This window comes from Miscanthus floridulus, chromosome 3, assembly GCF_019320115.1.
Source record: "Miscanthus floridulus cultivar M001 chromosome 3, ASM1932011v1, whole genome shotgun sequence".
NCBI classification, from domain to species: Eukaryota; Viridiplantae; Streptophyta; class Magnoliopsida; order Poales; family Poaceae; genus Miscanthus; species Miscanthus floridulus.
In genome coordinates this window covers 56,272,810-56,344,898 of record NC_089582.1, presented here as the reverse complement: position 1 = coordinate 56,344,898, position 72,089 = coordinate 56,272,810, and the positions used below count along the sequence as shown (strand labels likewise).

Genomic DNA, 72,089 nt, shown 5'->3' with positions numbered 1-72,089 from the left:
AACATGGTTAGTAGCATCATGTGGCTCATTTGGTAAAAATTCTTGAGCAATAACAAGAGTATCATGACTAATCTTAAGAGTAGTGTATTCATCTTTTAGCTTATTGTGGCTAGTGAATTTTTCATTGTGCACCCACTCAAGTTTATCATGTTTATCTTTAAGCTCTTTCTTGGAAGATTTGAGCTCCTTGAGTTTGGATGATATAGCATCATTAGTTTCTCTAAGTTCATCATTAGTCTTTTCTAATGTATCACACTTAGCTAAGAGTGAATCATTTTTAGCATCAAGCTTTTCATTTGTAGCTCTACTCTTTCTAATGATCTTAGTGTATTTTCTTAGTATTTTGACAAGATCATCATATGTAGGTGAATCATCATCATCGCTATCGCTATCATCATCACTAGCATGCTCATCATCACTACTATCATCACTCTTAGTTACCTTGCGTTCACCCTTGGCCATAAGGCATAGGTGTGTAGAGGATGATGGTGATGGTGGCGGTGAAGATGCAAGATCAATAGCAATGGCGGCCACCTTCTCATTGTCACTATCATCATCGGATGATCCACTTGATGAATCAATGTCCGTGAGCCAATCACCGACGATGTAGGCCTTTCCACTCTTCTTTTTCTTGTGGAAGTCTCTCTTTTTGCCATCTCTCTTCTTGTATGGCTTGTTCTTTTTCTTCTCATCTTCATCTTCATTGCTTGAGTCATCTTTCTTGCCCTTGTTCTTGTTCTTGAACTTGTCTTTCTTAGACTTTGTGCATTGATGAGCAAGATGGCCAAGTTCGCCATAATTGTAGCAATCTATCTCGGAGATTGGCTTTCTTCTTGAGCTAGTGAAGAACTTATTCTTGCCATCAAACTTGATGCCACTCTTGTTTAGCTTCTTTAGCATCTTGGTGGTCTTCTTCACCATGAGAGCAAGACTTTCTTCATCATCTTCTTCATCACTTGAGCTCTCATACTCAAGTTTTGCTTTGACCTTATCTTGACTCGCTTTGAATGCTAAGTCCTTCTCTTTCTTCTTTGTAGAGGATGAGCCATCTTGTGGGGTGATGTGCATGTACATCTCATGAGCATTGATCTTTCCCAAGATTTGTGTCGGTGTAGCGGTGGAAAGATCACCTTGGTGTAGCACGGTCACAATATGGCCATATTTGTCAATGGGGAGGACACTCAAGATCTTTCTCACAACGTCGGATGGCGACATTTGAGTAAGTCCAAGCCCATTGACTTCCTCTACAAGAACATTCAAACGTGAATACATCTCATTAGCACATTCTTTGGGAAGCATCTCAAATGAATTTAGCTTTTTAATCATAAGATGATAGCGTTCCTCATGCTCACTCTTAGTTCCCTCATGGAGCGCACAAACGTCCGACCATAGTGCATGGGCGTCTTTGTGGTTCCTTACGTGGTTGAACACATCTTTGCAAAGACCTCTAAAGATGGTGTTGTGAGCCTTTGCATTCCATTTTTCATAGTTCACTTCATCGCCTTGAAGTTGTGCGGGATTCTTAGGTGTTGGGAACCCTTGAGAGGCGGCTCTAAGTATTCCAACGTCTAGAGCTTCTAGGTATGCCTCCATGCGAATTTTCCAATATGGAAAATCATCCCCCTCGAAGATAGGAGGAGGTCCATCCCCATGAGACATCTTACTCTAAGCGGTTAAGCTTAAAAACGTGAGCACGAGGCTCCGATACCAATTGAAAGGATCAAGATGCCCAAGAGGGGGGTGAATTGGGCTAATTCTAAATTTTCTTGCAATAATCAAATCCTACGGATAGCCCAATTAACCCCATGTGCCTAGAAAAGTGATTCTATCAAATTAACGCACAAAAGACTTGCAACCTATGTTCCAAACTTACTCTAGCATGGCAATTCTATGAATGTAAAGACAAGTATTGAATTGCTCAAAGTAAATACTTAAAGTAAAAGCTCAAAGTAAATGGAGAGAGGAACGCAGCGATGTTTTGCCAAGGTATCGGAGAGTCGCCACTCCTCACTAGTCCTCGTTGGAGCACCCGCGCATGGGTGTAGCTCTCCCTTGATCCACGCAAGGAGCAATTGCTCTCTACGGGTTGATTCTTCGACACTCCATCGCGGTGAATCACCCAAAGCCGCTCACAACTTGAGTTGGGTCACCCACAAGCTCTGCCGGGTGAACACCAAGCTCCCAATCACCACCAAGCCATCTAGGTGATGGCGATCACCAAGAGTAACAAGCACGAACTCTCACTTCACCACGCGAAGCCTAATGAGAAGATGGATGCACACTTGTCTACTCTTGATTCACTAATGAGGTTTCACTCTTGGATTCTCAAATCACAAACACCTCACTAGGACCTTGCTCTTCTTGGCACTCACAAACATGTTTCTCAGCTATTGGAATGAGCAAAAGTAACTCCACACACGAGTGGAGCTTCTATTTATACGGCAGCCTGAAAAACGAACCGTTATGAGCTTCTGCGGGGTGACCGGACGCTCCGGTCGTGTTGACCGGACGCTCCGATCAGTTCAACCCACGAACCAGTAAAAATGTATTGACCGGACGCTGGCAGGGTCCGGTCAGCACTGACCAGACGCGTCCGGTCGCATAAAACCCTTACTGGAACCTTACTGGACTCGACCGGACGCTGAACCCTCAGGGTCCGGTCAGCACTGACCGGACACGTCCGGTCGCAGATTCCCTTCTCTGGAACCTTACTGGAGTCGACCAGACACTGCCTTTTAGCATCCGGTCACATGACCCCTTCAGCGTCCGGTCACACCGAACGCAGACAGCTGATCAAATGAACTGACCGGACTCTGTGGCCAGCGTCCGGTCGCACCGGGGCCAGCGTCCGGTCAGCATTTGACCCTCCATTCACTTCCAACTCTCGATCATATGTGAATAAAGTTTGCTCCAAAGGATCTTAGGCATTCATAGGAGCTACCTAGAGCTAGATTTAACAAGTGTGCACCACACCTAACTCACTAGGCTCAACTAGGTCAAGCTACCCGTCCATACCCCCCTTAATAGTATGGCCAAAGGAAAAACAAAGTCCTAAACTACTTTAAGTGTCTCTCCAACTCTAATCGACACTTAGAACTAGTCATCCTTAACCTTGTCGTCCATCCTTTGAAAACCGAAACGATTTCCATCGTAGGGGCATGACAACTTTGATTGCCCGATTGATCTCCATTACCATGACCTAACTTAATTGCGTCTACAAAACACATGTTAGTCATAGTAATCTTGTATTGTCATTAATCACCGAAACCCAACTAGGGGCCTAGATGCTTTCACACTCCAAAAACCAGACCAGTCGCTTTACACCTTCATGGATCCAATCTGCAGTTGCTCATCAGCGCGCTAGGACTCGTGGAGGTTTGATGTGTGCCACATTGGTGGTATGAGGAGTAGTCAAGGAGGTAATTTGATGTCTGCCAATGGTGGTACAAGGAGTAGTCGAGGAGGTTTGATGTCTACCAAGTGTACCATAACATCGAAAAAGGCCGGTGGAAAAATCTGCTCAAACTTGCATAAGATGAGTGGGATGTCCCATTTTAGCTTTTTTATGACTTCTTTCCTTAGAGTTCTACTGCATAGTTGCCTGAAGAAGTTCCTAAGTTCTAAAACAGCTTTGTATACATCTTTGGGAACAAAACTCCTTAAGCCTACAGGTATGATCCTCTAGAGAAGGACATGGCAAGTATGCGTTTTCAGCTTGCCAACTACCTTGGTACTATTTGCACTTATGGATTTTGCTAGGTTGGCTGCATAACCATCTGGAAACTTGACACCCTTGAGGAACTTGCAAAATCTGCTATGTGTTTTTCCTTCATGACATAGCGAGCTTCTAGGAATTTAAGCGCGGTGCCTTGCTGCACACCATGATATTCAGACCTTATGTTCATATCATGCAAATCTAGCCTAGCATTCGTTGTGTCCTTTGTCTTGCCCTCCACTTTTAGTAATGTCCAAAGAATGTTGTCACATATGTTCTTCTCAATGTGCATGACATCAACATTGTGTGGCAGCAACAAGTCCTTCCAATAAGGCAGCCCCCACCAAGCCGATTTTCGATTATAAGTTACTAGCTCTCCACACTTTTGTTTCTTGCTTCCACCGTGCTTACCTGGGCAGACATCTTTCACCTTCTCGAGTTCCACAAGGACCTCCTCTAAGGTGAACTTTTTCGGTGCATCTCGGTCCTCAATTTCTCCATCAAAATCCAAGCTCTTCCTCCAAGGGTGATTCCTAGGAACGAAACGACGGTGTCCAAGGTAGCCTATCTTCTTTCTTAGCTTCCTTGATAATGGATTTTTGTTGCAATAAATACATGCATAATAACCTTTTGTAGTCTGGCCTGACAAGGTGCTCAATGCTGGAAAATCGTGTATGCACAAAAGCATGGTAGCACGCAGAGTTAAGCCTTCCTTATCATTAGGATGTAGTACATGAAAAGTGTTGACACCCTTCCATATTTTTTGCAGTTCGTCTATAAGAGGCTCCAAGAATACATCAAAATCTATTACTAGAGAGGTTGGGCCTAAGATCAGTAGAGACATAAAGCAATTCAATGGGTTGACACATTCCCATGGTGGCAGGTTCAGAGGCGTTGCAAGAACAGGCCACATACTATATGTCGAGCGAAAGTTGCCAAATGGATTGAAACCATATGTGCCGACAGCAAGCCTCAAGTTCCTTGGATCATCTGCAAAAGTTTTGTACTTACTATCAAAGTGGTGCCATGCCTCCCCATCTACTGGATGGCTCATTTCATCGGTATTCTTCTCTCGCTTAGTCTTATGCCATTCGGCATCCTCTACTATTCCTCGAGAAGCAAAGATCCTTTGCAACCTCGATATTACTAGAAAATGCCTCAAAACCTTCTAAGGAACCCGCCTGCTACCATCTGCATCCTCCCATCTAGACACTTTGTAGTTTGGGCACACTTCCAATTTCTCACGATCACCCTAAAACAACACATAGCTGTTCTTGCACACATGGATACTTTCATAACCAAGTCCCAATTCTTGAATATATTTGCGTGCCTCCTCACATGATTTTGGTACATTGCCCCTAGGGAATGCATCTGACAGCAACCCCAATAGTGCATCAAAATAGTTGTTGCTAACTCGATAGTGGGACTTGATATAGAGCAACCTGACAAGGAAGGAGAATCTTAAGTAGGTAGATCCAAAAGAAACTGATTGCTTCAAATCATCCAACACTCTTGTAAACTTTGGCTCTCTTCTAGCCTGCTCTTCAGATGTGAATAGGTTTCTAACTAAATCATCAAAGTCTGGTAATATGTTATCATCGCCGTCCTCTAGCTCCTCCTCTGCAATCCAACCATCATGATGAGATCCATGCATATCTGATGGCTCTATAATGTTAGTAACTAAAGATTCTTCCCCATGATGAATCCATCTGGTGTATGTGGCCGACATTTTGTATATAAATAAGTGGTCCTCCACCCACTGCCAAGTATGATCCACCTGGTTAAGACATTCTCGACACGGGCAAGGGATCTTTTTCCCCGGGTATCTTTTTTAACCCACTCGATGAACTCTTCAACTCCTGCGTTGAATGTAGGCGAGAATGGTAAACGATAAGGAATCCAGGATCTGTCCATCTGTTGCAGCAAAAGTATGCAAAGTCCATTAGAGTTTAGACCATTGGGTGGACAATGGCAAAACTAGCATTAGAACAAAGCGTACAGTGTTCGAGAGCACTAATTTGTGCACTTGTTCATATCATACTATGGGACAGTCTGGTTTTCTATTTTTATGTGACAAAAGCATTGATTTCAATTAAAATTCATACAAAATAGCCTTTCTTTATGTGTACTCAGTCCTATAATCACAAAAGAAGGTACTCATACCTTTGTTCAATGAACTGGCACGGCTCGGCTGCAAGGTGCCTCTGCCACGGCACACACCTGATCACACAGATGCCAATGCCACCACGCTCCACTGAGAGAGCGCCACCACACCACCAAAAGGATGCTTGAGCCACCATAGGAGACCGGCGATCCTCCGCCTCTGCCGCCGCCACAAGTCCAGCGGGCACATATTTGTTTCCACTTGTAGGGGATATCTAATTTAGGTCAAACCTGTAGGGCATCCACACAACCAATAGGATACTATAGCGTCTCCAAAGAGATATCAGCATAGCCAGGCATCTAGCGTAATGATAAATATGTTCCATTCCTTGGTCCAGATCCCGGGTTCGACTCCTAGGTATCAGATCTTTTTTTGAGAAATTAAACCCCGACGACACACATGGTACAAGTGACACGCAAGCCGTCGGGTCCCCACAGGTCGGATGGAGATGGAGAAATGTCCCACAGGTAGACGTGACACGTAAGCCATCGGGTCCTAGAGGTCGGATGCAGAAGGGGCCCGTAGGTACACGTCAGATGGAGAAAGGACCAAGCGGAGACTTTTATGACGAATTCCAAGCGTCACAGATGAGTAACTGCAGGTCCCACAGGTACACATCGGACGTCTAGTCCCACAGGTCAGATGCAGAAGGGTCCCGCATGTACCCATCAAATGGAGAAAGGACCGAGTGGAGACTTTTATGACAAATTGCAAGCGTCATGGATGAGTAACTATAGGTCCCACAGGTACACATCGGATGCAGAAGGGTCCCGCAGGTACACGTCGAATGGAGAAAGTATCGAGCGAAGATTTTTATGACGAATTGCAAGAGTCACGGATGAGTAACTGCAAGTCTCACAGGTACACGTCAGATGCAGAAAGGACCGTGTGGAAATTTTTGATGAAGTGTCATTCATTACAGATCGAAAACTTCATCATAGATGTGTAATTAGTTCAATGACGAAGCTCTGGTCATCACAGTTCTAAAGAGGATTGTCACAGATGAGCAGGAACAGTCGTGCGAGGGTATTTTGTGACGAACCCGGTGCTGTTCTATGATGGTTTTGTGTGACAGTGCCTGATTTTGTCATACATAGGGAGGGCTGGAGGATCATCACCACTATAAATATTCATCATAGATACCGATCTTCTATGATAGTTTTGGATTCGTCAATAAAATTTTCGTCATAGAAGTGGATATTTCTAGTAGTATGCGCTTGCTTGCCCTGTGGGACTGCCTGCGCTTGAGGGACCGCCTGCACCTCATGAAACACTTGCAGCAAGGCGGACTTGATGCAACATACATCTAAAACAAATGACATATTTGGAACATATGCTTGCAACATATGTGTGTAGCCACTGCAACATATGCAATATTCAGATAAACACTTGCAACATATGTCTAAAAACAACTGAAACATTTGAAACACACACTTACAACTTGTTTCTAAAACCTTAAAAACACCTGAAAACACTTGAAAATATTTGCAAACATACGCAACATCCAAATAAAACACATGCAATATATGTGAAACATAAGCAACATCCAGATAAACACACTTGCAACATACGTCCGAAAACACAGATGAAACATTAGTAGCAGACCTTTGCAACATACATGTACACCCATTGCAACATATACAACATCTCGATCTACTTTTGCAACATCTATGTAAAAGACTTGCAATATACCTCTGAAACACTCAAAACATACGTTTGCAACATGTTCTTTCAGCGCAAACATCTCCTTGTTGCTTCGCAAATGGAGGCTCGTTGCCGCGTGGAGGTCACTGGTGTGTGTCGTCTACTTCTGCAATCGGAAGTTATACACCTCGTGATCCAATATCTCCGTTCATGCTATTCGATATGGTGGCTAGTGTACGAGCTATGTATACACTAGTTCTTTTATTCATGTTGTTAGATCATGCTTGTATATAAGCTATACTTAATCTAGTTCTTGAATTTGTCATGATTTATATTCTGGTTTTAATCTAGAAATTGTCTATTTATTTAACATCACTTGGGGAAACAAAGCAGAGTAGAGAACGGGAAACAAAGCAGAGAAGAACGTTAACGCAGTGGAAGCAGATAAGAAAGTGATGGGTGGATGAGAATAAGAGCAGGGAATAAGAAAAAAGACAAAGTTGTGGTGCACGTCACGCCACGGGTCGGTCCGGAGGGAGTCGCTGACGTTCGACATCCTGTTTGTAGCATTACCCTTTTGTGCTGACAGCTCAACTTGAGGTGTGAACCAAATACTTTTCAGCCGAACAGGTGGACAGCTCAGAATTCGGTGAAAATCAGGCAGCTGACACACGAATTTTGTGACGTTTAGATCAACTATAAACGGTTATAAGTGTAAACTAATTGGGATAGTTCATATTCATGTGCTCAGAATTATTTCGGTGTAATTTCTAGACAAAATTAGTATAACTAAAATTTTGATTGTGGACAAGTAATATTTCACCAGAATCTTACAATATGTTTAATTTTTTTGAACGGTCACCGGAGGGAGAGAATCCCCACTTAAATAGTATTCATATGTGTGGTATAACCACATCAACAGCCTTGTTTTTTGGGGAAACGTGGCCAAACCCTTTTGTCCGGTTAATTGTGGAAAACCAGACTAAAACCCTTACCTAGCTAAAACTAGGATCAGCAGCCCCAGCATAAGAGCGAGATTGTGGCATATCCACGAGTAAGAAAAAACGACAAGAAGCCCAAGCACAAGGGCGAAATGTGGCACACAACCACAAAAACAACAGCTATTGAGAAGACTATAACACCAAGGCAAAAGAGCATCTTCGATGATGCCTCCAAGGAGGTGTATGATGCCAAGACGTAACCATCATCAGCCAAGCAGGGGCTCGACTAGGCTGGCCATGGTGAGGATGCAATAAGAGGTTCTTCAGCGACGCCTCCAAGAAGAAAAATCCGTCAGTTGGCGTCTCTCGTCGCAGGCCCAGCCTAGAACTGAGCTAAGCTTTCGCCAAAACCCTTGCAAGTGATCCCGCAGACGAGATAACAATTGCCTTGTATGAGACTGCTTGAGCTCTGGACAGCTCGCACGAGCAGTGGGCACAACGCCGACGCTGAAGAGTACTTGTTACCCTTAGCACCGGCCAGAACGACCATAGTCGCCTCATCTAGTCTCCATAGCTAATGCCCTGACGCCGCCGCCACGCTGTGACTGCCACCGTGGGCACAGGCATGGCGGACGCCGTTGCTCTGCCCAACCGACGCTCTGCCCTCCCCTACAAGAGGTAGAATAGGCCCTCGGCGGCCAGAGAGAGCGGCACAAAGGGGAGGGTAGAAAAACACCTGCGGGCATGCAGCCTCGACGCCGGCTTGCCCGCAGCCAAACCGCGAGCACCATGCCGCTGTTGAGCCCCTACGCACACATGCGAAAAATAGTGGCTCCACCAGATCCGGCCGTGTGGCTGCCAGATCCGGCGAAGGGGACGCCCACGTGTACGCTACCCCGCCGTCGGCTTGCCCACGGCCAAACAGCACACCCGCACAGCGGCAGGGCCCCGAATGCACGGGCTTAGGCCTGAGCCTGCCTACTTGCCTCCTCATCCACCCTGCCTTTTGGCGGCACCATCGCTGCCTGCCGCCGTCACGCCCAACGTCCGTAGCGACGGTCAAAGGGGACGGGACGGCGGGGGTTCGTTGGTGGCGGCGCTTGACGCGCTTGCATTGTCTCGGAAGGGAGATAGAGGCACCAAAGTAGCCTGTACCAGATCCTGGTGGTGGTGTCGTGGAGTCGCGCCCGTGAGCCCACACCGGAGGACGAGCAGAGCGCAGATCCGTGGTGTAGGAAGCCGTCTCCCACGCGGATCTGCTCTTTGCCCGTGCCGCCACGCCACCACCGGCCTAGGAAATCGGCTGCCATGGATGAAGGAAGGAGTAGAAACTAGGATAGGAGAGGGTGTAGGGCCCCGCTGCTACCTTCATCGCCTCTGCACGGCCACCTGCCAACAAGCTCGAGCAGCAGCAGGGTGGGGATGGGTGGGAGGGGGCAGGCGGCGGTGTTGGTTGGGGCTAGGCTACCGCCCGTGTCGTCCACGGACGGGACGACGTGGGGCCGAGGGGGTCTCCCAATATCTTTAATTTGGATGCGAAGCTCATCTAAAACACCATATTTTGTTTCTTATATCACGCTTACAAAAAATGGATGTAGGAGGGACATTTTTTTACCACCTCTGGAGTTTTAGAAGAAGTGAAAAACCTAAACTCACACAGAAGTATACATATTTAGCAGAAGTGAAGTAAAAACACATAGAAAATATAAACAAATATAAATTTGGATCGAAATTCGAATGCAATTTAAACCAAAAGACGTGTCTTAAAAATTGTGAAACAAGTGGGAACCAATTTTAGTTATTGTCAACTTATATTGGATTTATAATCCACTTGTGCTAGAGTTATAGTGACTATTTTGGTGTAATTTCTAGGTAGATTTGGTGCAACTAAAAATTTGGGCGTAAAAAAGAAATATTTCACACGGACAAGACCCTTTAATATGGCTGGAACTCATTTAAATTTAAATCTAAATATTTTCTTACAACATGCTTACAAAAATCAGGTATTGAATTGATTTTTTTGGCCGAGGACAATAAGATTTCAACATTTTATTATGGTTTACAAATTTCAGCTGAAGAAGGCCAGTAGCATCCCCACAAATACAACCCCATTTCATTTTTTAAAATTTGATTAAGGTTCATAAAGTTTCATAAGTACGTGTCTTCCTTATTACGGTAACGCTAATGACAGAGATAGAGTAAATTTAAGGAGGTATTTATTCTCTGGGTGCGTAGATTTTTACCATGAAAATATGTTTTTCGCGTAGGTGGACACCCACTCTTATTTAAAGTTCTGTTTGGCTATGGGAAATAGAGGATGGGGTGGTTCTGTCCTAGGTTTTTGGGTTGGGACGGTTCTAGTTCGTTGTTTGATTGTAGGGATAGGGTTGTCCCTATTTTTTGTTTGGTTTGAGGGATAAAGAGGGACGTGATGCAGGACTGTTATGGCATCCGTAAAGTCCGTCAAGCTGTCATACCCACATTTCTTTCTTCAACCATGGCCACATCCATGGTAGCTCGCCGGCGCAGCGGCCCCACCAACCCGTGCTGCCCCATCGGTGCAGCGGCCCTGCCCAGGCGCCCTCCGTTGTCGGCGCAATGGGCCTGCCCAGGGGCCCTCCGTTGCCGGCATAGCAGCCCCACCCGGCCGCACCTCCGTCGATGGCGCAGTGGCCCCGCCTGGCCGTGACTCCCTCGCCGATGCCGCAACCTTGCCATGGCTGGCGCCGCTCGTGCGCATGTGGTTGCCTGCCCGCCTGCCGGTACCTGGCTGCCCGCGACCGGTTGTGCCATGGTGGGGACTGAGCTCCCCCGCGCCTGCTCGCGCCATGATCGGCAAAGCTCCCTCGCGCCGCCACTAGTGTGGAGGTCGCCTGCGTCCACCTGCAGCTTGCCCGCCCATGCCGGATTAGTCGATGCCAAGCGCAGGCTACGTAACTCCAATTTTTGGGGACATGGTTATCCCCGAATCTAAGGGAATTTTCCTACTTGGGGATGACTCTGTCCCTCCTGTCGCCCAACCAAACATTGAAACAAAGTTGGATATCCCACCTCGTCCCTATCTCGCCCCAAAACCAAACACTACGTAAAGGCATGACCAATGCACGCAGCACTCATCGATAGCCCCACAGATGAGTTGAACTCCCACATAGACAATAGTGAACAGGGCCATCATTGTCCACAATGCGTAGTGTGCTCTGCAACTTGCTTTTTCCAGGACCACGTCTCTCTAGGGCGTCGTATGTATGTGCTTTTCCATAGCATTTATTCTCATCCTTGGAACACGCGCTCTAGCTGGTGCTTTCCCTTTTTGTCATACAAAACTACCTGAGCTTTTTTTAAGTTAAAACTACCTGAGCTTTTGCAAGAAGCCTCTCTGTACCTCTACGAAACAATTACTTTGTGTGACTCAAAACGTGCGGCCTGACCCTGGTAGTGCACAACACTAATCAACATGGCACTATTGGGCACTTAGCCCAACTATCGACCAAGGCTTACCCTATGGGCACTTAGTCGTGTTGTGCTGATGGGCACGGCGGCGCACTAGGCCTGTTGAAAACCCTAGTTTATTTTTGGATAATTGATGAAAACTAAGGACTAATCCTTGTACTAAGTGTGTAGACATAAAAGGATAGTCCTATGCCAAGTAGTGGAGCTGGATGATGGTCATGGTGATGGTGAAGACCAAACTTGAAGATCAAGTGCTCCAACTTAGAAAAGACGAAAGAGAAAAACAAAAAAAAGGTAGATCAAGGCAAAGGTATTAACTAGGTTTTTGTTTTGGCACTCAAGATACCATAGAGGGTGTGAGTGTATTTAGGATCGATAGCCATACTATGAAGAAGAGAATTTTTTGGCTAAGCGGTTTATCGAATGCCACTAGGTGACATGATTCTTGCATATGCATTAGGGACCTAGTGTGCTAACTTTTAACCCTTGAAAATGCTTGAAAAAATGCTAACACGCGTACACACAAGTTCTACACTTTGTGGTTAGCAACTTGAAAGCAAAGATAAAGTATTTGACGAGATAGAAAAAGAAAAGGAGGCGAAGGTGTGGGACCGGACGCTGGACCGGACCCTAACCAGGCACGTCCGGTCAGTTGCTTGGGCCTTGGCTGAGAGGGACAAGTAGGATCGGACGCTAGGACCAGACTCAGGGCTGAGTCCGATCAAGCTAAGCAGAAAGGGCGAGGCTCGACCTTATGACCGGACGCTGGACAAGGGACGCAAACAGACACGACGACGGTGCGTTAGGTCGGGCATGACGTATGCTGGAGTCAACCTCGTGGGCGCGCGCAGAAGAGCGAAGTGTTGATCAGACTCTAGGGTGCGTCAAGTCACCTCTGACCTGACGCGTCCAGTCCAAGACTTGATCGGACGCCACGTGGTGGGGCGTCCGGTCACTTTGAGCAGTGCATCTGGTCACAACTTAACACATGGGCGATCGACTAAGTGACCGTTGGAGATGAGCAGGTGACATTGAATGGAGGGACACGTGGCAAGCATCGGGCGACCGGACTCACCAGACCGGACGCATGGGCAGCGTCCGGTCATGCCTGCGTAGGGCCAACGGCTCTTTGAGCCTTGGGGCTCTATTTAAAAGGGTTGGCCAGCTTGGGACTCTATCTCTTCGCACTTTAACATTCTTGACATCCTTGAGAGCCTAAGCAAACACATTTCACTCATCTCCATCATTGATTCATCATCATAGTGAGATTGGGAGTGATTCCTAGTGCATTTACTTGAGTGATTACATCTAGTGGTACTTGGCGATCGTTGTGGCTGTGGAGTTCTTGTTACTCTTGGTGGTTGCTGTCACCTAGACGGCTTGGAGCAGTGAAGGAGCATTAGCACGAGTTGGTGATTGTTCGTGGCCATCTCCCGGTGATTGTGAGGGGTCTTTTGTCTTCTCCGGTGAAGCGCTGAAAGGTAACTCTAGTGGATTGCTCTGTCATTGAGTTACCTCACTTGTGGGTAGATTCTTACGGTGTCCATTTGTTGGACTAGGTTTGTGCAACAACTATTAGCCGCCGAACCACCAAGTGTTGGTCGACACAATGGGGACTAGCATGCCGGCAAGCACGTGAACCTCGGGAGAACAATCTTGAGTCTCTTGTGTGATTGGAATTCTCCCGGTGATTGGATTGACTTCATTGTGTTTGGTTCATTCCTCGACACGGCGGTATAATCACCCTACTCACTCCTTTACATTCATAGAAACTAGTTGAGTAGCAAGCTCTTTAGTGTAGCTAGTTTAGTTTCACCTAGTGAAGCTCTTTAGTGTAGCCTTGTTGAGAGCTCTTAGTGAGTAGCATCTTAGCCTCTTGAGTGCTTAGTGATCAAAACAACTAGAATTATTGGATAGGTGGTTTGCGACCCTTGTAGAGCTAGAGCAAAATTGCATTGCGCCATTTAATGTACTAACCAATTGCTCTAGTGAATTTGTAGATAATTTTTATAGACTATTCACCCCCCTCTAGCCATTTAGGACCTTTCACCTGTGCTGGCCCAAGTCCATATCGTTGTCCCTGCAATCACACCTTGCCTTGCCTGGGAAGGTGTTATGTCGCCGCTTCCCCACGCGTCGCGCGTCACGCCACCGTGCCGCCGCTCCCCGCACGGGAGTGGGGAGCTCCCATGCGGGCACATGCGTGTGAAAGCCGGTTGATGGAGATGTGACTGGGAGGTGAGAGACGAAGATGCGGGTGGGAGACGGGAGGAGATTCGGATAGTTGCCTGAGAGCATGGGTTTAGGATTGAGAGCTAGGGTTTAAAGAGTCATTTATACGCCCTCGTATGTATATCCAACGGTCTTGAATCGTCTGAAGCCATCCAACAGCTAGAATGCCAGCCTGCGGGCCAACGTCTCAGGTCAGGCACAACACTACGCCTGTCCAATGCATTTTGCGCCTGACCAGCTTAAGGTCGTGTTTTTTTTTCGTATCGCATCCGTGCCAGGCCATTGTGCCTGGACCTTAACAGCCTAGGAACGAGAACATGGCCACGTTCCACGTTCCCATGTAATGCCCTAAATTTCAGTTCCTATTCCACGTTTCGGTCCCCTCATGGGAACATGGCTGCTAAGGGTAAGGGCTGGACCGTTTGGCCAACTATACCAGGATGTGCTCGACAATCGATATATTTGAATATATTTCAAGCCCTGACCATAGTCACCCCACAACAAATAAAATTGTGCAATCAGAATTCAGAGCTGCTAGCCACTCAGCGTCACCATTCTCATATCAAGATCCAGATGCCCGAAATTTGGGTGCGGACACAGTTTTTTTCACCCATAGTCCAAAAAATAATCAACGCCCTGTTCGTTTGGGCTTGTTTGACTGATAAGCCATGGCTGAAAGTACTGTTGGCTGATTTAGTGTGAGAGAAAAATACTGTTCGTTGACTGATAAACCATAGTTTGTAAGCCAAATACGACCGAGCGAACAGGAGCCTGCATATAACAAAGATGTCGGGTGCATAGCATATTCTTGGCAAGCACACTACATCGGTCTGAATTTCAGTAGATTATTTTGGCAAATTAAAGTGATTTTAACAGTCAGATGAAACTCAGACATCACATAACAATTAACAACGGTTCTTCAGGGCAGCTTAAATCCCATGTACTGCCCGCTCATGTACTCCTCCCACACACGGACGACTCCCGAGCAGGCGATGACAATGGCGCTGAGGGCCAAGATGCCGGCCACCATGAACACGATCAGCGAAGCCCTGCCGGACCTCCTTATGGCACCCTGTATTCCGACCAGCCCGACGATGGAAGCGATGAAGCAAGTGGCCGCGTAGAGGAGAGCGCTGGCGATCCCGTCGACGCCCAGGAAGATGAACTGGACCATGGACATGGAGGCGCAGAAGAGCACCATGAACATGGTCGTCGCCGCCGCCGTCTGAACAAAACTCAGAGTTCAGATTTCAGAAATAGCCTACTTGGCATCCCAATTTAGGCGCAGGACGAGGCAAGAGAGGAGAAGAGTATGGACTGTTTGTATCGTCTTACTGTTGGGGGAACTCCAATTTGGAGGAGCACAGGGTTAAGACTTAAGAAGCAGGCCTCCGATGCCGAAGAGGCCGCTCATGACTCCGGTCAGCAGAGCAGCCACCAGGAAGACGTATGCCGGCAACGCATCCAGCTTGCGCTTTGCCGAGGTTACCTGCAAGTCCTGCATCATTCGTCATCAAGCACAATTCATCGATTCTCTCCGGATAACGGGACAAGTGACAAATTATAGCATCATTGGTGCCTGGTTTTGTTGGCTCTATTGTAAGTACCTGGCCGTGCTACTGAGCCTGCGATTTTCTTTTCTGGTGCCCAATGCACGCTGTGAACGCCACGGCGACAGGGATCTGGGCCACGGTGATCAGCCAGTATACAATTCCACACGGCTTTATGTCAAAAACTCCCTGAAGAAACAAAACAACATATGTTTGTCCTCTCATCAGCTTGTAAATTCTTAATCATTCCCGTCACTGGAACTAGGCTTCAACTAATTCGTCAGTGTTAACTCAGTTTATACAATCATCAAAATGAATTTAGGTTTCAATCAAGGGCAGGGGATCTCATTTCTCGTACCTTGGCGCCCTCACCTCCGATGAACAAGTGCATGACGAAGAAGCAGAGCCAGACCGTGACAAGCACCACCAAGTCCACCCACTGACACCGGCGGCCGCCGCTTGCGTTCCGTCCAAGAAGGGCCTCCTCCGCCGCAGCCCCACCCCGGCGCCGTACGTCTTGAACGTGGCGAAGGCGAGGAACAGCGAGAAGAGCGCGGTGATGAGACACTCCGGGAACACGACGTTGCACACCACCCCGACGCTGATGCCCAGCAGCAGGCACGGCTGCGACACCACGGCGATGTCGTAGTCGATCAGCGGCTGCTGCTGGCCCCGGCTGGAGCCGCCACCGCGGAGGAACAGGGTGTAGAGCACGTTGGACAGCGTGCCCCCAGTCACCATGAACGTGGACAGCGCGGTGGCCGTCTTGAGGCTCAACCCCAGCACGATGTTCAGGATCGGGACGTACAGCGACCCGCCCCCGACGCCGCCAGCGTTGGAGACGGCGGCGGCCAGGAAGGACAGGATGCACGCAAGAATGGTGCCGAGGTTGCTCTGCAAGGAAGATCCCATTCCCGTCTCCTGTGAGCTCCAATGAGAAAGGCCAACTGTTGAGTTAGCCGCTGGAGCAGAGAAGATCAGGAGCTGCGAGGAATTCATCATCTTGTCCGTGTTCTGGAGCGACTTGTGAGGATGTCCAATACTATTGTCAACTTTGTCTGTGCAAACATGCCAACGGAGGACGAAGCAAATTGGCACGAGTTCAATGCAAGGTTTTGGGATTCTTTTTTGAAAAAAATTCGATGCTCACCGAATTGGACGAAATTCGGAAATTTCGGAAATTTCGGACCGGTATCCAGCTACGTTGACCAGTCAAACAAACCAAATTTGAATGAAATTTGAGCAAATTTAAACAAGATTTGGCCCAAACGGCGCCAGACATGGCACGAGTTAAGGAGAAGGTGCCGACATTGAAAGCAAGCAACATGGAGCGGCGACGGCGCAAGGATGGCGTTGGGGACCGGCGACGGCGCGGCGAGCAGCGGTGACGATGCGGCCGCTAGCGTCGAGGAGCGACGACGGCGTGGCCGCGGGCTTCGGGGAGAGAACACGGCGCACGGTGGAGCTGGGGAGCGCACCGGCACTGGCACAGGCAGCAAGGCAGGGAGACGGCGCTGGCTGCGACGGCAGGCCATCGGACTCTGGCGGCGGGGAGTAGCGGCGGGGGTGAGGAAGGGTTACGGGAGCAGGAATTCAGCATTTTATACGTGTACTAGTGTACGTGGGCTGCTTTTGACCTGTAGAATGGGCTACAAATTTTAAACGGGCCGAAATATTTGGGCCGGTTCAATCTTTTCTCGGGTCAGGCCGAATTGGACGAATTTCACTGAAATTCGGTCAATTCGGGCCGAATCCCATATCCTTGGTTCAATGTACATTAAGATCCACTTGATGCTTGCGATGAAGATGCTTCAATTTTCTATCTGTTAAGTTTATAGATGTCTCTGCTTCTGGAGCCAGAAACAACAGTTGTATATGATGTTAATTAACAGCTTTGTTTCGTCAACTATGTGTTTAGACGAGTTGTAGCCTCGTGGGTCGTAGTTTTTTCCCCAAAAAATACAGAATGGCGACACATAATCTATTATATCCTAGTGTTTGACCAACAAAATACCCTTCACGTTAAGTATCAAGGCACAAAAATTACCACCTTAATTAGAGAAAATAAAATTAAAGTACCAAATATGCTGATAAAATAATCACAAATTCAATTACTCAAAATTAACTTAAAAATGCACTTATATCTATTTCTCTATTATTACCAACACATCTCATTAGCAAGTGTTTTTATTATAGTCCTCGGTCTAAGAAAATAAGGGGAGAAGTAGCAACACAGTAACAGAGCACGCGAATCATGTTCGATGACAGGTTAATTTAAAGCAAAACCTAAATTCTAACTTCGGTGACGGGCTGACGGCTACTGAATATGTAGTCCAAGGAGCTGCCGAGGACCTATTCGCGTCCCTAAGGAGTCTCAACATGCTACAAGTCTCAAACGGCCTAAAAGACAGTGACGCAGCACCCTGACATATTCTAGGTGCCCACTTGTTTCAATGGTTTCCATTGATTCCAAAGGAATTTTGATGTGGGACCATTGTCATTGGTTAAATAGACTCGAACTGGAAATGCGTAAATAGAACGTCGAAAACGGGGTTTGTATGCGACTTGGGCATCCGTTTTTAGTGTGGGCTGCTCTAGAGTCCAAGATAGACTCAAACTTGATACAGATTGGGCCTCCAACTTGAATTGGATGCCCACACTGGCCTCCTAAGGTGGTGTCCAAGCAGAGGACGCTCTTGAGCATCTTTGAAGTGCTCTCCACATGATTGGGGCGTGCTCCAACTTGAGCCAGGTCTCAAGGGTGAATGCCAAGCTCAAGATGACATTGCAGCATCCGGTAGAAAGAGCAGCAGCATGTCTTGATGATTTGGAGGCCTTGCGCACTTGGTATTGAGGTGATATCAGATCCATTTGACTGCTCATGGACCTCAATCAGACTCCGGATGAAAGAGTTATGGCCTTCACATCAGAGTATTGTCGGGCTGCCAACGAACTGAATGTTGTGCTTGTATGTTCTTGCACCCCAAGTTGGGTCCTACGCATGGTGCATCCACATCCCATGAGTTATAGAGGTCACGTAAGATGTCTCTCCAAGGTTCATAGCATCCTCAAATTGTTCTCTAAACACATTGAAAGTGCTGACATTAGGTAGCGACAAATTCTCACTTATGTCATTGTGCAAACATAGGAATGAGCTCACCTTGTTTTTAACTCTCATGGGCGTATCCATAGGTGTCATGTCCTCATTAGGACGTTCATCCACCAAGGGAAGTACACCAAGGACATCTTGAAGAAGTTCGACATCAGTGAGGCCAAGCCTCTTTCGACACCCATGTCAACTATATGATGGCCCTGGATGCGGATGAGAAAGGAGAAGTCATGGACCACAAAGAGTACCAGAGCACATCATTCGCTGGACATACACCGTGTGTCTGTGTGCTCGTTTTTAAGCATCACCGCGCACCTCTCTTCGCCAAGCGATGAAAAGGATTATGAGGTATCTCCGGTTCACTCAGGAGTTTGGATTGTGGTACTCTTATCTTCGACGCTTTCTTTGTGCGGCTATTCGGATGCCAACTTTGTCGGGTGTCGGTTGGATCGCAAGTCGACTTCCAACACCTATCAGTTTATTGGTTCTTCATTGGTCTCTTAGTCTTCTCACAATCAATCCAGCATAGCGCAATCAACTATAGAAGACGAATATGTTACTGCCGCTAGCTGTTTCTCCCAGCTCCTATGGATGATAGCCACTCTCAAAGACTTTGGCCTATCTTTTGAGAAAGTTTCCCTACTTTGTGACAACATCAGTGCATTAGTGTGGCAAAGACCCAGTTCTTCACTCCAAAACCAAACACATAGATGTTCGCTTTCATTTTCTGAGAGACCATTATGAAAAGGGCAACATCGACCTTTGCCACATTGACACCCGAAACTAGCTTGCAGTTATTCTAGCCAAACCCCTAGACCGAGCCACTTTTGCTCGCTTGCAAGGTGAGTTGGGTGTTTGCTTCCCGTTTTAGTTCAGGGAAGCTTTGGATTTTGTAAGATCTTGTATACTAGTTTCTTCTTTCGTTTTTGTATGATAGCTTTCTTCTTTCATTTTTGTATGATAGCTTTTGTTTTGCTTTTGTATCATACTCTACATTGCATATCATCTTTCACATGTATATCCTTTAGAATGTGTGATGCTTTTAGTGATGCGTATCTTGTGTAGTACATGGATGGTGCTTGAGCAAGCTTAGGCTCCTTTTGATAATATGCTACCACTTTGATGAGCTAAGATTGTTTTTTTTGTAATGTGAACAATAAATGATGAAATCTTAAACTTCACCTCTAATTTTGGCTCCTAGCGTGTGTAGGCTTGATTGATAATTTGTGTTTGCCATGCTTATGTTGTATGCTAGAGCTTATGCTTTGAGCCAAAGGTCATTTGTCATCACAAATGTTAGCCCACGATTAATCCATGGCAGAACATAAGTTCTTTTGCGTCGTGAAGACACCAATTTGTGCCTAATGCTAATGAATTTTGATGAACTTATGCTCACCCACCCAAGTTTGAATTCAAAACTTTGATAAAATTCAAGAATTGTTGTGAATTTGTGCTTCATGTTATATCCAATCAGGTCACTTACTTCATGTTGTTTGCCAAAAAGAAATGAAGAGTTGGATTGATATGCGGGTGTTTGCAATGATCTTTGGATAAGACTAGTTCACCTTACTTAATCATGTTTCGCACTTCTTATTCGTCTCGCTCTACATATTCCTAGTGCTATTTCAGTGGTGAACCCTTTCTAAAGACCTGATATTTTTTTCTCAAAATGCTTTGCTAGTCATGTGAAAGCTCAAGTTTGGTTTTGGTGAATTGATGAAACCCTAAGTACTAACCTAGTTTATCAAAGTGATTATAAGATAGAGAGCACTACTCCAAGTGGTGAAGCAAATGAAGATCATGACACGATGATAGTGATACCATGGTGATAATCAAGTGCTTGGACTTGGAAAAGAAGAAAGGGAAAAACAAAAAGCTCAAGGCAAAGGTAAAATTGATAGGAGCTTTTCGGTTTAAGTCATCGAGACACTTAGTGAGTGTGATCACATTTAGGATCGATAGCCGTACTATTAAGAGGGGTGAAACTCATATCAAATGCGGTTATCAAAGTGCCACTAGATGCTCTAACTTATTGCATATGCATTTAGGATCTAGTGGAGTACTAACACCCTTGAAAATATTTGTGAAAATATGCTAACACATGAGCACAAGGTGATACACTTGGTGGTTGGCATATTTGATCAAGGGTGGTCAAGTTTGGGGTCAAAAGGAGAAGTTCTGTATTGACCGGACTCTGACCCGTGTTGGGTCAATGGCGCGCAGTGAAGGTCGTCCTCGGTCCCTTGACCAGACGCTGAAGAGAAAGAGGGACCGGACGCACAGGGGGTGCGTCTAGGCACCTAGTGACGTACGCTGATGCAAGCAACAGAGAGAGGCTAAGTTGACCTAACACTGGCCTCGGTCCGGTCATGAGCCACCGGACACGTCCGGTCATGAATTTCTGCCTCTGGAACCTTACTGGAAGTGACCGGACGCCAGGCGACAGTGCGTCCGGTCCTACACTGTAGTGTATCCGGTCGCAACTTAACACGTGGCACAAAGCTGACTAGCCGTTAAGATCGAGCACTCAGCATTTGAGGCTGATGACATGTGGCAAGCATTGGACGACCGAACGCTGGGGTCCTACGTCCGGTCAACCTGACCGGCGCGTTCGGTCAGCCCGTGTTTCATTGGATAGAGGAGCCAACGGCTCTATTCGTGGGGGCTCTCTATTTAAGCCCCATGGCTGGCTCAAGCTCACTCTCTTTGTCATTTGCATTGACATAGCAACCTTGTGAGCTTAGTCAAAGCCCTCCCACTCATCTCCATCATTGATTCGTCATCTTTGTGAGATTAGAAAAGAATCCAAGTGCATTGCTTGAGTAATTGCATCTAGAGGCACTTGATGTTCATGTTTCGCTGCGGGATTCGCTTGTTACTCTTGGTGGTTGCCGCCACCTAGACGGCTTGGAGCAGCGAGGATCGTCGAGCGGAGGTTGGTGATTGTCTCCGGCTCCGATCTTGGTGATTGTGAGGGGTTCTTGACCTTTTCCCGGTAGAGAGCCAAAAGGTACTCTAGTAAATTGCTCATGGCTTGTGTGATCCTCATCTTATGTTGGTTGTGCGGCACCCCATTGAGGGTTTGACGTGTGATGCCAATTAGCGCGTGAACCTCTAAGTAAGTGAATCGCCACAACGAGGATTAGCTTGCCGACAAGCAAGTAAATCTCGGTAAAAATCATTGTGTCATCATTTGATTCCGAGGTGATTGGTCTTCATTGATATTCATTCTTGTGATTGATTGGTTCATTCCTCGACTCGGCAGTATAACCATCTTGCTCTCTCTTTTTACATTACCGCAAACTAGTTGTCAAGCTCTTTAATGTAGCTAGTCGTGAGAGCTGGTTAGTTTGGTTAGTGTGGCTCTTTAGTTAGCCTTTGAGAGCATACTAACTTAGTATAGTAACATAGCCATTGTGCGGATAGAAACTATAGAAACTAGAATTGTGGTAGGTAGCTTGCTTTTTAGTAGGCTAGCGTCACACTCGCTTCATCTCATATTTGTCTAACCAGTTTGATAAGTGTTGTTGTAAAAATTTTTAATAGGCTATTCACCCCTTTCTAGCCATTAAGACCTTTCAAGTAGTATCGGAGCCGTGGTCTCCGTGATTTGAGGCTTAACAACTTTCGGTGTCAAAATGACTCAAATCAACAACACCAAAAAGTTACCCCAAATTGATGGCTCAAACTATCCCCTATTGAAAGGCTAAGATGACAACATATATTAAGTCAATCAATAAAAAAGTTTAGAAAGTGGTGGAGATAAGGTTGAGATAGAAGATCCGAAACCAGCCCTCACAATTCACGAAAGGACGTCACAGCAGGTTCCTTTACCTGATCAAAGTGCCATCCCTGCTTCCATCGGAGTTCCTTGCACGGCGCCCGAAGTTCCAATGCACACTTCCCCCTCAGAGGGTCTGGGCAGCCACACAACACTGGGCTGTACTGGGATGGACGTCCTGCACATGCTATGCATGGACCTGGGCTGTATATGTCCACACAAATGCATGAGCACATTTGCATTTCCATGGGATCCATGAGAAAGGGATACCGCGTACATGCATCCAGACTTGCTCAATAATATTTTACCACTTATATGAGTGGCAAATAACATGAAGCGGAGATGTAAAGGCTTCGTCCAGCGCGTATAGGTTGGCACCTGCATGTGCATGTCGGGTTAGGTGCCAAGGGTGAGTTTGGGTCGAGCCCTCTCTTAGAGTACGTCAGGGGCCTATTGGGTCTAGGCTGGCGGCATAGTCCGTTAGTGTTAGGGTTAATTAGAGATAAGGATCGCTTGATTAAGGGTCAAAGAAGCCTTGCTTTTAAAGTAAACCTCTCTATATAAGTAGAGGAGATGTATCAATATAATCAAGCAAGAATTAGAAGGAAAAACTTTTCCTCTTGCTTGGCCGTGGGCAAGGCCCCGCGGTAGGCCCTCTCTCGCCCTCGCAGCTCCAGCCACCACAATTTTAGGCATGAACAGTACCCATGGGCAGGGGCGGATCCAGAACGGGGCTGCGCCCCGGGCTGAGCTGCTGATTCACGTTCAAAACAGTCTGACCTTGCTTCTTAGGCATTCTTCTATCTAATTAAGATCATAGTTTTTTAGGCTAAACACCACATATGTTACAGGGGCTACATGGACTCGCCCCGGCAGCCCGGGCAGCCCGGGCCCTGGATCCGCCCCTGCCCATGGGTACTGTAACACCACGGGTACTCCAGCCCACCTGTCACTGCTTCTCCCTCAACTCACTCCCTCTCAATCCTAGCAGCCACGTAACACCCTCGCCTAGAAAGCTCCACCACGCGTTAGAAATTGAAAGCCTGGCGCAGGTGAATTTTCCAGGCTGGGAACCAAACACGCCCCAGGTGCACACTGCCACCATGATCTCCACTGTAGCTCAAAGACGAGCTGTTTCCCAAGGGTGCGGGGGTGTTATGGGGAGTCAGCTTGGGGGCCAGGGCCCCATAGGATTAAATAAAGGGATTGGATCAATTATAGAGATGGATTAGATTTGACCAATGACATAGGTTGGATATGATTTTGTTATGTTTTAATTGGGTCTTCCATAAGTAGTCAGGAATCCTCTCTATATAAAGGGAGGTGATGTGCCAAGGAAGAAGGCGATGAAGAAGAACTAATCCCAAGTCCCTCAATACTCTAGTCTCCCTCCAAACCAACTTTGCTTGGCTATCTTCCTGGCTATTGTTATCCCCTAATGACCTACATTTCATAACATAGGATGACACATTCATGTGTTCATGTAACATAATCTAATGTAAGGGGATCTTGGTGAGTCTAGTGGATTGAAAAAGGTAATGTTTCAAAAACATCGATCTTATTCTTGCATATTTTTAAGCTCCATGGTGCACTAATCCTTTTTTATGAAGATTTTTTTTCTTTGATGCAAGGGACGTTTCCATCAGAAGAACAAGACATATACATATATATATATATATATATATATATATATATAATATATATATATATATATATATATATATATATATATATATATATATATATATATATATATATATATATATATATATATATATATATATTACCTCAAAAATGACAGATTGGGTTTCTTTGTCTTCGACAATCAGATCAAATGTTTCATTCCATTCCGGATTCAGGTTGTCATCTATGACTTTTGTTTTGACCTTAAACATTGGCCGCACGTACAGTTTCACATAAGGGTCTGATTTACCGATCATCTCCTTATTTTTCAAAGTTGCTTTTACCACAGTAACAGAAAGTCTTCCCTGAGGTTTAAGCTCCAAGTCACTAGGGAGAAAGAAAAGGTAAGCTAAGTCATCAGTGCCAAATGGGATCTGATATCAGAATGTATAAAAACATTTTTTCCCAGCAACATACAGAAACAAAATTATCATTAGCCCTTCTAAGCTAGCAAGAGATACCTCTGGAATACTTAAAATCATTCATAAATTGCTACAATAATTTGTATCTAGTTGCAATTGCAGTATTAAGTGTCTAGTTAAGGATTGACTGTATGGATCTCTTTCATAACATGATGTATGCATCCAGCACATCTCTCAAATATTAAGCAAAATAAAAATGTTGTACAAAATAGATATTGGACAAGGACAACAATAACGAAAACCTACAGTTTATAAATAAAAGGACTAATCAGCAAAAGTAAGTTGAGGCTTTGTTGAGCTATCTATTTTAAACAGCTGAAGTGCACATTCTAAGATGGTAAGATAAAGAGAAAATAATATGTTAAGGAAAACCCACCTTGTATCAACATTGACACCAAGTTTAACAACATGCCTGTGTGGCCACAAGAGCATATCAGAAACAATTGAATTGACAGTGTCCTAATCAAAGGGAAAAGAAAAAAGGTTATATTTATATATATAGTTGCTGGTAGGACTAGAATGTTCAAAATACTGTCTAGTCATCATACATCAATCATGTGAAAGGTCTAGTTTGGTTTTGGTGAATTGATGAAACCTCAAGTGATAACCTAGTTTATCAAAGTGATTATGAGATAGGTAGCACTACTCCAAGTGATGAAGTAAATGAAGATCATGACTTGATGATGGTGATGCCATGGTAATGATCAAGTGCCTGGACTTGGAAAAAAAGTAAGAGAAAAACAAAAAAGCTCAAGGCAAAGGTGAAACTTGATAGGAGCTTTTTCGTTTTGGTGATCGAGACACTTAGTGAGTGTGATCACATTTAGGATCGATAGCCGTACTATTAAGAGAGGTGAAACTAGTATCGAAATACGGTTATCAAAGTGCCACTAGATGTTTTAACTCATTGCATATGCATTTAGGATCTAGTGAAGTGCTAACACCCTTAAAAACATTTGTGAAAATATGCTAACACATGTGCACAAGATGATACACGTGGTGGTTGGCACATTTAAGCAAGGGTAAAGAAGATAGCGTTGAAAATGAGTTGATTGCGCTGGTCACGGGGTGACCGGACGCGTCTGACATGCGTACCGAACGCGTCCAGTACTATCTCAGGCGGCAGTATTCCTGGCGTGACCTGACGCGTTTGATATCGATACCGGACGCGTCCAGTATTTGGGCTAGGTGCGGGTAGAATTGCCGAGGTGACCGGACTCTAGCTCAGTGGAGCGACCGGACGCTGACCGGTTACTGTTCAGCGTCAAATCAAAGTGATTTGGACCGAAGCTGGATTGCAGAGAGCGACCGAACGTGTCCGGTCGCCACACCAGACGCGTCCGGTGTGAACCAGCAAGTCTTAGGTTTTCAGCGCAATAATTGATCGGACACTGGGAGCGTGCATCTCCCGCGTCCGGTCGTTTTCTAATAGCGCATCCGATCACGTAGTATTAGCCGTTGGGCGCGAATGGCTAAACAATTTAAAAGGGACACATGGCAGTCAGGCTGTGACTGAACGCAGCGACCAAACGCGTCCGGTCACCACACCGGACGCTTCCGATGCACACGACCTGTGCGTCCGGTCATCACGCAGTCAGCCCAATAATTGAGCCAATGCATCTATTGTTTGGGGGTGTCTATAAATATTGTTTGGCCGGCTCAAGCTCACTCTCTTCACCATTTGTATTGACATAGCAACCTTGTGAGCTTAGCCAAAGCCCTCCCACTCATCTCTATCATTGATTCATCATCTTTGTGAGATTGGGAGAGAATTCAAGTGCATTGCTTGAGTGTTTGCATCTAGAGGCACTTGGTGTTCGTGTTTCGCTGTGGAATTCGCTTGTTACTCTTGGTGGTTGCCACCATCTAGATGGCTTGGAGCAGCGAGGATCATCGAGCGGAGGTTGGTGATTGTCTCCAGCTCCGATCATGGTGATTGTGAGGGATTCTTAACCTTTCCCTAGCGGAGAGCCAAAAGGTACTCTAGTAAATTGTTTTTGGCTTGTGTGATCCTCATCTTGTGTTGGTTGTACGGCACCCTATTGAGGGTTTGACATGTGATGCCAATTAGCGCGTGAACCTCTAAGTGAGTGAATCGCCACAACAAGGACTAGCTTGCCGGCAAGCAAGTGAACCTCGGTAAAAAATCATTGTGTCATTATTTGATTCCGAGGTGATTGGTCTTCATTAGTATTCATTCTTGTGATTGATTGGTTCATTCCTCGACTTGGTGGTATAACCATCTTGCTCTCTCTCTCTCTCTCTTTATATTACCACAAACTAGTTGTCAAGCTCTTTAGTGTAGCTAGTCGTGAGAGCTTGTTAGTTTGGTTAGTGTGGCTCTTTAGTTAGTCTTTGAGAGCATACTAACTTAGTGTAGTGACATAGCCATTGTGTGGATAGAGATTATATAAACTAGAATTGTTGTAGGTGGCTTGCATTTTAGTAGGCTAGCACAACACTCGCTTTGCCTCATATTTGTCTAACTGGATTGCTAAGTGTTGTTGTAGAAATTTTTAATAGGCTATTCACCCCCCTCTAGCCATTATGACCTTTCAAGTGGTATCAAAGCTATGGTCACTGTGATTTGAGGCTTAACAACCTTCGGTGTCAAAATGGCTCAAATCAACAACACCAAGAAGCCACCCCAATTTGATGGCTCAAACTATCCCTATTGGAAGGCTAAGATGACAACATATATCAAGTCAATCAATAGGAAAGTTTGGAAAGTGGTGGAGACCAAGATTGAGATAGAAGATCCGAAGAATCCCACCGCCGCCGAAGAATTGCTTCTCCAATACAATGACATTGCTCTTAGTGCCATTCATGATGCCATTGATGAGAGAACATTGAGATAGCTGAAGCTTGGAAGAAGTTGGAGGAATCATTTGAGGGCACTCAAACCATGAAGGGTGCCAAGTCATATATCCTCAAGGAGAAGTTTGTTAGTTTCAAGATGAAGGAGGATGAAAGTGTGCTAGAGATGTTCCATAGGTTACAAGTGCTTGTCAATGACCTCAAAGCAGTCGGTGACAAGGTGGAGGACAAGAACTTCTCCCATAAGTTCTTGAGATGCTTACCCTGAAGATTAGGCACATTGGTCACTATTCTAGTGAGAAGTGGTTTGGACACCATGACACCAAACCAAGTATTGAGAGATATAATGACCGATGATACATATAGAGATGATGATGAGAAGAAAGAAAAGAGGGAAAAGAAAGATGACCAGAAGGATGATAAGAAGAAAAGTGTGGCGTTCAAGGCCACATTATCCAAGGGCAAGGCAAAACAAGAATCATCAAGTGAAGATGAAGACTTGAGCTTTGATGAGATGGATGATGAGAATATGGCTCTCTTTGTCAATAGATTTGGCAAGTTCATGATGAAGAAGGGCTACCGTGCTTGAAGAAAGAAGTCTTCATCCAAGAACAAGGAAGAATCAAGAAGGTGCTTCAATTGTAGAAGCAAAGATCATCTTGTTGCTCAATGCCCATACAATAGCGACAATAGTGATGACAACAAGAAGAACAAGAAGAAGGACAAGATGACCTTCAAGAAGAAGAAGAAGGGTGGTTCATATGTAGTCACTTGGGATAGTGATGCTTCCTCAAGTGATGACGATGATAGTGAAGATGACAAGACCACCAAGAAGAAGGCACTTGTAAGCATTGCTATCAATGAGAAGCCTTCTCTCTTCGACATTCCATCATGCTTCATGGCTAAGGCAACTAAGGTACAAACTTGTGATAATGGAAGTGATGAGGAACATGATACTGAAAATAAAAATGAGAGTGATAGTGATGATGATGAACCAACTAAGGATGAATTACTTGACACGCTAGATGATGCTAAAGAATACTTTGACATTAAGAGAAGGGAATGCAAAAGCTTGCATAAGGAACTAAAAGTCCTTAAGCAAGCCTTTGATGAGCTCAATGCATCTCATGAGAGGCTAGAGGAAGCCCATGAGAAGCTTGGCAAGGTTCACAAGAAGCTTGAAAAAGCTCATTCCTCTTTGCTTAATGAATAAAATGAGAAGAAGCATGTTGAGACATGTGATGTAGGCTTAACTTGTGATATAATTGATGAATCATTCTATAAGCCTATCATTGTTGCTCCCACTAACCCTTCTTGTAGCACTTTTACTTCCACCTCATCTAGTAGTGATGGTTTCACATGTGATGCCTCACTAATGGTTGAGAATGAGACCCTCAAGAAGGAGGTCAATGAGCTCACTCACACCTTGGCTAAGGTCTATGGTGGTGAGGACCACTTGCTTATGTGCTTGGGTAGCCAAAGAGCTTCTCTCTACAAAGAGAGATTGGGCTATACCCCCAAGAAAGGCAAGGTGGCCTTTGCTCCTCACAAGACTAGTTTTATGAAGAACAATGGTTGGTTTTGCACTAGTTGCAAGCAAGTTGGTCATAAAGAGCATGAGTGCAAGAACAAGAGCAAAAATGCTAATGTATCCTCAATTAAGATTGAATATTTCTATGTGCTTAATAAGGGTACAAATGGTGTGAAAGCTAAGTTCATTGGTACACCATGGATGGGCTCAAAGAAGAAAGCCATTTGGGTGCCAAAGAGCTTAGTCACTAACCTTCAAGGACCCAAGAAAGTTTGGGTACCTAAAAAGAATTGATCTTCTTTCGTAGGTCAATTACAAAGATGGAGGAAGGCATTGGGTTCTTGATACTGGGTGCACTCAACACATGATCGGTGATGCAAGAATGTTCAACTCAATCAATACCAATGGCAATGATGGTTATGATAGTATCACATTTTGTGACAATGGCAAAGGCAAGGTCAAAGGGCTTGGTAAGATTGCAATATCCAATGACATGAGCATTTCCAATGTGTTGCTTGTTGAGAAATTGAACTTCAATTTGCTATCCATAGCTCAATTGTGTGATCTTGGATTCAAATGCATATTTGGGGTAGATGATGTAGAGATCATAAGTGTAGATGGCTCTAACTTGATCTTCAAAGGCTTTAGATATGAGAATCTATACTTGGTTGATTTCAATGCTAGTGAAGCTCAACTATCTACATGTTTCTTAACTAAGTCTAGCATGGGTTGGTTATGGCATAGAAGGTTTGGTCATTTTAGAATGAAACAATTGAATAGATTGGTTAAGCATGACTTGGTTAGAGGCTTAAAAGATGTTGTGTTTGACAATGATAAGCTTTGTAGCTCTTATCAAGCCGGCAAACAAGTTGGAAACACCCATCCTAGGAAAAGCATGATGAGCACTAGTAAAACATTTGAGTTATTGCACATGAATTTGTTTGGGCCAACACAATACACTAGCATCGGTGGAAACAAAATATGGCTTTATAATAGTGGATGATTATACTAGATACACTTGGGTATTCTTCCTAGTGGACAAAAGTGATGTGTTTGCAACATTCAAATCATTTGTTAAGGGCATTCACAATGAGTTTGAAACAACCATCAAGAGAGTTAGAAGTGACAATGGTAGTGAGTTCAAGAACACTAGAATTGATGAGTTATGTGATGAATTTAAAATTAGACATTAATTCTCGACCAAGTACACTCCACAATCAAATGGTCTTGTTGAGAGGAAGAATAGAATACTCATTGATATGGCAAGGTCTATGCTTAGTGAGTACAATATGAGTCAATCTTTTTGGGCTGAAGCTATCAACATGGCTTGCTATTGTAGCAACCGTCTTTATTATCACCCATTGAAAGAGAAGACACCATATGAGCTCTTGAATGGTAGAAAACCCAACATTGCATATTTTTTGGTCTTTGGTTGCAAATGTTATATCTTAAAGAAAGGCACTAGATTGGGCAAATTTGATAAGAAATGTGATGAAGGATTCCTACTTGGATACTCAACTACTAGCAAAGCATATAGAGTTTGGAATTTGGATAGTGGTACTCTTGAGTAAGTTCATGATGTTGAATTTGATGAAACCAAGGGTTCCCAAAATGAGAATGAGAACTTGGAAGATGTTAGAGGCATTCAATTTTCAAATGCCATGAAGAATATGGATGTTGGTGAATGATAATGAAGATGAACAAGTGCAAGTGCTCTCTAACACAAATATGCAAGACGATACAAATCAAGCTAGTACAAATGGCTCTCATGACAATAAACAAAATCAAGTGGCTAGTACATCATCTCAACCAAATGATCAAGCAAGTGCAAGTGATCAAGTTTTAATACTCCAACCAACCAATATTACAAGGGATCATCCATTGGACACTATTATTGGTGATATTTCAAGAGGTGTGCAAACTAGATCAAGATTAGCTTCATTTTGTGAGCATTTCTCATTTGTGTCATCCATTGAACCAAAGAAGGTAGATGAAGCATTGAAGGATGTTGATTGGGTGAATGCTATGCATGAAGAATTGAATAACTTCACAAGAAATCAAGTATGAGAATTAGTAGAGAGACCAAAGGGACACAATGTGATTGGAACCAAATGAGTTTTTAGAAACAAGCAAGATCAAGATGGGATAGTAGTAAGGAACAAAGCAAGATTGGTAGCACAAGGATATACACAAGTTGAAGGTCTTGACTTTAGAGAAATATATGCCCCGATTTCTAGATTGGAAACAATTAGAATCTTACTAGCCTGTGCTTGTGCCCACAACATCAAGCTCTATTAAATAGATGCTAAGACTACATTTCTCAATGGTTACATCAATAGGGAAGTATATGTTGAGCAACCTCCCGGTTTTGAAGATGACAAGAAGCCCGACCATGTGTACAAGTTGAAGAAGGCATTGTATGGCTTAAAGCAAGCACCTAGAGCATGGTATGAGAGATTGAGGGACTTCCTACTCTCTATAGGGTTCATGATGGACAAGGTTGACACCACTCTTTTCACCAAGAAGATTGGCAAAGACTTATTTGTGTTGTAAATCTATATTGATGACATCATATTTGGATCAACCAATCAAGATTTTTGTGAAGGGTTTGGAAAGATGATGACTAATGAGTTTGAAATGTCTATGATTGGGGAGCTAAGTTACTTCCTTGGTCTTCAAATCAAGCAATTGAAGAATGATACATTTGTGAGTCAAGGCAAGTACATAAAAGACATGCTCAAGAAGTTTGGCATGAGTGATAGCAAAGCCATTAGTACACCAATGGGGACAAATGGCAACTTGGATAGTGATGCAAGTGGCAACATGGTGGATCAAAAATTATATCGGTCTATGATTGGAAGCCTACTCTATGTGACCGCATCAAGGTCGGATGCCATGTTTAGTGTATGCATGTGTGTAAGATTTCAAGTCTCACTAAGAGAAAGTCATTTGAAAGCTAAAAAGAGAATATTGAGGTACTTGAAGCATACACAAATGTTGGTTTGTGGTATCTAAAAGGAGCAAAGTTTGAGCTAGTTGGTTACTCCGACTCGGATTATGCAGGATGCAAGGTTGAAAGGAAGAGCACCTCGGGCACATGTCAATTGTTGGGAAGATCACTTGTTTCATGATCATCAAAGAAGCAAAATAGTGTTGCATTATCAACCACCGAAGCTGAATACATCTCCGTCGGTAGTTGTTTTGCACAAATACTTTGGATGAAGGCCACCTTGAATGACTTTGGAATCAAGTTCAAGAAAGTGCCATTGCTATGTGACAATGAGAGTGCAATCAAGTTAACCAACAATCCAGTTCAACATGCAAGAACAAAGCACATTGATGTCTGCCACCATTTCATAAGAGATCACTAACAAAAAGGGGACATTTACATTGAGAGTGTGGGCACCGAAGATCAACTTGCCGATATATTCACCAAGTCATTGGATGAGAAAAGGTTTTATAAGCTAAGGAATGAGTTGAACATATTGGATTTCTCAAATATGTATTGATGCACCCCGCACTTATATGACATGCCTCTCCTTCGAGCAATCCAAGGTAAAAGTTAATTGGCATGGCATACATCCTTACTAAGGACATGATTAGTGCATCTAGTCATCTTTCACATTTAATAGGCTCATTCATGAAAATCAAATGAATTTGATGATTGTATGGTACCACTATTGCTTCTATGCTTGACTTGATCTAGTGGTAGCATATGACACGTTTGTGGGCTTGTAAACCTAGTGTTTGATCTAGAAAATCGGCTCTAAGTGTTTAACTCAACATGGTACAAGATAACCCTTATTTGGAGGTGTGAAGAAGCTTATCCTTGGATCAAACCGAGTTAAATATCTTTGGCAAATGATCTAGATTGGATCAAATTTGGGAAAATGGTTCTCACCCCATTGATTGACATTGATAATCTCAACCTATTTAAAATTAAACATTTGTGGTCATTGATGACAAAGGGGGAGAAATAGTGTACAAAGATAGTGAGAAGATAACAAAGGGGGAGAAATTGACATAGGGGGAGAGATATGACAAAGTAAGGGATCAATTAAAATTTTAAGCACACAAGTAGGGGGAGCAAGCTCATAAACTTGGTGGATGCATTTGAATAAGCATTTTATATGTTTGCTTGCATGGCACAAGTTTTAAATTTCAATGTCCATGCTTGTGTGGTGTATGCTAGTTGTAGGTTTGAATGAAAAAATGAAAAACTAGCATGCATAAGTTAAGTAACTAGACTCATGATCATATTATGAAAACTAGACCCTTGCTTCTAATGTTGATCTCATGGGGTATTCTAGTTTTTGTGTATGTCTAGTTACTCATGGTGCTAAGGATGGTATATTGGTGCACTCCGATTGGTATTACGCTTCAAAGGTCCATCTCTTATACCTTAGCATCATTTGGTAGACATGGTCTCCTATATTTTCTATCTAAGCATATGTGCAAGGTACAATCCAAACTCTTAGCACATATATAGGGGGAGCAATTGCTACCATTTAGGGTTCATGAAACTTGTCCATATCCTTTTACACATGGTAAATATGCTTAGGCAAGCAACATGGATTCAATTAAATTTCAATTCATATCTCTGTGTAAGGGTTGTCATCAATTACCATAAAGGGGGAGATTGAAAGCTCTAGTTTGGTTTTGGTGAATTGATGAAACCCTAAGTGCTAACCTAGTTTATCAAAGTGATTATAAGATAGATAGCACAACTCCAAGCGGTGAAGCAAATGAAGATCATGACATGATGATGGTAATGCCATGGTGATGATCAAGTGCTTGGACTTGGAAAAGAAGAAACAAAAAAACAAAAAGCTCAAGGCAAAGGTGAAATTGATAGGAACTTTTCGGTTTAAGTGATCGAGACACTTAGCGAGTGTGATCACATTTAGGATCGATAGCCGTACTATTAAAAGGGGTGAAACTCGTATCGAAATGCGGTTATCAAAGTGCCACTAGATGCTCTAACTCATCGCATATGCATTTAGAATCTAGTGGAGTACTAACACCCTTGAAAACATTTGTGAAAATATGCTAACACATAGGCACAAGGTGATACACTTGGTGGTTTTGATCAAGGGTGGTGAAGTTTGGGGTCAAAAGGAGAAGTTTCGTATTGACCGGACTCTGACCCCGTGTCCGGTCAGTGGCGCGCAGTGAAGGCTACCCTTGGTCCCTTGACTGGACGCTGAAGAGAAAGAGGGTCTAGACTCATAGGGCCGTCTAGGCACCTAGTGACGTACGCTGACACAAGCAACAGAGAGGGGCTGAGTTGACCTGACGCTAGCCTAGGTCCGGTCATGAGCCACCGGACGCATCTGGTCTTGAATTTCTGCCTCTAGAACCTACTGGAAGTGACCGGACGCTAGGCGACAGTGCGTCTGGTCCTACACTGCAGTGTGTCTGGTTGCAACATAACACGTGGCACGAAGCTGACTAGCCGTTAAGATCGGGCGCTCAGCATTTGAGGCTGATGACACGTGGCGAGCATTGGACGCTCAAACGCTGGGGTCCTGCGTTCGGTAAACCTGACCGCCGTGTCCGGTCAGCCCGTGTTTCACTGGACAGAGGAGCCAATGGCTCTATTCGTGGGTCTCTCTATTTAAGCCCCATAGCCGGCTCAAGCTCACTCTCTTGGCTATTTACATTGACATAGCAACCTTGTGAGCTTAGCCAAAACCCTCCCACTCATCTCCATCATTGATTCATCATCTTTGTGAGATTGGGAGAGAATCCAAGTGCATTGCTTGAGTAATTACATCTAGAGGCACTTGGTGTTCTTGTTTCACTACGGGATTCGCTTGTTACTCTTGGTGGTTGCTGATGTAGACTAGGCCCGATCTTCCGAAAGGTATGATAGCGTCGATTGGTGGAGACTCGACGTTCATGATCTAGGCTTCGAACCAAGATTGATTCGGACCCCGCAACCGTTACACCACTGCTACGTTGGTTATCAACCACGCGAACGCGATTGACGTCGTCGAGAAGGCTTTCCTGCAAGCGAATCAAGAACACAAGCAAGAACAGGATGAACGCAATCTGAAAATGCAAATAAATATGAGGCTTATGATAACGAGAGGGGGTTTAAGTCTTTATTCGAAAGGACTAATCGCCACAGGCGAACAAGATCAAGAACTGGGGCCCTGGTTCACAGCAAGCGGCCTTGGCGGCGACAGTTGCAGCAAAACGACATCTGTTTCACGAGGAAATCAAGAACTAAACAAAACCCAAACCCTAAGGAGAGCGATGGCTGGTATTTATAGAGTCTTGGGCGTCACCCCCCCTGGACGTGGCCACTAATGGGCCCAAACACGATACACGGTCCAATGGACCAAAAGACGGTGTCGCAGCACCCTGACAGATTCTGGACGCTGACTTGTTTCGACGATTCCTGTTGATACGAAGGCCTTTTGATGTGAAACAAATTGGGTTGGTTTCCTTATCCAATTAGCTTTCCATCCATATGTGGATTGTCGAAAACGGAGTCCGGATGCGTCCTGGGTGACCAGTTTAAGGCAGACTGGTCCTGGAGCCCGAACCGGACTCGAACTTGAGTTGGACTCCGGACTCGAACTTGAGTTGGACTTGGCTTCCACCATGAAAAAGATGAATTGGACGCCCATGCTGGACCTCCTCCTCTACTTGGCTTGTATGCGATGAAGTAGTGATGTCCTCATCAGTTGCCGCCACCTAGATGGCTTGGAGCAGCGAGGATCGTCGAGCGGAGGTTTTTGATTGTCTCCGGCCCCGATCATGGTGATTGTGAGGGGTTCTTGACCTTTCCCCGGTGGAGAGCCAAAAGGTACTCTAGTAAATTGCTTGTGGCTTATGTGATCCTCATCTTATGTTGGTTGTGCGGCACCCTATTGAGGGTTTGGCGTGTGATGCCAATTAGCGCGTGAACCTCCAAGTGAGTGAATCGCCACAACAAGAACTAGCTTGCTGGCAAGCAAGTGAACCTCAATAAAAATCATTGTGTCATCATTTGATTTCGAGGTGATTGGTCTTCATTGGTATTCATTCTTGTGATTGATTGGTTCATTCCTCGACTCGGCGGTATAACCATCTTGTTCTCTCTTTTTACATTACCACAAACTAGTTGTCAAGCTCTTTAGTGTAGCTAGTCGTGAGAGCTTGTTAGTTTGGTTAGTGTGGCTCTTTAGCTAGCCTTTGAGAGCACACTAACTTAGTATAGTAGCATAGCCATTGTGTGGATAGATACTATAGAAACTAAAATTGTGGTAGGTGGCTTGCTTTTTAGTAGGCTAGCGCAACACTCGCTTTGCCTCATATTTGTCTAACCGGTTTGCTAAGTGTTGTTGTAGAAATTTTTAATAGGCTATTCACCCCCTCTAGCCATTAGGACCTTTCATCGTGGCTATGATCATCTTGAGCATTTGCTAGCACTTGGCTTTATTGTAGTACTCACATGAGCATATCACTTTCAGCATCTCCCCATTCTTTATGATCTATTCCTGAAGCTCTTTAATTCTGCACCGCACTGAATTTCATAGCATATTTTGAGGGGGGTTGTAAGTTGTTTTATCTTGATGTGTGCATGTGCCAACAACGGGGAGAATGTTTTCACAAAGGTTTGGCATATGTCGTGAGCATGCATTCATTTGGGAGAGTGCATTTGTTCATGAGGAGTTGCATTCGAGGCCGATTTTGGTCACTTTGCTAGTTGTGTTGAGCCTTTGCATATTCTAGAGAAACTAGCACTGTTTCTAGAAGTTTTGAGTTCTTTGGTCTTTTGCTAGTGGTGTTGAGCCCTTTCTGCCTCTTCTTGAGGATTAGCTCCCTTGCTTGGTTGTTGTCAAGCTTTTACCCATGCTTTGGAAACCAAGCTTTGCTTCTTCTCGATTGCGTCTAGCCATTGCACATGTCTTTAGGGCCAAGTTTTCTCATTTGAAGTGACCTCTCTTTGCCCTTTCTCGGCTTTTGGTCATTTAGATGATTTCACACTTTTCTTTTGTTTTTAATTCATCTCTTTTGTGCTGGTGTTGACAATGCACTCATTAAGGCAGAGATTGCAAACACATGGTTGATATATGCCCATGTGTGAGTGTCAGTGAGGTGATCAGAGCTTTGGTTAATTGTGCACGCGACTAACCATTGCGTGAGTGAGTTGTGTGTGCAACATGTCTCTTGGCTTTGTGACATGCAGGTGTTGAGCATGAGACGATCGACGACAATATAGAAGGTCAAGCGAACAATCCGTGTGCGATGGACCGGTCGCGGTGAAGGGTGACCGTGAAGGCATGGACTGAGGGGCCAAGGACTGGAGGATGGATTGTGGAAGGCTAGCACTTCAACACGTCGACAAGCAAGTGTACATGCGAGGATGGTGTTGGCGACGGTTTTGACCGAAGTCAAGACGACAATCGGACGAGCTCAAGGTGGGCGCGCGAACACTTGGTGATCGGACGGTCTAACACCCTAAAATTTGATTTCTGAAATTAGAGTTTAAATTGATTTAATTCTGCATAGATGTCTTTAATTTATAGGAGGAAATAAAGGTTTACAAAAATAAACTAAAAAGAAATATAAGGTAGAAACAATGTTTGTTGCATACATGTTGTTACATAGTTTTTATTGGTTTCCTAGGTGTGTTTAATCTAGGGTTTAACCAAGTTTGGGCAAAAATTCATTTCAAAACCTTTTTCTGAGAATGGGAAAACTTTTTTATTTCTTTTTCTTTCGTCTTTTTTGCTGTTGGGCTGCTCTCCCTTGCAGCCCAGCAGCACCAGCCTGCCTCCCTCCGCTTTTACTATCGCATGCAGGCCGCTCGGTCCAGCAGCAGCCTAGCCAACCGTGGCAGCAGAAGCAGCGCGGCCTGCTGCCCTTGCCCACGCACAGCTGCCGACAGATGGAGCACACGCGTCATCGTCCCAGCCACAGTGCCTCTGCCTTCCCCATGCCGAATGCGAGTCTGACTCAGAGCTGCCGCCGCCTTGACCCGTTTTCTGCGCTATGCACCAACCGAGAATGACCGCCCCATAAGTGGTGACCCAGCCCTCTACGCCACCTTCCTCAACCATAGCCGAAGTAGACACCTCGCTCTAGCGCTCGAGATCGCCAGCACCGCCGCCCTAGACCTGCCACCGTCAATCTTCGTCATTGACGTCTCCCCGCCAACCTGAGCACCTCTATGGGGTTCGCGTGGAGGTGAGGAATCTCCCTGCGCCACTCACGTGCCCTCTCTCGCTCTCTGCGTACCGCTCTAGCTCACCAACACAGCACCGCCGCAGCCGCTCCGCTTCGCTGCTCGCGTCGTCGCCTCCGGCCATCCCTCGTCGCGTGGAATGGCCATATATATCGGGTTCGTTGTGCCGCTCGCTCTATCCCAGTGCAAGCCGCGCAAGCGCTAGGCCACCGCAGCGCCGTCTCGGGAGAGAGACATAGAGAGTGCACTGGTAACAGAAGAAAAAAGGGTACTGGACGAGAAGAATGTAGATTGCCTATACTAAACTTAATTGTGAAACTTATCTAGATAGGTTATTTGTTATTTGGGCTCTAGAGAAGGTTACTATTCAATGACAAGTGTACGTTTTTGTGAAGATAAATTACAAACCACATGTATGTCAATTGTATCCTTTTTTTATAGATGCAAATTTTATTTTCTCCGATGTAAAAATCAAATTAACTTGTCGATATATTTCTTGTTATTTCTCCGTCATTTAAAATTTATTTTTATTTATAGACAGTGCGCGTGCCGCACATGTATTTCTACTAGTCATAAAAGATTTCATAGAGTAGCGGACTGAAAGAAAATGTTGCACCGAATTCCATATTTCGAAGTTGGCTTGCTTTTGCCGATTTGTTGGAATTATTTCGTGGACGAAGCCGCGAGGACGCTCTGTGCCAACATGCCACAGCCGAGGCGCTGAGGCCCAGTTGGGGAGGGGGCCATGTTGCACCAAGAGCCGAAGACCAAGCAAGATTGGACCACATGTGAAACCTTTGACATCATGGTACGTCCTCTGTTGCGTACTTGCATTTGCGTGGGCTCCAACATGGACTGACTCTCCACTCGTGGCGTTGCGGGCTACTCGAGTCCTCTGTAGGGCTCGTTCGGTTAGCAGTGAATCCTGCCCTAGATTCATTTCTGTCTGGATTGGTTTCACAAATTTATATAAGTTTTGAGCGGTTGGAATAATTCCTGGTGCATTCACCGAACGGACCGTAAGGAAATTTTGTGTGGGTCGCTTGCAAAAGGCTCCGATCCCTTCTTTCTCTTTTTAACCCCTCTGTTTCTTTCTTTCGTCAAACAACGCACGGGCAGCTGTAGTTTTTAGACCCAGCATGAGAGATGATACTGTATGAGAAAATGAAGGAGAACCTATCCTATAGTGTCCATCATTACCCAGGCAATAATAGGGAAGTTGTTTTCCCTTCCATTCCTCGGAGGGAATTACCCATTTTATTACATTTTTTCACACCGGTAAGACCGAATTTCATTACCAAGGCAACAAAATTACAGAGAGTCATATTACCCATTTTACATGAGCTAGGTCTTTTTTCCCTACATAGGTCAGGGATGTCCCTATAACAATTATAAATATCAAAGCTAATACAAAGTCATCTCATACAAGTCCGTATGTATTGGATTTACTGGTGTAGGATGGTAGGCATATGTTTACTAGCTATAATCGCCAGGCCACCTAAGATATTTTGTTATGAGCTGATTAGACTAAAGTTAGATTTGTATGTGCTTTTGGGGCCCCCCTAATCAATTCAGTCAAGGGATCCGGAAAATAAAAGAAATAGCAAGACAACTTCACAGGAATAAATAAATACAAGAAAAAGGGAAACGTCGTGGTTGCTTGTCTAAACTATCCAACAATATAATGGGCCCCCTCAATTAACCCTTGAAAATTATATCATATATTACATGTTATATAATTCTACAACAACTTTGATTAGCTTGCCTATATATGTTGATGCACATGTTAGTTTGTTGTTCTAACCAGGTTATTTTAGCTATACACTTTTAAAAGACAACTTGTAGATTGTGAATTGTAAAAGAATGTACCTCAAAAGTAGGTTAACCTGGATTCTAGGGTTATTATTGAATTATTTTAGGGACCACCTATTGTGGTACGTGTGAATGGTGGGTTGCTGTAGGGACCACCTGGTGTTATCTCTATATATCAAAGCAAGTTACTTTGGCCGCCAGGAACAGCGTCCACGTCACCCGAATTGTTTCCAGCCGTCTGATCCTCCATCGTGTGGCCTAGATTTCTTGTAGCCGCTTCCGTTTGAATCAGCTTCTTACAGATCCCGTCGCTTTGCGTTAATTTTGCCAGCTTCTGTTACGTCTGGTTCAAATCCGGTCGACCAAATATAAACAACAACTTCTACTTCTCCTTCTGGATTCTTCTAAAAATATCTCGCCTCCTCTTCCTCTTCCGAGCTCGACGCCTCTCCTCCCGGTCGCGGAACGCCACCTCCACTGCCTCTGCCCCCGGCTTCCCTTCCTTCCTCTCTCCCTCTCCCTCTCTGTCCTGATGTGGCGCCGTGTGGCTGGGGGCCAGTGACGTCGCTTCACCGCGTGAGGCGTGGGCGCGCCACGCCGCCCCTGGGCTGCGCCGGTGCTCCACGTGTCGGCCCCGCCAGCGGCCGTCCCCAACCACGGCGCGGTGCGTGCGTGCCCCGCCGTTGGCTGCCAGCCCGGGTACCCCCCGACGCGGCCTCCTCCCGTCGCTCTGCGTCTGCTCCTCTGCTCCATGAGACCCTAGGTGCCTGTGCTCGACGACCCCGGCTACACATCGCGTCTTCCTCTCCGGTGGTGGCGCCGATGGCTCAACTCGGCGGCAGATCTAGCGGTGCCTCACCCCTCCACCCGGGGTTCCACGGCGGCGGCGGGTCACCCCCTCCTCGCCTCTCTCCTGCTCCATAGAAGCCCAGCAACCAGGTATGGATGGCTATGGGCACTTCCCCTACTCTATTTGTGCTTCATCTACAGTGTTTGGTTTCCTAGATTTAAAGATTGATTTCTTCGAATTTGTCACCGGAGGTGGATGAGGGATTACAGCCAAGTGTTTAGTTTGCTTTCTTTCTTAGCTTCGTTTAGCGGCACATGGATTCCTGTTGTGCAGGAATGCCAGTAACGTGGATGCCATGCTATTATGCTTGTTCAAAGGTTGCGTGCCACTTCTTCTCGGTTGTCACAAGTTTGTGTTGCCTCACAGCTTCTAGATAGCCACTAAATTTTTGGATTTGCAATGGTTTGCAAATTAGTGCCCCTCCATCTAGAGGACATGTAAGATGTAGTCCGGAAATTGCTTACAAATTTTTTGTAGCCATAAATTACTCGATGAAGTTCCTATAATGTTGTCTTAAAAATCTTAATGTATTAATTTGTGTTTGGCTATTTTTAAATTAAAATGATCGCGGGTTCATAGCAAAACACAAATTGACTTGTTTGTTATGAACCCGCGATCATTTTAATCTGAAAATAGCCAAACACAAATTAATACATTATTTCGGTGATTTCGCTTTAGCTTCCCATATGCCATCTGTAATTCATATATGCAGTTATTTTTATGCTGATGGTCCTTCTTGCCTACAACAAGAGATTGAGTTAGGAATGTTCTGTGAACCAAATTTGTTCCATACATCAATATTATGTTTTATTATTGGCTTGGTTTTACTTTGTGTGGTGAGGGCCTGATGCAAGCGGTAGAGTCTCTTTTTGGCTAATTTCTTGGAGATGCTCTATCAGATACTAGCTTCATAGCTAGTTAAACTTTGTGGCATAAAATAGGTATAGCATGAAAATATATCTCACCATAAATTCAATGGTACATCTTTGGTATCATAAGTATTAATATTTTATTAAAACAATAGTCAAACTCAAGATGATTTAGGCCCCGTTCGCTGGTCTGAATCTTGGCTGAAACTGGCTGAAAAACATTGTTCCGGCTGAATTGTTGTGAGAGAAAAACACTGTTCCGACTGAAAAAACAAGCCGAATATGGGGTAAGCCGAACGAGGCCTTAGCTTCCAGAATTGTATTGTATTGTTTTCAGGACGGATCGAAGGAAGCACAACATGAACTAAAGCTGAAGCATGTGTTGCAGTATGATGTAGAGTATTGGTTTTCAAGCAAGGTGCGTTATCTTATTTCATTCATTTGAATTTGATGAATGAGACGACTTTAACCAGGTGATTTGCTGGCACGCGCGAGGGCGCGCGTGATGGACTAGTATGTAATATGTAACGATTCAAGTCAAGGTCCATAGAAAGGTGTGTGGGAGACTAGCTTCTGCATTGTTACACTCTGTGGATCCATAACAGCTATCTCTTAGAGCTAACATATCCAACACTACTAAAAACAACTTTAGGGGACAATATAATTTATTTCTAGAGGCAGATAATATTTTGTTTGACAATCTCTATAAATCACTTAAAGCCTAATGGCCACTCCTCACCTTTAAAAAATGAATTTTCAGAGACGGAATGCTTAAAATGAACTTCTCTATAAATCATCTAATCCATAGAGGTGGTCATTCTAACAATCTTACCTTAGCAAATCAGCCCATGACCCAATGCCCATGCACATAGATTTCTAGAGAAATAGCCACGGCCTTGATTACAAGCATCTCGCTCTCTTTTCTCCCCCGTCTCCTCCCAGTCGCCTCCTCTCCAATTCGAAGGATTGAAACAGGTGAGAGGGGGTGATGTGAGCCTCAGATTTTTCTACCAGACAAGTGTTGATTGGCTAAGTCCCAAAGACTAATCTACTCCTCTCTTCTAGCTCTCGCCAAGTGATGAGGTCTTTGGATACAAATGTCATTCCTCCAACAACTATGCAAGGACTGATTACTAGAGCTAATTAATTTTAGAGGTGAGCTCATTCCTAAGTGATCTTTTTTGTGATTATGAGAATATATTACTATATAATGATGTTATTATTCTTATAAACACTAAAGACGGTCACGGAGGACTCGGAGAAAGGCTTAAAGGTGGAGAGGACTAGCGTGGGCATTTAAATCATGAAGGAGGCCCAGTCTAACTTGAGTTAGAGTCACTACAAGAGATATGGCCTTCTATAACAATTTTTGAATGACAAAGCATTTATATATCACAAACAGGTCATGTTTATGACAATTTTGCTAGAGATGACAGATGTTTATGACAGAGTCGTGTTTTGGCCATAAGCAGTACCTCAAAATAGTCACAACCTACTTTTGTGATAATTTGTGATGGTATTTTTGATGGATTTTTTTATTTTCAATCTTTTTATTCAATAATATAATCGCACCTAAATTTTTTTGGACATATGACCCTTTTGGTAGAGCCAGTGCCGCAGGCGCGACAAAATAGCATTGTCACGCTACATGCATTGGCACGGTAACATCTGCCACGTTAGACGATGTTTCCGACATAGAAAAACCTTGTCACGCCACTCTCGTGGCGTGATAGTATTGTTCTATCACACCATCAGGAGTGGTCTGATAAGACTAAACCTTAAAAATCATAACTTTTTCGATACGACGTCCGATGAAGATGAACTTTATATGAAAATGGTAGATATCAATGAGATCTATAACTTTCTACTTTCTACAATTTTCATCAAAACTAGAAAGTTGTAGATTTCATCGAGATCTATAATTTTCATATAAAGGTCATCTTCATCCGACGTCGTATCAAAAAGTTATGATTTTTCTAAGGTTTAGTCTTATCACGCCACACTTCTGTGGCGCAATAGAATAATACTGTAACACCAATGGGAGTGGCGTGATATGGTTTTCCACGTCGAAAACGCCATCCAACATGTCAGTGTTGTCGCGCTCGCCGTCCAACATGCCATATGTTGCTGTGCTAATGCATGTGGCACAACAACGTTATTTTGTCACGCCAATGGCACCAGCATGACCAAAAAGTCGGATAGAAACGATTATTATTATATTGAATAAAAAAGGATTAAAAACAAAAAATCCCTATTTTTGACACGCTTGACTGTCATAGTCGTTTGTTGTTTTCTTTTTTCTAAAAAGAAATGCTTGCATCATTCATGCCAGCAAACATGCCCTACGAATAGCGGGTCCCAACCAAGATGAAATGGTCACTAACCAAAAAAAAAAACAATATTTGTGGCATAGAATTTACTGTCATATCATCTTTCATTGCTTGATAAAATTTCAAAACATCACCTAAAATAATTAGAAAGTTTAGTTGACATAATAATAATAATAATAATAATAATAATAATAATAATAATAATAATAATAATAATAATAATAATAATAACAACAACAACAACAACAACAACAACAACAACAACAACAACAACAACAACAACAACAACAACAATAACAATAATAATAATATTGTTTTTATGGAGAAATAACCAAACAAAGTTTTAGACCTTCATGATACCTACAACTTTATAGTTGATGACCTTTTCATTTGAAATCATTTATGGTCCCGAAATTATGCTTGAAGTTCTTATATTTTGAAAGTTAATATTCTTGAATTGTTCAAATGAACTCGGATGGAGAAATGACCAAATCCAAAGTTTTAGATCTTAAGGATACCTACAACTTTGTAGTTGACAAGCTTTACATTTGAAATCATTTATTTATGGTCCCAAAATGCTGTTTGAAGTTCTCATATTTTGAAATTCAAATTTTTGAATTGTTCAAATAAACTCGGATAACCAAAACCAAAGTTATATATCTCGATGAGGTATACAACATTGTAGTTGATGACATTTTCATTTAAAATCATTTATGGTCCCAAATTCTGAAATTTTACTTGAAGTTCTCATTTTAAAATTCAAATATTCAAATTGTTAAAACAAACTCGGATGGAGAAATAACAAATACCAAAGTTATAGATATTGATAAGGTCTACAACTTTGTAGTTAGTGATGTTTTCATTTGAATCATTTACGGTCTTAAAGTTTTCATATTTGAAAATTCAATTTTTTTTAATTGTTCATATGAACTTAGATGGAGAAATGACCAAAAGCAAACTACAGATCTTGATGAAGTCTACAACTTTGTTGTTCATAACCTTTTCATTTGAAATCATTAACTATCTCAAAATTCTGTATTTTGAAATTCAAATTTTTGAATTGTTCAAACAAACTTCCGATGGAAAAATGACTAAAACCAAAGTTGTAGACCTCGATGTGGTTTATAATTTTGTAGTTGACTACCTTTTTAGTTGAAAACATATATAGTCCTAAAATTTTGTTTGAATATCTCTTATTTTGAAATTTAAATTTTCAAATTGTTGAGCTGAATTATTGGACCTATTGCCATCCTTGTTGGTTGAATTCTAGCCTATTCCCATCCTTGACCCATTGCAGCTTTTTTCTATTATCAAGTAAACAGAGAAGACACATTTTGAAGGAACCTTAAAAAAAATTATACTCCAAAACATTTTGAAATGCAATATCCTACATATATGTTGTTGTGTAAGAGTTTTAAAAAATTAAACTGATTTGTTGTTTTCATTGTTTAAATGAATTACTATGTGCTTATCGAAAGTAATTCCAAATTAAACTATGCGTGGCTCTGATAAGATTAAAAAATTCACAAAAAAATTATTAGGCTAGTACATTTCACTCTAGCCCATATCCTAGAGATTGATGAAAATCATTTGTTTCCTAGGAATAACTCATCATACTATGCCTAAACTACCATACAATAATTGTAATAATATATAATATCTCAATTTGGTTAGAAAATTCTCCAAACTTGAATGGCAGCATGTTTTTGGTATATAATCATTCCATAAAAATTTCAAATGATTTTAACAAAGTGGTACTGCACATTGTTTATAAATAGATACATTTCTTATATAGTTATATCTTATATGCAGCTATGTGAGAGATGTATCTATATGTGAACAATGTATAATGCCACTTTGACAGTTGCCTTGTCCTGCCTGCCTCTATATTAATAGAAAATGCCCGTCTATGAAAATACTTTTGTATTAGTGATGACATGGTGTGCGGGGCACAAGGTGCCTGCCACAGATGAGGAGCCTTGATTTAGTGGTGTCATTAGAGGCTGAGTTAGAAAAAACCTAGACTAAGGATGTGAATAGGAAGAAAAGCAATAAAAGGAAATTATATAGGTCTCTTTTGGAATATTAGAGGTTTGGCCAAAATAGGAAGGTTACCTGTCTTCATTAATAGGATTAGAAGTACTAGAGGTGACTTTGTGGCAGTCATGGAAACTAAGAAGGGGTCATTTACTCCCTGTTATCTTAAGTCTCTTGCTGGTAATATTCCTTTTGATTGGTTTTATTTAACTGCCAATAGATCTGTTGGTGGCATTCTAGCTTGCTGTAATAGTGACAAATTCACAGCTACCTTGTGTTCCACTTTAGATTTTTTCTGTGAGTCTGATTATCCAGGATAAAAAGTCTAGTTTCAATTTGAAATTAGTATTAGTCTATGGGTCTCCTTATGAGAAAATTAAGGAAGCTTTTATTAGGGAGCTCCATACTGTTATGGAATCCTATGGAAAGGTCCAATTATTGTAGGTGGGGACTTTAACCTGATTAGGCTTGCTTCTGATAGAAATATATAATGCTAGGATTAGTTATAGATGGGCTGATGCTTTCAATGAGTGGGTTCATAAATGGGCCTTGCTAGAACTAAATGCCTCTAATAGGAAGTTTACTTGGTCCAATAATCAAGACCATTTAGTGATGGCCAAAATAGATAGGATTTTTGTAACTACTGAATGGGATAGAGGTTTTCCTTTAGCTAAAGTGAAATGCCTAGATATAGGGTCCCTAGTGACCACAATCCTTTGCTGTTAGAGACTGGAGATAATGTGTTTTTTTGGTAAAGAAACGTTTTTGGCTTGAAAAGTGGTGGCTCCAACAGGATAGCTTTACTAAGATAGTGGAGAGAGAGCATGGAATGCTCCTTGTCCTATGTCTGGTAGTTTAGATAAATGGCAGTTTAAGGTTAGGACTTTGAGAAGGCTCGTGAGAGGTTGGGCCAAATAGATATAAATCTGAGTTGGTTGTAGAGTACAATGATTTAGAAGCTGAGATGTACTCTACGGGGTTATCTAATGCTGAGAAAACTAGGATGGATGTAGCTAAGGAATTAGAAAAGATTTGGGCTTCAGAGAAGATTAAGGCTAGGTAGAGGTCTCATGATATTTTAGAGGGAGATAGGAATACAGCTTATTTTCATGCAACTGGTAATCAAAGAAGTAGGAAAAAGAGAGTGGAGTGTTAGAAGGTCCAAATTGTCTAGTAGAGGATCAGAAGGGGATGATGGATATTGCATTGAACTTTTATAAGCACTTATTTAGAAAAGAAGACAGACCCCTATCTCTTTGTCTCAGGATTTTTGGGGTCAAGATGATTTAGTGTTAGAAAGTGAGAATGAGCTACTTGTAGCTCCTTTTTCTGAAGTGGAAATTAAAGAGGCTGTCTGGAGTTATTACGCTGATGGTGCTCTGGGGCCAGATGGCCTCTCCTTTATGTTTATCATAAGTTTTGGGATAGGATTAAGTCAGATTTGGTAGCTATGTTTACATATTTTTATGAGGGTATACTAGATTTGGAAAGGTTAAATTTTGTTATGCTTTCTCTAATACCAAAGGTAGATGAGGCTAGATCCATGAAAAATTTTAGGCCTATTAGCATTATCAATTATAGCTTTAATATTTTCGCTAAAGTGTTGACGCTTAGGCTAGGAAAAATTATTAATAGGTTAATTTCTCCACGATAGAGTGCTTTCATTCAGGATAGGTACATCTTGGAGATTGTAGTCATTGCTCATGAGCTGGTGCATAGCCTAAATTGTTCTAAAGAACCAGGGGGGTATTTGAAGTTAGATTATGAGAATGCATACGATACAGTTAATTAGGATTTTCTATTTGAAATTCTAGAATCTAGAGGCTTCAGTAATGCTTGGATCTGTTGGATTAGACATCTAGTAACAGGTGGTCTGTAGGAGTAAACCTGAATGGAGAGGAAAGTAATTTCTTTAAGCTAGGTAAAGGTCTGAGACAGGGAGATCGTATCCCATCTCTCCTATTTAATCTGGTAGGTGATGTTCTTACTAAAATGTTGATGAAAGGGACAGAGAAAGGTCTTATGAAAGCTGTGGCAGAAACTTTAGAGAGGGTGGTATTATCTCTTTGTAGTATGCAGATGATACCATCCTCTTCTCCAGTATAGAAGATGACTATACTAGAAACCTTAAAGGCATTCTGATGTGGTTGAACAATTGTCTGGGATGAGGATTAATTTTCACAAAAGTGAACTCATCCCTACGAATGTAGATTTGTAGATAGTACATAGTTTAGCTCACATGTTTACCTGTCCTATTGGTAACTTTCCTATTAGGTATTTAGGAGTACCTTTACACTTTGAGAAGCTTAGTAGGGAGGATATTCAGCCCCTAGTAGACAAGATGTTAAAAAGGATGGCTGGTTGGAGGGACAAACTTCTTTCTTATGCAGGCAAGTTAGTGTTGGTTAAGGCTGCTAGAATCGTAGGATTGGTACCTCTGTGTTTCACCCGTAGATCCGTAGTTAGGCTCCACGACCTTGAGGAGCTTCACCGCAACGGCAGCGTGGACGCCGATGCCGCCCTGGATGCAGCCTCGCGGACGCCAGTGCTCGGCGTGGTGGTGAGGCAGTGGGGGCGTCGGAGACCCTACAGGCGCGACGGTAGTGGTGGTGGCGGGCTCATCCCGTCACTGGCAGCACGCTTTAGGATCGGATTAGGGTATCTCTGTAGGTGGGTGTGGCAGCTCCAGTCAACCTCGTAGTCCGAGCCCTCACCCCCACCTTCCTTTTATTTGTGCTGTGCGACAGGGGCCCTCCAACCGAATTAGGGTTGGGCTCCCCCGATCAGGGAGTAGAGATAGGGCCCAATAGGCCGTTGGGCCTATTGGTGGAGATCAACTAACATTCTCTCCCTTGATCTCATTCCATCTTTCACTTTCATATCATTTGCTTTTGTTCATTCCATTACAGATTAGCTCATAGAGCATGTCTCATCATCACGGTCCATTGCCGATAGACTTAACAGCTACAACTCACTACTCTGTTCTGAAATAGATACTTATCTTTGGGCCTTCTTTTGTCCAGGAATATTTTAGGCTTTCCCTTAAACCCAAGCTAGCTACATGTTCTCTGAACACCATGTCCTCTGAACATGTTGGGTGGTAAGCCTTTTGTAAGCGGATCCGCGAGCATCCTTTCTTTACTTATATGCTCAAGATTTATGACTTGATCCCGGACTTTATCTTTCACAACATAATACTCCATGTCAATGTGTTTGGCAGCACCACTTGACTTATGTTATGAGCATCCTGTACTACTAGATTATAATCGCAGTATTGCTTTAGTGGTCTATAGATGTCGTCAACCACCTTCAAACCAGGTATGAACTTCGTTAGTTAGTTCACCTGCCCATTGCCTTATAATACGCTACAAACCGTCATACATTGTGGACGATGTAGTGACAGTTTGCTTTGAGCTTTTCCATGAAATAGCTCCCCTTTGCGAGATGATAGAAAATCCACGTCTGGATATGCATTCACTCTCGCATAATCAGAATCTGAATATCCCACCATGTGGAGTGAATTAGATCTTCTATATGTCAACATGAGGCCTTTCGTTCCTTGTAAATAACACAAGAATTTCTTTATCAATTTCAGTGTTCTATTCCAGAATTCCTCTGGAATCTGCCAAGTAAAACCCGGTAACAAATGCCAAGTCAGGGCGTGTTCATACTTGAGCATGTTGCAAGCTTCCGACAACTGAAGCATATGGAACCACTTTCACTTTATCGATTGAGCTCATATTGGTTCCTGGGGCATTTAAAATCCCCATATCTGTCGCCCTTGACTATAGGAGCAGGTGATGGACTATATTTGTGCATACTGAATTTCTTTAAGATCTTTTCCATATATGCCTTTTGTGACAGTCCTTATACCCTTTTTTTTCTATCTTGGTGAATCTCGATCCCTAGAACGAACGAGGCTTCGCCAAGATCTCTCATATCAAATTTCTTTGTTTCCAGTAGTAGACTGACATCACTACTAGCAAGTAAGATATCATCTACACACAGGACAAGGAAGATAAACTTCCCATTCTTAAACTTTGCATAGACACAATTGTCCTCTACCTTCTCTTTAAAACCCAAAATTCTTTATTGACTGATCAAACTTCAAGTACCACCGTCTTAAAGCTTGCTTTAATCTATAAATAGATTTCTTTAGGCGGCATCCCATTCGTTCTTTTCCTTCCATGACAAAACCTTTCGGTTGTGCCATGTAAATATTTTCCTCCAAGTCTCCATTGAGAAATGACGTCTTTACATCCATCTGATGTAATTTTCAATCGTAATGTGCCACTAATGCCATTATGATTCTGAAGGAAACTTTACATGAGACTGGAGAAAAGGTCTCATTGTAATCAATCCCTTCTCTTTGCATATAGCCTTTTGCCACAAGTCGCGCTTTATATTTCTCTATATTCCTTTGAGAGCCAAGTTTTGTTCTGTAGACCCATTTACAGCCTACTGTTTTGACTCCTTTAGGAATTATTTCCAAATCCCAAACTTTATTGACATTCATTGTTTTCATTTCATCTTCCATGGCCTCAAGCCACTTTGATGAATGATCACTTCTCATGGCTTCTTCAAATGAGGTGGGATCATCCTCCATTTGAAATTCCTCAGTGTTGTACACTTCATAATCAGCAGAAATAGCTGATTTTCTAACTCTTTGAGACCTTCTAGGGGCCTCCACATTTGGCACAACTTTTGTTTGAGGCTGTTGTTGCTCCCCCTCATGTGTGGCAATAGGTTCTATAGGATCCTGAGGAACAGGTTCCTCATCGTCATTCATTGTTGCCATAAGTGGGATAACAACAGGTGCTGGCACCGCAGTATCTAGCACTGTCAGTGCAGCTATAGCAGGTAGTGAGAAAAATGGCTCATGAATCATTGGAGTGGACGCATACACCGGTTCCACTTCAAGGACAATTTCTCGAGCTACCATGCTCCCCCTCATCTTTTCATTCTCTAGGAAAACATCATGTCTCGTTTCCACAAACTTTGTATGTCTCTCTGGACAGTGGAAAATGAAAACCTTTTGACTTTTCTGTGTTGCCAATGAAATGGCACCTTACTGTTTTGGGATCTAACTTCCCAATGTTTGGGTTAAATACTTTAGCCTCAGCAGGGCTCCCCCACACACACGCAAGTGGTTTAGTGAGGGTACACTTTCTGTCCACAACTCATATGGTGTTTTGGGCACCGACTTTCTTGATACTCTATTGAGAATATGAATGGAGGTTTTAACGCCTCCATCCACAGGCTCAACTATAAGGTGGAGTAAATTATTATACTGCCCACCATATCCATCAGGGTACGATTGATTCTTTTAGCTACTTTATTCTGCTGAGGTTCGCCCGGTATAGAATACTGGGCTACTATGCCATTCTTTTAGGGTATGCCGACCGTAGTACTCCACCACGGTCAGACCTGACTGTCTTTAATCTTTAATATCTTAAATTTATCCAATACATCTTTTCTTTCTTTGATTGGATAAATATAGTCATAATGGGAGTAATCATCTGTGAATGTTATGAACGAATCATTACCATCCACACTCTTTATAGGAAACTGATCACAGATGTCCACAGATGTCTGTGTGAATAATCTGTAGAATTCCTGCGCTTCGTTTGTCATCTTTTCTTAATTCTTTTTACATACTTTCCTTTTATGCATTCTCTGCATTGTTCTAAAACTGAGAGCTCTAATAGAGGAAGAATATCATTCTTAACTTGTCTTTCCATTCTCCCCCTCGAAATATGGCCTGAACGATAGTGCCATAATTTCGACAACGCATCGTGAGCTCTCTTATCCACCATTTCTAGAGTAACACTCTGTCACCAGCTGCTTTATCAGCTGAGTAGCATATGTCTTTGAAGAGCCAGTGAACTGACTCTTTAATCTATCGAGGTACTTAGTGACCGTGTCACACTCTGAGATTGAGCCCACAATTGCAGGTTCAATCATGTTCTTTATCACAGCCAAACATTTCTTGTTGGCAGTGACACACTTCCTATGTTCAACAGTCATAGGACATCTTTTGGGATTCAAAATCCCTTTCTTTAGTTGTCCAAGTGGCATCATTCTCTTTTGTCTCCCTCATCGGTGCCACAATCTCAGTGGAACACGGTGAGGTGACTACCCAGTCCACCTTAGACAAGATGAAAACTAGGTCAAAACTTTTCTTAACATACAACTATTCTTATACACTAATTCCACATCACCGTTGGGCAAAAATGGAATTAATGCATAAATCATTGACTTTCACAATTGTTCTTACACACTAATTCTACATCACCGTTGGGCAGAAATAGAATTAATGCATAAATCATTAACTTTTACAACTGTTCTCATACACTAATTCTACATCACCGTTGGGCAGAAATAGAATTAATGCATAAATCATTAACATTACGATATTGTTATTAACAACGTTGGTCAGAAAATAACAACATCGTAATTCATGACAAATCTCTTTTTTCCAATTAAATACCACATTGGTTCAAAATAACTGGAGAATCAACAATTTCTTTGGCTGTGGAAAAACTCTCTTTTCCTTGAATTTTATCCACAGGGAAAAATGCTTTTTCTATTTTCTTTAATCCATTAATCAATTTCTAGGAAATAAACATTTACTGGAAAAACTTTCTTTTTCTCCAGTTAAATACCATGTCGGTTCAAAAATACTGGAGAATATACTTTTTCTTTAGCAGCGGAAAAACATATACTCAATTTCTTGAAATTTTACCCACAGGACAAAACTCTTTTCTATTTTTCTTTGAGCTATTTATCCATTTTTCAGGAAATAAAACCTTTACTGGAAAATGAAAAAACAAAAAATATGACTCAAATGTTTCACTGTTCTTTCGGCCCGGCCGCTAAAACAGCCCGGCCCCTCTGCTTTGACGCGAGTACTGTAGCTCCCAGGCCGCAACCTGGGCCTGGGCTGCCAAAGCTGCGCGGCCGCGCACGCCCCCGTGGGCCGATCGCTGGCCCGTGCAATCTCGGCCGTCCGATGGAGATCGACGGCTGCGCGTCGATTTCGTACGAACAAAATCACGGCCGCGTCCCCCGACCAGAAACCCTAGGCCATTCGCACTCTCTGTTTCTCTCTCTTCTTTATCTCTCAGCGCCGCTCTCTTCTCTCTCAGCGTAACCAGCAGCGACCGAGAGGACACCGAGTGAGCGAGCGGGCGGTGGAGCGACCTTGGCGCCGTCGCCGGCCCCCTCGCCGGCGTGCGTGCTCCCCAATGGGTGAGCACGCCGCCATCGAGCGGCCTGGCCATGGTGCCCCCTTTGCCGAGCTTGGCGAGCAGCAGCCCCGGTTTGACCTTTCTTCTCCCGCGCCGGCCAAGGGCCGGTTTGGGTGGGTTTCTTCTCCCTTCCCTTTCTCATTCCCCTATTTCCTTTCGATTTGGTTCTTCTCTCATCCGAACTGATGTGGGGAATAGGGTTAGGGTTAGGGTTCGTGTGCCGACCCTGTTCTTTTCCCCTTCCCCTTTTGGATTTGAATCTTGTTCCTCTTTTCTGAACTGGTTATAGATCTAGGGTTCGGAATCCGACCTGTCATCTTTTCTGTTTTGTCTTTTCTTTCTTTTCTTTTGCTTTCATCCGAATGGGAAACCAGGGTTAGGGTTAGGGTTCTGACCCTTTTCTTCTTTCTTTGGAATTTTCTTTCTTTTCTTTTATTTCTTTTCTCTTTTGGATTTATGGTTTGGCTCTGTTCGTCTTAAGGCCGAAACCTTTCTTTTCCCCCTTCCTTTAACCCAATTAGGGTTAGGGTTAGGGAGTGTTCGGTTCTTTTCTGTTCTTGCCGTGCGCCGGTGTAGAACAGCGGTGCGGCCATCTTTCCCCCCTCCCCCCCACGCGGTGGCGGTGGATTTTCTTTCTTCTTTTACCCGGTTAGGGTTAGGGTTCAAGTGCCGAGGGCCCTTGATTTTCTTCTTCTCTGATCCGAACACGGATCTGTTCTCTTCTCCACACGCGGTGGCGGTGGTGACCGGTAGACAGTACCCCGGTCTCTCTCTTTTTGCTTTTACCCGGTTAGGGTTAGGGTTACACACTTAGTAACCTTGCTCCGGTACCATTGTTAGGATCGATGTGTGTGTACCTCTGTAACCGTAGGATTGGGTAAGCTCCTTTACGTTTCTCCTTGCGGCACAGCAACGTAGACGCCGGTGCCGCGGTGTAGTAGGAGTCGTCCAGCGCGGTGGAGAGAAGTCCAGTGGCGCCGGCGGTGATGGTGGTGGCGGGCTCATCCCGTCACTGGCAGCACGCTTTAGGATCGGATTAGGGTATCTCTGTAGGTGGGTGTGGCGGCTCCAGTCAACCTCGTAGTCCGAGCCCTCACCCCCACCTTCCTTTTATTTGTGTTGTGCGACAGGGGCCCTCCAACCGAATTAGGGTTGGGCTCCCCCGATAAGGGAGTAGAGATAGGGCCCAATAGGCCGTTGGGCCTATTGGTGGAGATCAACTAACAAAGGCATGCTTAGTAAGCATTCCTGTTTACTTACTCTCCTTCATTAAATTCCCTAGGTGGGCTATTAAGATTTTACACTCTCATTTAGCTAACTTCTTAGAGATGACATCCCCACGACTCATAAATATCATTTAGCCAACTGGGAATGTGTTAGTATGTTAAAGGAGTATGGGGGCTCGGGATCCCCAATCTAAGAGATTTAAACTTGTGCATATTGGCTTCTTAGATTAGGAGATATAATTTAGATGGTCATATGCTCTGGAGACAGTTCTTAGATTTTAAGTATAGGACCAATAATCCTAATATTTGTTAGAGTTCAACTGTAGGAGCTTCTCAGTTTTTTAAAGGTATGATATGGGCTGCTTATGCTGCAAAGATGGGCTATAGATGGAAAATAGGAAATGGGAAGACATGTAAATTCTGGGATGACAATTGGCTGGGCACCTCTAGTCTGGCTATACAGTTTTTTGGGAGGTCTACAACTTGGTTAATGAGAAGGCTGCAACAGTAGCTTCTCTATGGGATGGTTGTAATCTTAAGTGCACATTTACAAGGTGTGTAGATGATAGATTGTACAGTCTTTGGTTAGAAGTGGTTCCATCAGTTTCACAGAAGAAGAGGATTCTTTGGTCTGGCGGTTTAGTTCTCAGGGTGTGTATTCTTCCCAGTCTTGGTACAAAGTCATAAATGTGTTGTGATATCATTAGTCCCTCCAATGGTTCATTTTTTTCCTTTTGCTGCTATCCCAGATAAGCTTTTAACCAAAGACAATGTAAGCATTAGAAGAAAAGTTGAGGACCATTCTTGTTTGTCTTGTTCTGAGGATGAATCTATTACACACTTATTCTTTGAATGTGTGGTAGCTAGGCAGCTCTGGTTTGTTATGTCTGATGTTCTGGATAGATAGGTTGGTTTAGAATTTACTCCCTTTGTCCTATAATATACTGCATTCTAAAAATTTAAGACAACTTAAGGACAGATGGAGTTTCTATTCCCTTTCAAATGACGCATGTACACATAGATTATTCTAATTAAGGAGTTTCTATTCAGATCATGGTTTCCTTTTTAACAAAATTTGCCAAATCTAGGCATAGTCATTACATAGAATGCATTATATTTCAATACAAATTTTAGAAGTCACCATGCACTATATTTTAGGACAGATGGAGTATCTCTTTAGGAAGCTTGTGGCTGAGTAATAAGAAATTCCCGGTAGCTAATACTTTTTGTGTTGCTGCCATGTGGGGGATTTGAAACTAAGAAATATCTATGTTTTTAGGGTCTCCTTTGGAAAGATGGGCATGTGTTGTTACTGAAGGTAACAACCATGCTTCAAAGTTGGATTGCTCTTTGCCTGAAGGAGAAAGTCCTAGATTTTCTGATAAGTTTGGACAACTTGAAGGTCATTACAACAAGACCTCACAGGCTACCTGGCTGGTCAGTAACAAGTGGAAGCGTTTATTTCCTTTTTCCAAATTGACTCTAATGGAAGGCTACTATGATGCCAGAAGAAGCTAAGGCGTTGCTGAGAGAAGGTAATGACCGGGAGAAGGCGGTGTTGGAAGGGAAATGGATCAACTTTGCTGGTCTCGGTGAACCTTGGGGGATGTAATGGGTTGCTAGTTCCAGTTCTTCTTACAAATGGTTTCGCCATATGTTAAGTCTGTTGGTTTTTTGTTTCGTCTGTGGCTTAGGCACATTGTAATGAATGCTTAACTGTTGGTCGTCTTTCGAATATAAAGGTTGGGGATCTACCCTTGAACTCAACAAAAAAAGAGATAGGCGAATGGGCTTGTGGTCCAGTGGTAGGGCTGTCCAGTGGGATGCTACCCACTAGGGTTCAAACCCTGTTGTTGCACCTTTTTCAGTATTTTCTAGAAAATTTAGGGTACACGCACATGTGTGCGTTTGGTGGTACTACGCGTTTCCCGCGCACTGGAGCTTGCATGTGTACGGACACGCACGCGTGTGATGTGAGTGTGGAGTGTGTGCGTCCAAGTTATTTCCGATCAAAAGATAAGAGATAGAGTGCACATATTAGTAAGGGAAGAGAGATAAGACTGGGTGATGAAATATTAAATCTGATGAGGAGAAAATTTTGACTCCACTCAAGGTATCAATGTCGATTGTTACTGTGACCAAACAGTGATAGGTGGGCTTTCACTACCAGCTATTGGCAATATCCAACAGTGAAAGGGCACCTATCACTGCCAGTTGAATCCACAGAGATACAATGATATATTATCACTGCTAGCAAGCAGAGACCCTTAGCTTCAGACTGTGAAAGCCATAATCCACAATGTAAAGCTAAAACAATCATGCATGCTCTAATTCTGCTCTTGGCTTTTTAGCATTATAATATAATTCTGGCTACATATGTTATCTAGTTTCTTTGGCCTCTTCATAGCACGTACTTCCACTGTTTAAAATTATATAAATCATTCTGTCTTTTAGTTTTTATTATGTATCTAAAAATAATGTATAACAAGATGCGTAGCAAAGCGAAAAATCAAAACGAATTACAATTTGAAACGAAGGGAGTACTAGCTAGCCGAGCAGTCGGTAGACGCCGCGCTTCTTGGGTATGCGCGCTATTGGTCCAACAATGCCTACTCTCTCTCTCTCTCTCTCAAAAATATCTCTCCCACTCCCCCACCGAGAGTCATCCCCTCCACTCCACTCGCTCCTTTCAAAGCAGATAAGGCATGTCGTCGTGCCCGCACCAGAACACCACCGGTCATGGTCAGCGTCGCCGTAGGCTTCACCCTCACATCGGCAGTGTCTGCGTGTCTTTCTGACCCGACGCCGCCTTCCACGCCCCGGGTCCCTCCTCGTCGGTGCGGTTCCCGGGCAGGCCGTGGGCGCAGGCACCACCGGTGTGAGGCTCGTGGTGGTCGCGCGGTACTCGGCCTCGTACGATAGCAAGGAGGAGGAGGCGGAGGAGGAGGGTCTTTGGGGGCGGCGGAGGCTAGGGAGGAGGGACCGCGAGCTTGCTGGCTACCGCAGTTCTCCACTAGGTAGGCCGGCAACCAGTGCTTCAAGTGTTTCAAGCGTTTCAGATTGATGTTTCAAGTGTTTCATCTAGATATTGCAAAAGTAGATCCTGGGATATGCATATATTGCAATGACAATATACACGTGTTGCAAGCTTATGTTTCAAGTGTTTTAGTTGTTTTCAGACGTATGTTTCAAGTGTTTCATTTGGATGTTGTAGAATTATATCTGGATGTTGTATAACATGCATGTTTCAAGCGCTTGTTTCGAGCGTTTCAGTTGTTTCATTCGTATGCAGCAAGTGTTTTATCTGGATCTTATAAAAGTAGAACTAGATGTTGCATGTGTTGCTATGGCTATACATGCATGTTTCAAGTGTATGTTTCAAGTGTTTCATCTATTTTTTAGTTGTATGTTGCAAGTGTTTTAACTGGATGTTTTAAAAGTAGATCTGGTGGAGCACATGTTGCAAGGACCCTGGTGGCTGGGGGACAGAAGCCTACCATAGCCACCTGCTACTGCTGAGGGGCGCCGTCGTGGGGTCACCATGAGGGCATCTGAGGTCGTCAAATGCCTCCGCGGCACGCATCCACTATAACACCCTAAAATTTGTACTTTTGAAAATAGAATTAAAATGATTTATTTATGAATTTTTGTGCACATGAAATATAGGAAAAAGAATATTTTTCATTATATTAAAATTCATCATAAGGAGTAGCAACTTGGTTGTGCATACATGCCAGTGCATTTGATTTATAGCTTGAGTGGTTTGAATCAAGATTCAAAATGGTTTGCATTGCTTTTGGAAAGAAATTAAAAATAGCTTTGAAGTAAAAGAAAAGAAAGAAAAAGAGAATTGGAAAATAAAAGAGTTTAAAAGGGTTGTAAAATTTATTTGGTAAAATAGTGTTCTTACCCCTGTCCAGTAAACTAATTGTGATTTTACCCTTTCTTTTTCAACTTTGTGTTTTTACCCCTGTTATTTTGAACTGAACGGTCCATTTGCCCTTGTTTCTGACGTCCGTCAGATGGACATGGATTAAACGAATTAAAAAAAATTCTAAATCTGAAAAACAAAGGCCAAATAACCATAGTGCCCCTTATCCTTATCTCCTCGTCTCAAACGCATAGGGCGTCGTCGCTCACATCAGGCTTGGGCGCGGCTTTTCCAGCGGCGGCGCTGCAGAAGCACCAAAGGGAGGGGAGGCCACGACTCCAGGTTCGGGCGCAGGGAGGGGCTGCTTCCAGGGCGTGGGGCTGCCTCCCGGTCGCGGCTCCAAGGTGCAGGCGCAGCCTTCCTCTAGGCGCGGGGAGGCCGCGGTGCCCGCCCGCGGGTCGGCGTGCGTGCGCCGGGCTACGGCGGCGGCGCCCTGCCGCTGCTCACCGGCGGCGTCCGCCTGCAGGTACCGGCGACGCCCGGCCGCGGGTCGTCTTCTTCCTCTGGGCGCCCGGCTTCGTGGCTGCAGGGGCGGGCGGCTCCGGTGCCTGGACGCGGCTCCCGGTACCGCCTGGCAGCGGGTCTCCGTTCACTCCGTCGGCCGTCCGCCCCATGCCGCGCGGCGCGCATCATCTGCCTCGGCCGCCACGTTCCTAGATCCATCAATAATCAGCCCCACGCCGGCACTGATTCCGGCGCGGTTCTTGTCCCGTGCCGTCCGCCGCCTTCGACGACGCCACCACAAGAGGGGATGGCGTCCACGGCTTGCTCTCTTCCCCGTGGCCTCTCGCTCAGGCTCAGCCGCTCTATAACAGCCGCTTCCTACGCGTCTCGGCGCTCTCGCGCACCGGCCTCGGCCCCGCCTGTTCTTCTCCGAGCGGAAGCGGCAGCCCGTCAGGTTTATTTTATTCTTGATCGCTTCCTCCTTCCTAGGAAATTTGCCTTCCATCATTCCGTGACAGATTGGAGGCACTGTGAAGCTGGTTTCTCCAGGAAAGCTTAGTGCCAGACAATTTCGTAGATGCGAAGTACTGTAATTCCATATACTCGTGCTAAGTCAATGCAGACTGGTTGGGTAGCTCGATTGACGAAAAAAATATTTTATCAGAAAGTTTCAGTTAAGCAATGAGATCAGGAAGTATCAGCAAAGCTCCTGGATTAAATTGACATCACAGAGGGCGCAGGTAGTACATGAGAAATCTGATGGTTCTCAAACCATTTGGAATCTAAGCAAAATGCATCCTCGATTGATCTAGGAAGTTATAAATCCAATTAATAAATCCGAATAGGATCAGACATCAGGATCCTATGGATTTTGGTTAAAACAACGATGCGGCTTCATTTTTTATCCAAATTCGAGACAAACATGCATACAGTTCAAAGTTGCCTTGTTTTTATATTCTTCACACGCTTTCAGTAAAATATACTGGAACTCGTCCCTGCAGCACTACATGATTTTTGCAGGATTGCAATCTGCCGGAAACCTATATCTTCATCCAGTATCAAGGGGAAGTACTGTTGTGTGTTCAATGATGGATACACCCAAAAGCAAGCAAGGACCAGACCATCTCCTTATTCTTGTCCATGGTATCATGGCAAGGTAACTGATTAGATCCTAGTTCTCCTGTACTAAGTTGTTACCGTAGATTTGAAAGAGGCTTAATTGCTTAAAGTCTACACACATGAGTCTGACACAGATTACTTGTCTTCTTTAACCAAACTGATTAGATCCTAGTTCTCCTGTACTAAGTTGTTACCATAGATTTGAAAGAGGCTTAATTGCTATCTCCATCTTGTTTCAATTATTTGACTGATGTGCTTGCGCAATGCGCATTCATGTGTGCGTGTTGGAGGGTGAATGTTCACAAATCCATGTCCATCCAAACATTTATGTGCTTAGATGCATGTTTGTTGCTGAATGGCCTGCTATCTAAGTTGCACGGATACGGATACGCGTATCGGTATCGGAAGGATACGGATACGCGGATACGGCAATTTTCTAAGAAACCCGATACGCGGATACGTTTTACTGTTTTTAATAAATATAGATAATAGCGTATATTAAAATTGCGAAAGAGGGAAAGCAGTAAATTACCTTGCAATAGCAATTACCAGCCAAAGCAAAAACCGGAACTCCGGAAGCATCTCCATTCTTTAATTGTCCATTCTCGAGTTCTCCAAGACTCCAAGTCCAGAATTTGCAAAAAAAAACCAAGTAACCAACTATCAATCAATTTATTATTAAAACTTGACTACTTGAGTATTCAGTAATCACTAATCAGTAGTAGTTCAGTACATCACCTTGCATTGCAGTTCATGCAGCAGTGCAGCCAGCAAGTTCCTATTGTCTGAACTCTGAACTCTGAAATAGTGAAATTGATGCAGCAGCCAGCAAGTTCATGCAGCAGCAGCCAGCATGTTCTAAAATTGATAAGTGATAACAATAAAACATTGCAATTAATCACTTAAGACTCTAAGAGTACTATTATTACAGCACAGAAGGTCTGCAGTCTCATCAACTCTCAAATATAGTAGTCTCAAATTTAGAAAATTAATAGAAGGCAAGGCATTCATGCAGGCATGCAGCAGCAGCCAGCAAGTTCCTATTCCTCAATTATTTCATTGTCATCCACAATATCAACCGGCAGCTCATCCAGACCAAAAGACACAGCTTGCAGTTCAGGTTCATCAAGGGACAGATCAGCCACTTCAAGAATGCCAACACCACCAAGTGAATCAAAAGAATCCCCTCCTACATCCCACATCCTTGTCTCTCCTGTCTTGTATGCATCAGTTCTTCTTGATAGATGCCTCAGATTTGAGTGCACAAAGACCAAATCTTCAGCACGCTATGGAGTTAAGGCATTTCTCTTGACACTATGGACAAAGCTATATGTGCTCCAGTTTCTTTCACAGCAAGAAGATGAGGCTGGCTGGCTAAGCAATTTCATGGCCAAACTCATCAATAAGGGAGCAGATTGTCCATGATTTGTCCACCAAGTCATAGGGGAAACAGCCCATCTATCATGGATTGAGTCAGGATCATTAAATTCTTCTAAACAACTAGAGAACCTTGAGTACTCTTCTTTTACTTTAGACAATTCTTCTGGCATGGGAAAGAACTTCTTGAAGCAAACCATCCTCATTTTTTATACCTCTTTATCCTTGTGGGGTGGTTCACGGCCAGGACCTTCTTCAATCCACTTTTTGCTATAATATCTGCAATTGGCAATGATGATTTTAGTGAATGAAAAAAATCTGTACTGACCATTCAAGTCAATGAAAAAATCAGAATGGCAATTTGTACCTTGGATTAAGTGAATGAGCTATACAATGAAGTGGATTATTTTCTTTTGTCCACCTAGCAATCAATATGTCATAAATGACCGAGTACAGACTTGACTCCTCATCTTCTTGCTTGCCCTCATATCGATATATGACTTTCTTCACTTTCTCTATCATTGAATCCCACATCTCATAAACTAAGTGAAGACATGGTATGTCGGTGTCTGTCATACGAATCATTTCATAAATAGGAGTAGTAATCTTAAGAATGTAGTCCACCTTGTCCCACCATACATCACTAAGTATCAAGTCCTTGACAATTTGGGCTGTTGGAGTTGGAGAATCATCTCTGACTTCTCTGTACACACTCCATTTGTCACTAATCACCATTTGTTGGAGGGCTGTTTTTACCTCAACAAACCGCTTCAACATACAAACAACAGAGGCAAATCTTGTTTCAGCAATAGAAAGTAACTTCAAAGGGCTGAACTCATTGAACATTGAAAGCCGCATGCCATGATTCATTATGAAATTCTTTATCATAGCAGCCTCAGTTTTAACATCATACATAAATTCAAGTTCCCCCAAGCAAATAGTTCTTCATCAGAGGGGTTGTTTCCTATTTTAGGTTCACATATACTTTTCAGCGCAAGATTGAGGGTATGCACAACACATGGTGTCCAAAATATGTTATCATACTCAGATTCTATTATGAGACCAGCACCTTTGCAATTTGCAGCATTGTCTGTAATAATTTGTACTACATTATGTCGACCTACTTCTTCAATTATACCCTTCAACTTCTCAGCAATGTATTCTTTTGATTTGTACTGACCTTCACAATTATCAGCCCTCAAGAACATAGGTGCCTTGTCAGAAACAGCAACAAAATTGATGATTGGTCGCCTCTGAGGATCTGACCAACCATCAGAGCAGATTGTGACTCCCTTCTCTGCCCATGTGCTCTTTGTGCTCTCCAACAAAGTCTCTATGTGCCTCCTTTCTTGCTTCAGAAGCCCCTCCCTAACTCTGTTGTAACCAGGAATCACATAACCTTGCATGTTGCGGCTACAAGCAAAGGTAAAGGCTTCTCAAAGATATGGATTTCTCAGAAAATTAAATGATACCCCTCCAGAATAAATTGCTCTACTAATTAAAGCATCCAAGTGCTTACGGTCTTCTAATGCCCAAGCTTTTTCCAATGCAGAAACAGGCCCCCTCTTGTTCCTCTTGCTGCAGTCAGCAGTATTGCTTGAGGAAGGAGCAATAGGCAAAGAAATAGTTCTTGACTTGGATCTTTCCACCAGATTCTTGCACCTTTCAATTTCCTTCCTCATTCCACTAAGCATTTCATATGTAACATTAGGACATTTACCTATTCCCTTTCCTCCCTTCTGCAGCAAATGAGCTTCAACTCTAGTGTAACTACTCAGTTTTTGCATTGGACAGTACTTGCAGCGCCACATAGCATTTCCCCCACCAGTTCTAGGCTTCTCCAGAATGGTTACATGATCCCAAAGTGGAGCCTTGATGTCAGTTGTGTTTGTGGCTGCAGATCCAACACTACCACTAGCACTTGCACTAGCACCGCTCATATTTGGAGACGCCATCTACTGCGTACAAGCAATCAAGCAACAAGAACTCACTAACTAGACTGCAGAAATAGAAATGTAGCATGAACTGAGGAAGTGGTGGTTCGGTCATGTTATGTAGATACATCTTAGTCCTAACTATACCTCTCCCTGTCCCAGGAAGAATACCTCATGGAATTGTGGTGATGAGGGGAGGAATGGACACCGGATGGTGAGTACTGGAAGAAAGGGGGCGGTGGGATCCTCTCATCCATGTCCCCCAACTACAAGGACACCAAGAATTCAAAAGAAAACTGCAAGATTGAATCTTCAAGCCTAACTAGGGGATGTCTGCGGCCTCCTATACGGAATCCAAGGAAATCTAAAAGGACAGAAAGGTGCCAATGACCAAGGAGCAAGTATAGCCTCCTAAGGGTTTCACTTCCAATGAAATCCAGTTGATTTACTTACAAAAGGGACTCCAATATTAAGTTTTATTGTACACGACATACTGACATAGAATAGATCGAGAATGGGGAGAGGAAGAAAAAGAGGAGATCGAGAACGAGGAAGGGGATGAACTCACGGAGGCTCGTCGCCGGGGATCCACGTCGCAGGGGCAGAAACTCGTCTCTGGCAACCGGCGAGCAGGGACAGAGGCTCGTCGCCGGCGAGCGGAGGCAGAGGCTCGTCGCTGGGGATCCACGTCGCAGGGGCGGAAACTCGTCGCTGGCGAGTGGCGACCGGCGAGCAGGGACGGAGGCTTGTCGCCGGCGAGCGGAGGCGGAGGCTCATCGCCGGTGGCCGGCGGGCGGCGAGCAGGGGATGCGCCGTCACCGCGCGGGGTCGCGGTCGTGCGGGAGTGCGGTCTGGCTAGGGCATCGGGGAGAGGATATGCGGCTGTTATTTGGGCCGGGCCGTATCCCATAAGGCCGATACGTATCAGCCCACGTATCCGATATTCGCGAAAATAATTAAAATTCGGATACTCTGCCGATACGTATCCTTGGCGTATCGGACACGTATCCGTATCCGATACGTATCGGATACACGATACGCGCCTTCCTAGACGTATCCGTGTAACATAGCCTGCTATTATGCCACATCTTCTATGCCTAAGGAACAGTCTAGTGTAATTGACACTCTTGCTCATATCTGTTGTTTCTTGTAAGAGGACGCTATAAAACCATGTAGCTCCTTCTGTCCAAACTTTGGCCTCCTTGTGTAACACCATGCCAATCGCAGTGCATTGCCTCCCCACTGAATAATCGTTTCACCATTCATTTTCCAGCCATTTGTTGTATTTACACATCTTATAGATGCAAGGACGCGCTCCATTTTTCTTTCCAAAATCTACACTCAGCAGTTGAGTAAAGGAGATACTTTCCATCACTGCAGATGCGTACATGTCATTGGTGTCAATATGCTATTTATCGTCGAAGCAAATTGATTGTTAGTTTTCACTTACACTAATAGATACTCTATATTTTCAGGGTTGAACCAACTGTAGATGTTGTTCTTTTGTCACATCCTGACATGATGCATCTAGGAGCTTTGCCTTATGCTATGAAACATCTTGGGCTCTCTGCACCAGTTTATGCAACAGAACCCGTGTTTAGACTTGGCCTTTTGACCATGTATGACCATTTCCTATCTCGATGGGTAAGTTTCATGGTGTTCAATATTTTCCTAGGGCGTACACTTTTCAACCACACTCATTTCCAATACCGCAGAAGCAGAGGAAGGTGGAGGCGTCGCGTTCGGACGGCGCCGTCGACTCGGCGGTCGTGCTGGTGCTGCCTACAACCCAGAGCCGTCGCCTGCTATGGTCGATCATGATGATTCACAATTGTCTTTTTATTCATGTCATTCTCTTTTCCAATTTGGTTAGTAAACACATGTTGTAGTTTTAGTGCTTGTAGTGTTACATGAACCAACTTGTATGGCGGTTACTTTTGCTGAAAAAACATGTCCTGTATGACATTCCTATGTGGTAAGGCACTAAGGTTATCAGTGCATGCATCTACTTATACAATTTGTTATCTGATGTTCTACATGCATTCTTATACATTGAAGATTTTTGGTCTAACACAAAAGATTATATCGAAATATTTCTTATGGCGTTACATCTGTCATCATTATGAACCTTTTGGTCCCAAAATTTTGAATAATTATCAATATTAAATCTGAGTTCAAATAATTGCAAGTTGTGCCAAATATGTTTGACCAAATTTAATCAATTGTCAGCATACAATAAAAAAGTCTAATTCCAAATCAGGGTAAAATCACAATTAGACATAACAAACATGGGTAAAATCACATGGGCATTCATGTCCTTTTGTACAAAGTTTAACACCGTTAGGGGTGGATGACGGAGCAGGGGCAAACTGGTGCTTCATAAATGGCACAGTAGGGGTAAATTCACAAAGTCAAAAAAATAGGGGAAAAATTACAATTTCGGAACAAAATAAGAGTACAAACGCAAGAGCCCCAATTTATTTTTGAAAGCCTACCAAAATTTCTATTTTTTATTTGAATTTAAAAGTATATTTGAAACTACATCTGAATTGGCATTTGGTTCATAATTGAATTTGGTTTTGAAAACAAAATAGAAAAGGAAAAAGAAAAACCCTTTCCCTCTCATCTCCCTCCTTTCGGCCCAGCCGGCCTGGTTTCCTTCCCCTCAGCTCTTCCCCGCATGGGCCAGCTCCCTCTCCCTCGGCCTGCCTCTGCTCCCAGTGTAGCCGGTCCGTTCGGCCTGTTGGCCCAGCCAGTGGCCCGTCCCTCCTTTCCCCTCTTCCCCACCTTGGCGCTGGCCTGTTCCCACTGGCCCAGCAGCCACTTCGACATGCCCCTTTCCCCTTTCTCGCTCTGACTGCCCGGGCCACGCTCCATGCCACTGTCACCTCGGGCCCATATGTCAGCGTTGTCTCCCTCCTCCAGTCATCCCTGAGCTGGACTCCTCCCGTGATGGAAATCCACCACTATTGTCGTATCTTCCACGGATTCTAGGCATGCACGCCACGCCTTCACCTCATAAATAGTAGGTTGTGTCCGCTGCATCCACCCGAGCAACCGCCGCCCCTCGCATAACCCTAGCGTAGCCGCCGCCTTGAGCTCGCAGCGTCGTTGTCGACATCGTCCACCCCACTACGCCGCCACCTCCGTTCGCTCCACGCCATGATAATCGGTCGGGGTGAGTTCACCTTGTTCTCCTCTACCTCCCGGTGCAATTGGTTCGGCTATCCATGACCCGTAGGTCGTTTTCCACATGCGCCGTCGTCTCCGGCCATGGCGCCGCCGTCGGAGCTCGTCGTTGACCCCATTGGCATCTCTATTCCCCTCCCGTCTGATCTGCATCGTTGATCTTAGATCCAATGGCTGATATCATGCCATACCGGTTCGACCTGTACTTTTGCTAAAGAGTCCCTACAGTTTCACGTAATTAACCCACCGTCCAGCGTAGTTCAAATTAATTCAATCAATGCCCCTAGTTTTTATGTTTTGACCCCTGGGTTTTCTCAAAAATGAGCCCCGGTCCACAGGAATGTTTTAATTTAGTTTTTAATTATTTTTAATACAAAATTGATTTCAAAATATTTACAAAACTGCCACTATCTTCATTAGGCCATATCTTCTCCATTTTAACTCTGATTTGACCCATTTAAGTTGTGTTAGATTCGTAACGACAAAATCTACGCATTAGTGTCAATGTTTTCCATGTCAAGAGCTCTAGAATTTTATGGTTTAACGCCTCACTTGAATAATGATTATGCAATTGGATTTTTCTAATTAAAAGTAACTTAGGCTTTTCACCTTGGTCAATTAGGTTATTAGTTTGACCTTGTTTTTCTAAATCAAGTATAATTTGATTTAACTCAATTAAGGCATTTCTCTGAATTATCTTCTACATGTTTTATATAGCTAAAATAGATAAAGCCTATTGTTTCTTTTCGAAGCAAATTTATCGGTAGATGTATTTTTTTCACCATAGCTCCGATTAGAGTGCTCGTCGCGTCTGTGTGTTCGTAGCGAGATGTAGATTCATTTTACAAACTTTCCATCCATCTTGATTTTATGTTTGGTGTACTGCTCTAATTTAGTTCTATTGTTTGCTTCGTGTATGATTGCATGGATGCTTGTGCGGTGCTTTATGATCATGTCTAGTCGGTGAGCTTTACGTGTTGATCAAGGAGTTCCATTGAAGGCTTGGACTAGAAGAAGGATGAAAGTTTAAGGCAAGTATAGCATGTGATCATCTTTGTTGTCATATACACCTTTAATCATTTAATTCATGCTGCATGTGTCTATCTTGATTACCACTAAAGATTTTCTAGTACTTTGCATTTTGTGCCTTGATACCCATGGGGTATTGCATTGGGAAGTATGATGCTAGTGCTCAACTGGAACCATGATCTTATAACTTGATTAATGGTATATGCAATAAACACTAAAAGATGCTTTTTAGCAACATGGAACAAGGGGGCTAGAGCATTGGGCTATTTTTTGGTGCTCTAGATTCCTCTCCCTAAGGACTTATTTATAAGTGATCATCTAAAACTTATAGTACAACTATGAGGGCTACATGGCTCTGGCTTTAGCTCAGTATGAGGACCTTTTCTAGCTTGTTAGAGGTTATCTTTATTGGCATAAGAATGGCTTGCCGAATCGGGTATAGGACAGCCTCTGTCCCCTTGTGTATAGCCTGTGTGTCATTGTGCCATCGGAAAGGGGGTTCCTACATCTGTTTGTCGAGTGAATCTAATGGCCCTAACTTGTTAGATAAACTTTTAAAAGGCTTCATATTGAACCCTCTGACCTTCCTTGGTAGTGGGTTAAGAGGCTTGTGACCTAGGGCGAAAGGGTAAATCATGACTCACAGTAAAAGTGTACAACCTCTGTAGAGTGTAAAACTGGTATATCAGCCATGCTCACGGTCACGAGTGGCCTTGGAACCCTTATAGAATAGATAATGAACACAGATGATACTGATGATGAAGATGCTCGCTAATGATTACTGTTTATGCTATTTATTATTCATATTTACCTGATCATGTATTTATGGGCTTGTGATAAACTTATTGTTACTCAATTGCTAAAATCATGACTCATTAAAAGCTAATCACAGTTAAACTAGTGTCAACCTTTCAAGCCTTATGAACCCCATGATATATTTGTTGAGTATGATATGTACTTACGCTTGCTTTATTTTTCAATTATTTGGATAAAAATCCCGGATGGGTACCAGATTGCTAGAGTTTGGAGGAATTAGGCTTATGATGAACCAGTCAGTTGTCCCTGTGGAATTGGAGTCTTCACCTAGAAATCAGAGTTGTCTTCCCGCTGTTTGCTGTCTAAGGTTATATCCTTTATACTAAGTACATTATATATTGAGCATTGTCTATTGATGTTACCCTTATTTGTGGCTATATGTGAGATTTGACTTCCTGGGCTCATATTTGGTATGTATCTAGTTTTGTTCTTCAAACCGGATGCCACAAAGTGGTATCAGAGTAATGCTGACTATAGGATGCAAGCCTAGTAGAAACTGATCGTTCTAAGATTTAGAAGTTGCTAAAAAACCCTTCCTCTATGAACCTTAATATTTTCTTTTCTACTATATCTCTACCCTTGCTATTCATCTCTATCTTGGTGCTTATTTTAAAGTCTTTGTTGTCATCTTCACTCCTTGATTTGACATGCTTTTAGAACTGTTCCTCGTTACCTTCTTGCATAATCTAAAGATGAGTCTTAAGATTGTTACCCCTAGTACAATGAGGATGATAGTATCACAAGTTGAGTCAATGATTGAGTTGTACACCTTTATTGCTTTGTTGAATTGTCATTATGCTTATGATTGTTTTGCATCTTTGTAATGACTGCAATGATCTTGTTGGGTGTTTCCATAATTTCATTTAGTTTATAGGCCTAAGGTATAAGGATCAGTGCAATAAATAGTTGGGTTATGGTTTTCTTCTGTTCTCCCTATCATGCCTTTCAGAGTAGTCTGCCTCTTCGGCTTATGTCTCTGATTCTGGATGATCAGAAATCATAAGAAAATTTTGGACAATAGTAGACTTCGATATCTTTCTCTGACCACAAGAATCACCTGGTAGCTATTTTGGTTATGGAGTGATGAAAATCACAAGACGATGCACCTGTGCTGTCTAAAACCTAGAGTAGTCTCTGTTGTGCACTATTTTTGACTACGTGAACTGTGGAATTTGGAAAAGTGTTCTATAAGGAAGTTATGGAGAATTTGATAAGCTTTCCAACAATATAATCTACAACTTCATTGGATTAACAGAATAGGCGTTATAACTGTTTTACTACGCTGTTGTTTTTCTGCTCGCGAGGAATTCTAGATTTCTTGTTCTTGCCCCTATATGAGAGTATCATTGGGATGTCAGAACATCTTGATACTAGTTACCTCATCTAGAAGAAGGTGCAAGCTACCCTTTTGTGTCCCCTAGTTTAATTTTTCTTAATGGGTAGCCTAGTTGAAGAAGTTGCAAGATGAAGTTTCATACGTTCTAGTTATTCATTTGGAAGCATCGATTATCTATGTGATGGTTGCTACCATGAGAAGGTGCTTGTTGCATCTAGCCAACTCCAGGGAGCAACATAAGACTGGTGGGAGTCTTACTAGTATGGAGGTACCAACAATGTTGGACAGATCACCTAGAAGGAGTCTAGCGAGAGCCTTAGGTTGTACCACATTCCCACAGGTGTGGTAGAACTTAAGCAAGAAGAGTTCCTCAACTTGAAGCAAGGATCTATGTCAGTGTATGAGTATCGTAACCGGTTCACTCAATTGTCATGCTATGCTTAGAAGAAGTGGATAATGATGCTAAGAAACATAAATGCTTTTTGAAAGGATTGAATGATGGAGTTCAATTGTAGTTGATGACTATTGTGTATCCTAATTTCAAAACATTGATGGATAGAGCAATTGTAATTGAGAACAAGCATCAAGAGATGGAAGAGAAGAAGAGAAAGCTTGACGTTCAGCGCCAGTTAAGAAACACTCATCTTCATTTTGCTACATAAGCAGAATATCAGTCACGCCCTATGAATCTACTTGGGAGTACAGATCAAGATCAGTATCAGCAACCCAATGATGAAGTATAGCGTTTTAGTTCTGATGGGCCATGTTTGTTACCTCCCACTATCACCTTGATGAAGACAAATACTTCTACTAGTGAGAAAGATTATGATTGTGGTAAAATTGAACACTATAAGAACGATTGTCTTGAGAAGCTTGCTGAGAGTAATCAAAGCCAGAATCAACAGTAGCAGGAACCAAAATAGAATGTCCATAAGGAGCAGGCGCAAGGCAATAAGTTAAAGTGAAACTACATTCAAGGCGGGTTGAACAATGTGGATCCGATTACCACTCATGGAGATAAGGAGGTCGTTTAAGGTTTGATAGCAGTAAGCTCAGACACTGCTATGGTGTTGTTTGACCCTAGTGCATCACATTCATTCCTCTCTAGGGAATATGTGGAAGAACATAAGATATCTATGCTTTTGAGGAGGAAACCTCTAATAGTTAACTCTCCAGGAGGAGAAAAGAAGGCAAACCGCATACGCCCAAAAGTTAGTCTTAACATAAAAGGGAAGAACTTTAAGGCAAACCTTATTGTTTTGGAGTTAATGGACATTGATGTTATCCTTGGAATGGGAGGGTTGTCTGCATGCAAAAGAGTATGCCCAACATTTGGTGCTTCTAACAACACTGTCAGGAGAAAGAATTGAGTATGAAGGTATTCAACATGCACATGAGGAATATGAGAATGACCTATTAGGAGGTGTATACTCAGAGGATGTATAACACTTGAGGGCTTCATCATCCAGAGTAGTATCCTTTGCTCGGTTGATAAGTTATTGGATCATCTATGAGGAATTTATGCATTCGTCAATATGGCTCTGCAATTTGAGCTATCCTCAGCTAGGAGTCCAATCTTCAACATACCTAGGACAAGTAGGTGTTGATGACATAGGAATGAGATATCTGATAACTACAAATAGTTCTATAGAGTCTCAGGAAATCCCAATGATATACTAAGCATGACAAGAGGGTTTGGGATTGAGAAAGTTAATGATGTGATTGAAATCCACTTGAGGATGTAAGAGAGAAACACAGAGTTTTCAATAATGAGATTTGATTAGAGGTTCAAGGAAGGTTTATCCAAGATCATCAAGATTTTGGTAGAGCTACCATAGAAGCTTTTAAGTTAGTTTGGATCAAGAAACCTCAGGTAAGTGTTTGAAGGAGTCCAAGAAGAGGTTGAAGTAAAATCTAAGTATTAGCTTTGTTAGATCAGGACAAGAGCTTTATATCTACAATGACGCACCCTGTTAAAGGTGCGGGATGTGTCCTTATGCAAGAAGGGAAAAAGTAGAGGCTTATGTAAGAAAACATGAGATGGAACATCTGACATATGATCTGGAGTAATCCATTGTGAAGCATGGAAGTACTATCTTTTTGGAAGTAAAAGTGACATCTAGGTGGATCACAAGAATCTATAGGACATCTTCATAAAGTTGGTCTTGAGCTTGTGATACTCGCATTGGAATGAAATTGATTATGACTTGGAAAAGTGCTATCACTTCAAGGAGCAAAGTCATAGATGGTGCCCTTAGCAATGGAGAATTTTGCTAAGAAGGTTCGGGTGACACCGAGGACTATGAATTGTATTCAAGTT

The 72,089-nt window shown here is 43.4% G+C and overlaps 2 pseudogenes; both read right to left on the bottom strand.

The window, feature by feature from the left end:
- Positions 1-15,056: 15,056 nt before the first annotated feature.
- LOC136545786 (sulfite exporter TauE/SafE family protein 2-like) lies at positions 15,057-16,695 on the bottom strand (annotated as a pseudogene).
- Positions 16,696-61,128: 44,433 nt separating this feature from the next.
- Positions 61,129-64,435, bottom strand: LOC136545785 (putative transcriptional regulator tpeD; annotated as a pseudogene).
- Positions 64,436-72,089: the final 7,654 nt, after the last annotated feature.